Here is a 72,089-nt window from a genome sequence, read left to right on the forward strand (position 1 = left end):
CCTAATGACTTTCAGCTTTTTGTCCCTCCGTGCCCACTGTTGTTTCCTGTTCATAAGCTAACCTCTGCTGTGTGGGACAGAAGACCATGATCACATAAGCACACAATCCAGGATCAGCAGCTATGTAGATTCCTACTGATTTTGCTGCTGTAAAGAATGTTCTGGACCTTTTAATGAGCATCCAAAATTAGATTTCATAACAGGATCCTGAGAACCCCTTTCTCGCTTAATCTCAGTGATGTGGGAGCCACTGCAACAGGGCTTCTCTATGAGCCTTGGCCGCCCAATGAATGTTGGATGATTCAGATTAGCCCAAAAGAAGTACTTCCTCACAAATGGGGAATTTGTGGGAATGTTCAGGGATGCAGGAGAGGATATATTGTTTAATGATATCCTTCCTAACTTGTGTTAGCAAGTTCTATATCTCAGCAAAATAAAAAAATTCCTTAGAGACCAACTAAGTTTGTTATAGGTATGAACTTTCGTGTGCATGCACACTTCTTCAGATACTATATCTTAGCAGAGTAACATTGCCCTTTAAACGCACAGCAGTTTGCTTGTTGCAGGCTCACCTGAGCCTCTCAATATAAGATTCCTGGTAAGATCCCTTCTACTCCCTCATAAAATAGACATGGCAGTCTTATTACAGTCAATATAAAAGTAGTTTACTCACAATCATTCAGTTCACAGTTGGATCCCTGAAGGCAGACTTAGGTTAGAAAACTATATACACTTGTGGAACTATCCCATAAGGGAGTTAGTTCCTAAGTGACTGCGAACAGGCAGTCACTTCTCCTCATACATAGATAAGCAAAATGGAGAAGAGAGCAAAGGAAGGAGCTGTGCTCCCTTGCCCAGGTTAGGCCTCACACAGACAAGCCTCTAGTCACACGCAGAGGAAGTTTGTCACAGCTCAGGAGGAAACAGGAAGTTTTCTCCCAACTGCATACAAAGTATCCCCTAGCATGTTCATTCTAGGAATGTTGTACAATGGTACCTCGGGTTAAGAACTTAATTCATTCCGGAGGTCCGTTCTTAACCTGAAACTGTTCTTAACCTGATGTACCACTTTAGCTAATGGGGCCTCCTGCTGCCGCTGTGCCGCCATCGTGCGATTTCTGTTCTCATCCTGAAGCAAAGTTCTTAACCCGAGGTACTATTTCTGGGTTAGTGGAGTCTGTTACCTGAAGCGTCTGTAACCTGAAGTGTCTGTAGCCCAAGGTACCACTGTACTTGACTGCTACGTGTTTCACATCCCACAGAATTTGCTCCTACAGGATGTATTGATGGCCAGCAGCTTTGATGGCTTTAAAAGAGGATTGGAGAAATTAATCGAGGATCAGTCTATTTGTGGCTGCTAGCCATTATGACTATAGTCTTCCTCCACTATCAGAGTCAATACTCCTCTGAATACCAGTTCCTGGCGAGGACAAGGGAAGAGGTAGATCTTTGGCTTGATCCAGAAGGATTCTTCTTATGAAGGGAAAGCTGTACCCTGGCAAAGTGGGAGCATAGCAGGCAACAGTGGGTTCATATTCACACACAGGAAGTCCCATGGTCATTTCCTGTGTGAGGTCATAATGCCACAGTCTAGCCACTGTGGCATAAGCTGCCACTGATTAGATGCCGTGCTGAAAAGTAAACGTACTAAGGATCATGATATCAGATGAAAGATGCATATATATTCCATCGCACTTACCAGTGCACAAAATAGATCGTGGGATTTGCTTCAGGGGGCTCAATGTTTGCTTTGCTGCACGAATGATTCGGTAATGCTGAATGCTGAATATTCATTCATAGGTCCAGATGTGTTGAACTCCTGATTTTATTGCCACATTTTTCGTTGCTGGCGCTCCATATGAGAGTGTGACTTGGACAAAGAACGAGCCTCTTGGCAGAGTTGTGCCGTTCACATGACATGCCTCGGAAAATAATTTATCTGAAAGAAATGTCAAGGGCGCACATTATTTCTGTCACAACTCTCTTGCCACGGCCTCGCTTATTTTAGCGCAAACGAGAAGCTACCTGGAAACATGCATTTCTCGTTGCCAATGTAAAGGTTCAAGGGCAAAGTTATAGATTCTGTAAGATCAAATGGACTGGGAAGAAGCACCAAAGGGTTTTTGTTCTTGTCAGCCTATAACTTAGCGTGGCCCGTTCCCATGTGCTTCATATTATTTAAAGGAAAGCTGGATCCATTTACTTCAATAAAGAAGATAAACATGGATAAATGTAAGAAAAACAATGTTAGTGACTTCTTCTGAACATTCAGACTTTGGGGATGAACAAAGAGGAACTCTCCCCGTGCTCTACTCCCCCACGTAAAAACTTAAAAACAAGTGCAGTTGAAGGCCATGATACATCTTATCTTTTAGACACTGTGTTTCATGGGGCTTATAGGTACATGTGTTACAAAGAAATAGGAGTCACATCAAGGGAGAACCAAACTGGGACTGTGGTTCATGAGGAACCTCCCCCACTTTACTGTCCCAAATATCAGATTTGCTCTTCCTGTAAGCCATTGTCACGATCAGGGCCAGATTTAGGTTTGATGAGGCCCTAAGCTACTGAAGGTAATGGGGCCCTTTATATATCCAGCTGTCCTTTGTCAACAACAAATTCTCGCTTTTGTGTGTGTTCAATATATGCCATATGGTAATTTATGGACCTAATAGGTATCTAAAGCCATTTGCACATAACAAAATATGTATTTTATCAAAGTAATTGTTGAACTGAAATAAAATTAAGAAGTACATTAATAGTGAAATACAATTAAGAAGAAGTATATTAATAGTGAAATAATTATTAAGCTCTAACTTAAAATTTTGGAAATGTACATCCAGTTTTTTCTTCTTTAATTTTTTTTTTGGGGGGGGGGGCAAGAGAGCGGGGCGCTAAACTTATAGCTTCTTTAGCTTATATGTAAATCCGGCACAGGTCATGATCAGGATCCCACAACCATCATCAAATGTGGCTTCTGTTTCTTAAAAAACAAAACCCTGTCCAGAATCAATTAGCAGGTTGCAAACAGATAATCTATCAGTAATAGCAGCCTTTCTATACACAATGCATAAGGACTGGCTAAGGGGAAACAACCTATTTAGACTGCAAATGCTGGACTATTTCTTTTGAACAAAAGTAGTAAAAAAAACCACACACACAAAATTCTTTGTATATAGTAAACTTTTGCATCAGAGAGAAAGAGTAGTGATTATCTCAGATGTGACAGATTACTAAAGGCAGAGAACTTTTTACTTGTGATGACTAAAGTTTTGGCTAGACACTGGCAAGCAGAGAGAAAGAGCCCAGCAGTGTTTAGTTTAGTTTATTATTTCTATCCTGCTGTTCTATTTAAAATAACAAGCAAAGCAGATGACAAAAAGAGATGCAATATGATAATACAAAACATTTTTTTTTTTAAAAAGCACATCTAATTAAAATATATTAAAGTAAGATAGCAGTAGTTGAAACATTGTCAACATCACAAACACCTAAAAGAAAAGAAAAGAACGAAAAGCTCCAAAAAGCTCTAAAACGGAGTGCTAAGGGGCTGCAAGCCCTGTGGTGCGAAAGCCCCTCTTAGGAAGGGAAGGGCAAGAATGGGGAGGATTAAATTAAAACTAAAATAAGGGAAAGGAAGAGGATGAACGGAATTTTAAAAAGAAGGGGTAAAGGAAAGATATCACCAGGATGATCCATTGAAGGTGAATCGCTCTCTCTCGGCTCGCAGAGTACACGCTGTTGGTGTTCCGAATGCACGCACCAAAAGAGGAAGCTCTGGGTCACATGCATGGGCATAAATAGGTCCCTCGAACCATTTGGACTGCATCCCATTGGCCAGATTGCACCCAGCTATGAGGGACGTACCAATGGGGTGTTGTGGCTGACCAATTGTACCCACCCACAACACAGGGTGTCGGTTGTCCAGGTCTCACCACAATATGTGCCCTCTTTAAGAGAGGACCCGATTTCCTGATTCTCAGGCAGAAGCATGTTCTTTGTACTTTTGTCCATTTATTTTTCCTGATTTGAACTATAAAATGGTGATTTTCTTGAGTCAAAATGAGAGTACCCCTAAACATTTATTTTTTTAAGAAAAAAAGGACTGGACAGGATCTTATCGCAAGTCAACACTTGCACCAATCCATAGGGTCAAGGGCAAGAAACAGCATTTTGAGATTCTATTTCTAATGTAATGGCATATAAATTTCGTGAAAGACTCAAAGATATACAGCAGTATATCTTAATGCTTGAGGTAAAGCTTGGAAGGAGCAGTCTAAACTCCTCATCTTTTTTTCCTAACTGTATCATTTTTGAGGCGTCTACCATGGATGTAGAATATATTGCCTCTGGGCCTTCCCCAAACTGTAGGGAGCTTTTTCCCACTTCTGAACTATATACAGTAGGCATTAACTTTAATGGACCAAATCACAAGTCTACGTTCAAGAAGAGTGAAGCTTTGGTGTGTGAGTTTATCACATTCTGTTTAGCATACAAGGAACGCTTAAGAAGAGTGTTTTTAGACAGTCATTTTAAACCCTTCATCCACATATACTTCCAGAAACTGTCCCTATCCAAATGTCACTCTCATTTTCAGAGTTCTAAATTAACTGGGATTGTTTCCATTGCAAAAAATGGTGCATTAGTAATTCTCCTCGGCTTCCTTTTATTCTCCCCCCCCCCAAAAAATGTACAAGCACTCTACATGCACAGCTCTTTTACATTCTTCATGTCTTTTCTACACTGCCAGTGATTACAAACACGCAGATACAGCACTGCAAAAACAAACAAAGCACATCGGAATGAATGTGCAGATAGAACTCAGTTATCTGCTGGCTCTCACACTTTTATCAATACATATTTTAAAACGTATACTTTGAGAGAAAATGTATAAATGCCCAGTATACCTGGAGGAGCGTCTCCACCCCCATCATTCAGCCCAGACACTGAGGTCAAGCTCCAATGGCCTTCCGGCGATACCCTCCCTGCAATAAGTGAGGTTACAGGGAACCAGGCAGAGGGCCTTCTCAGTAGTGGCACCTGCCCTGTGGATGTCAAGGAGATAAAGAACTATACAACTTTTAGAAGACATCTGAAGGCAGCCCTGTTTAGGGAAGTGTTTAATATTCGATGTTTTATTGTGTTTTTAATATTCTGTTTGGAGCCGCCCAGAGTGGATGGGGAAACCCAAGTAGATGGGCGGGGTATAAATAATAAACTACTATTACAGTGGTACCTCAGGTTACATATGCTTCAGGTTACATATGCTTCAGGTTACAGACTCTGCTAACCCAGAAATAGTACCTCGGGTTAAGAACTTTGCTTCAGAATGAGAACAGAAATCGTGCAGTGGTGGTGCGGTGGCAGCAGGAGGCCCCATTAGCTAAAGTAGTGCTTCAGGTTAAGAACAGTTTCAGGTTAAGAACAGACCTCCAGAACGAATTAAGTTCTTGACCCGAGGTACCACTGAATTGTAAAAATGTAAAAAAGGTAAAGAAACACATGCTAAGAATGCCAAATACATAGCCAAATGCACTGTTTCTGTGTGGGTTTGGGAACCCTATGGTGAAATAAGAGCAAAAATATCTTTCTTCCTGATACTGGGTCCTTATGTGAAGCTTCCCAAGAAAGCTCAAAATTCTATCCAGTGCCTTTTGATTCCCCAGCCCCTTGTTTAAATGTGTCCTGTAGAAAACCACCTCTTCTCCCCAGTCGTTCACCCATCTTGGACGGTAGCAGGCGAGAAGCTGAATGTAAATATGAATGGATTTGCTTGCGTTCTGTAACACAAGCTCTTTTATCATGGGTGTAACAGACATTCTTTCTCTTTCTATTACTGTTCCCATGTCACTTTGCCATGATAGGCCAACAAAAACACCTCCTTACAAAAGATGAACTATACCATTGCTGTCTCCTTGCCTACTCTACCGTTTTATTTCAGTTGATAAATTTGCGCTTAGCGCTTAAGTTGTTCAGCATGGCTTACTAATTTGGCAATATTTATTTTGGCAGGGAATGCACAGGGCAGCTGCTCTAAATGTCCTGCAGAGTTCTTTGTTGTGTTTTGTTTTTTGGGGGAGAGATGGGGGATAGCGTTTTTTTTCCCTCCCCCAACCCCTCCCCTTCATAACAAGAGTTAGGATATGAAAAGGGGGGGGGGGAGCTACAGTGTCATGGACAGGACTGAGCTTCCTGTTTATGAGTCACCATAAATACGAAAGGTGTTACATGACATTTCTCAGCTGAGGGATTCAGCCCAACTCTGTGTCAGTTGAATATCCCAATGCATATTCCCCCCGACCAGGGTGGTCTTACGCTGACTTACTGACCTTGCACAATGGTGCGTGGGATTGCTTGAAAGGAACAGTAGTTAGAAGGAAACACTAGGCTATTTTAACAAGCCTTTTTAATGGCCGCATCCATACAGCATCACTGTATAAAATTTATCATTTAATCGTGGAGTTAAAAGAGGCATCAATTATCCAGGACATAAACAGATTTATTCCTAACTCCCTAGATTTTATTGTCTTCTCTCTTTTTTGCCTGTAGTATGGTTACACACCAACCCAATTATTTGCCCTTCTAGGTACATTTCAAACCTGATAAGATGGGTGCCATTTGAAGAAAGAAAAGAGGATGTTTGGTTTATTATGTGGAAAGACAACAGAGCTCTGTCAACTTGCAAATCATGCGCTCTCATGCAGATTTCTTCTGCATTTTAAAATTTTAGTATTATTATTATTTATAATGCACCTAAAAATAAATTTGCTTCTCTGTACAAAAATGTAAAAAGAAAATGAAAAACCCTACAGAGCCCCTGCCCTCATGCTTTCATTCTAATGGGCACAACACAAAAGGAAAAATGGGCATGGAAGAAAGAAGAAAACCGTCTATTCTCATTGTCATATATTTGCATCATCTCAATTACAACCTTATGCTGAGAAGACAAACTATTCCAGAAACAGGGGAAGAAGCAGGGAAAGAGAAAGTCTTTGACAGGCTGACATGCAATAGCTGGTGGGATTCATTAATACTGATGTGGCACAATTTTTGCAGGCCTGAGATGGGGCACACAGACCACTCTGAGTTAGTGTAGCCTAGTGGTTCAGATGCTGGAATTGTGCAACAGGCAGCTCCTGGTCAAATCTAGCCTCTGCTATGAGCTCATGAGTTAGCCTTAGGCAATCCACTACCCTTTAATTTCAGGAGAATAATATCAATCTACCTTACAAGGTTGTTGGAAGGGTGACTGAGATTCAGGTAATACACGGGAAATGCTTTGCACACACTGCAGTGCTATATAAATGTTAACTGTTCTGCACCTCCTGATTATTTCAAAGGGGCTTTCATAGGAGAATGTCCTAGTAGTATACAGAAACATTGTTATGAGGTCCCATGTTAATACATACAACAAAGAGTCTTGCAGCAGCTTAAAGGTAAAGGTAAAGGGACCCCTGACCATTAGGTCCAGTTGTGGCCGACTCTGGGGTTGTGGCGCTCATCTCACTTTATTGGCCCAGGGAGCCGGCGTACAACTTCCGGGTCATGTGGCCAGAATGGCTATGCCGCTTCTGGTGAACCAGAGCAGTGCACGGAAATGCCGTTTACCTTCCCGCCGGAGCGGTACCTATTTATCTACTTGTACTTTGACGTCCTTTTGAACTGCTAGGTTGGCAGGAGCAGGGGCCGAGTAACGGGAGCTCACCCCATCGCGGGGATTCAAACCGCCGATTCGAACTGATAGGCTAGTCCTAGGCTCTGTGGTTTAACCCACAATGCCACCCGCGTCCCTACCTACCAAGCAATATATAACAGCATAAGCTTTTGTGGAAGCCCACAAGACTACTCTATAAGGTGTCAGCACGTGAGTTACCTGGGCAGTTGAGTTCCTGGGGCCAAAGCTGATGTGGTGACTTAAACAATGCTGGGAGGTTGGGAACCACTGCTTTAATTTCCCATGATGCTCCAGAGCTATGCTACATCAGAGGCATTGTGGGACATTGAAATGGAAGTTCCCGGTTGCCACCACTGAGATACAGTGGCGTAGCGTGGGGGTGCAGGGGGGGCGGGCCGCACCGGGCGCAACATCTGGGGTTAGGGCAAATCCATGGGTTAGGGGGCGCAAATCCACGGGTTAGGGGGCGGAAATCCACGGGTTAGGGGGCGCAAATTACTTGCCTTGCCCCGGGTGCTGACAACCCACGCTACGCCACTGCTGAGATAGCAGTGGGGCCATCAGAATAAACTTTGCCAAGGGCCACCTCAGAGAGATGGTCCAGATGTACATGAAAATAAAGTAAAGGTAAAGGGACCCCTGACCATTAGGTCCAGTCGTGGCCGACTCTGGGGTTGCGGTGCTCATCTCGCTTTATTGGCTGAAGGAGCCAGCATACAGCTTCCGGGTCATGTGGCCAGCATGACTAAGCTGCTTCTGGCGAACCAGAGCAGTGCACGGAAATGCCGTTTACCTTCTCGCCAGAGCGGTACCTATTTATCTACTTGCACTTTGATGTGCTTTTGAACTGCTAGGTTGGCAGGAGCAGGGACCAAGCAACAGGAGCTCACCCCGTCATGGGGATTTGAACCGCTGACCTTCTGATCGGCAAGTCCTAGGCTCTGTGGTTTAACCCACAGTGCCACCTGCGTCCCTAATGTACATGAAAATACAGGTGGATATATTGGCGTAAATGTATAGGACCAGTGAGTTTTAAAACTTCCACTGAAAAGATATTCACCCTGGCACAGAAGTTCCGGACGTTACACATGAATTGGTCCAATGTGACATTAACATCTGTGGAAACAGGGGGTGATGCGCCATGTACTCTACCTGCACAGTGAAGATACACAGGTGGAACATTCCCTGATATGGAAAAAAAAAGTAGCAGCCTTTGTAACGCTGAAGCCTGTGTGTGTGTGTGTGTGTGTGTGTGTGTGTGTGTACATTGGAGGCATGTTGGGCTATGCGTCCCCTCCAGCCTGGCTTCAAGCATTGTTCCTCCCCTCCTGTGACTTACTGTAAACAGTATCAGCATAATCTTGCCCCTGCCAAATGGCTCGCTTTGCCAAACTTTGCTTCCATCAAGACAAAACAGCTCAAGCCCCAGTCAAAGTTTGAAAGCGGACCATTATTTGACTTCTATGCATTTGTTTTCCCCCACCCCCAGATTCTTGGTCCACATTCGGAGTCTTGACAAATAGAGTTCAGCAGGGTTTCAAGTGATTTTAGGCACTTGAAATTCAGATATCCCATTGCAGGGGGACAGGGGGGAGCATAGACGGTCAACCTCTTATTTATTTTATTATTTATTTTATCATTTATTAAATTTATATACCGCCCTTCATCAAAAGACATGTCTACCTTCAATACTCTCTTAGTCTAGGAAAAAGTCCACATTAAAAAAAACACAACTAAATGAAAACTAATAGTAATTTGGGACGTAACTAGTTCTCTTCTCCCCTGTTGACTTTGCACTAGCACTTTGCGGCTGTTTTCTGTCCTTCCTCACTGCTCCGTCTCAAGTCTCTTTCTCTATATGCTTCCTTCAAATTTCTCCTTGCATCTCTACCTAGCCTTGTCCTAGCTACGCATTTGCGCTTCAAGACCCCGCAAGCCACCCCCAGGAGAATAAAGACACAAGGACACAGAATTTAGGTTAATGTTAATGGGCAAAATTTAGGCCTCTGCCCTCACTTTTTGACTTGTTTGTTGCTGCCAAGTTTCATTTCCTCTGTTCTTTAGCCCTCTTCTTCAGAGGTCCACACTGTCTGTTAAGTCAACGTTCAATGAGCATGCTCGCTCTGCCTTTTTTTTTTTTATATAAATATTTATTCGAGTTTTCAATTTTATACAGACAAAAAGAAAAAGAAAAAAATATATTAAAAACAAATCAATTTCAGTATCAATTTTCAATAACATGTTTCTTTGACTTCCTCATACCTCCCCTTCTTGTTTTCTAGTTCAAATTGATTATCCAGCAAATCCTAATCTCTTAACATTCCTTTTAACTAACACCTTATTTTCCAATCAACTTTTTAAATTTTATAACTTAAACAATATTTATCCCAGTTCTTTTTATCATAACAGCTAGAGACCACATACATTCAATCCAGCATCTTTCAAAGCTCATTGATTTTGCAATATTTCTGTAAATAGTCCTTAAATTTCTTCCAATCTTCTTCTGCCGACTCTTCTCCCTGGTCGCGGATTCTGCCGGTCATTTCTGCCAGTCCCATACAGTCAAGAGCATGCTCGCTCTGCCTTGTCCCCAGGCTTGTAACCCTCCATGAGTTGAATAGTAACTGTTTGCAGCAGAAAGCTTCCTGTAGTTGTAGAGGCTCCTTATGCGCTTATGCAAATGTGCAGAAAGCCTCCACAAGTATAAGAAGCCCTCCACTTCCAGAAGTTGCTCTCCAATTCGTAGAAGGCCATTGGAGCAGCGAAGGGGAATGGTGCTAGCTGGTCACATTACCTGTTTCCTTAACATTCGATATGAATAAATAAAAAGGACTTCCGTTGCAAAGGACTTGAAATTTAACAATACAGTGGTACCTCGGGTTACATACACTTCAGGTTACATACGCTTCAGGTTACAGACTCTGCTAACCCAGAAATATTGCTTCAGGTTAAGAACTTTGCTTCAGGGTGAGAACAGAAATTGTGCTCCGGAGGTGTGGCAGCAGCAGGAGGCCTCATTAGCTAAAGTGGTGCTTCAGGTTAAGAACAGTTTCAGGTTAAGAAGGGACCTCCGGAACGAATTAAGTACTTAACCCGAGGTACCACTGTAAATGTTGCATTGGTTACCTTACTGTGCATTTTTGTTCTTTCTAATCCCTGTAAGCCACTCCAGAGCATGTTGGCTATAATGCAGCCTATACATTGTGTCATCTGTTGCATGCAAGAGGAATAATAGAATCATAGAACTGTAGAGTTCGAAAGGAACCCCAAGTGTCATCTGCAATGCAAGAATCTCAGCTAAAGCATCCAGGACAGATGGCCATCTAACCTCTGCTTAGAAACCTCCAAGGAGGGAGAGTCCACAACCTCCCGAATCAAGCAGCTCTTGCTGTTAGAAAGTTTTTCCTGATGCTTAGTCAGAATCTCCTTTCTTGGAGCTTGGAGCCATTGGTTCCAGTCCTACTTTCCAGAGCAGGACAAAATGAGCTTGCTCCATCTTTCTATGTGACAACCCTTGAGATATTTGAAGGTGGTTATCATCTCTCCTGTCAGTTTCCTCATTACCTGTCTAAACATACCCAAGTCCCCCAACTCATAAGGCTTGATTTCCAGACTCTTGGCCATCTTGGTCACCCACCTCTGCCTACATTCCAGCTTGTCAATATCATTCTTAACTCGCAGTGCCCAGAACTGGACACAGTACTCCAGGCATGGTCTGACCAATACAGAATAGAGTGTTGCTATTACAGTGGTACCTCAGGTTTCAGACACTTCAGGTTACAGACACTTCAGGTTACAGGCTCCGCTAACCCAGAAATAGTACCTCAGGTTAAGAACTTTGCTTCAGGATGAGAACAGAAATCGTGCAGTAGCGGCACAGCAGCAGTGGGAGGCCCCATTAGCTAAAGTGGTACCTCAGGTTAAGAACAGTTTCAGGTTAAGAACAGACCTCCAGAATGAATTAAGTTCTTAACCGGAGGTACCACTGTACTGCCCTTGATCGGAACGCTATTACTTCTGTTGATACAGCCTAGAATAGCAACAGCCTTTATTGCTAGTGCATACAGTGGTACCTCAGGTTACATACGCTTCAGGTTACAGACTCCGCTAACCCAGAAATAGTGCTTCAGGTTAAGAACTTTGCTTCAGGATGAGAACAGAAATCGTGCAGTAGCGGCACAGCAGCAGTGGGAGGCCCCATTAGCTAAAGTGGTACCTCAGGTTAAGAACAGTTTCAGGTTAAGAACAGACCTCCAGAACGAATTAAGTTCTTAACCGGAGGTACCACTGTACTGCCCTTGATCGGAACGCTATTACTTCTGTTGATACAGCCTAGAATCGCAACAGCCTTTATTGCTAGTGCATACAGTGGTACCTCAGGTTACATACGCTTCAGGTTACAGACTCCGCTAACCCAGAAATAGTGCTTCAGGTTAAGAACTTTGCTTCAGGATAAGAACAGAAATCGTGCTCCGGCGGTGCGGCGGCAGCGGGAGGCGCCATTAGCTAAAGTGGTGCTTCAGGTTAAGAACAGTTTCAGGTTAAGAACGGACCTCCAGAACGAATTAAGTTCTTAACCCGAGGTACCACTGTACTAGTGTTAAACATACCCAGCTCCTTCAACCACTCCTCATAAGGCTTGGCTTCTAGACCCTGGATCATCTTATTTGCCCTCCTCTGCACGTGTTCCAGCTTGAAATAACTAAAATAAAATAAAGCAAAATACAGGAGGGAAGTAGCCTGCTATTTCCCCAAATCTATACCTAGCTTAATGCAGTGGGGATAATTACTTTGGGGGTTCTATGGCCTCGAGTCTTGCTACGTTGGCAGGAAGCACTTATTATTATGGCTAGCATAATCCTCATGCCTTTTGGGGGCCTGACAACTAAAACATTATAAGATTAAGTCCCAGCATGCCGCATCGATATGAACCATAAAAGGCACACTGTTCTATCTTTTGTTTGTATTCTTCATTTTATTATCATTCTCTCTGCTAAGGTCAGCAGCGCCGGTCTCACGGAGACCATTAGGATGCTTTTGCTTATTTAATTCACTAACTGCCGAAGTGCACACTGCTTTTCGTGGCGCTTGTACAACTCGGAGCAACGGAAGGTTGGGTTTCATGTACTTGAACTCCAGCGACACAAATATTTCAGTGGTGAATCAATACTGGGGGGGAGGTGGCTGGTAAGGTAGGGAGTGTTTATAGAAGATGTTTCATCACTACTAGTAAAACATGTCTTATTGTTAGTTCAGGAGGTGCTGGTATTCAGCTCTTTGAAGGAGACTTCTGACAGGCCAACAGCTTAAAGCCTACTGGTAGATGTATTTTCGTAAAAAATACAGGAGGTTAGGCTGATGTTCCTTCGCAAAAGGGTCACGGGCCAACTTAACAGATTTTCCCCCTCTCTCGCTACAAGCATAAGAAGAATTTTTCTAACAGATGCAGTTGAATGAAAACAATTATTAATTGTACTGTAATGGTACTCCGGAACACATGCCCACCAACATTTCTCTGATGAAAATAGGGAAAACCTATTTAATAATAATAATAATAATAATAATAATAATAATAATAATAATATCATTTATACCCCACCCATCTGATTGAGTTGCCCTAGCCGCTCTGGGCAGTTTCCAACATATATAAAAACATAACAAAACATTAAACATTAAAAAAAAACTTCCCTATACAGTGGTAACTTGGGTTACATACGCTTCAGTTTACAGACACTTCAGGTTACAGACTCCGCTAACCCAGAAATAGTACCTCGGGTTAAGAACTTTGCTTCAAGATGAGAACAGAAATCGTGCTCTGGTGGCGCGGCGGCAGCAGGAGGCCCCATTAGCTAAAGTGGTGCTTCAGGTTAAGAACAGTTTCAGGTTAAAAATGGACCTCCGGAACGAATTAAGTTTTTAACCCGAGGTACCACTGTACAGGACTGCCATAAGATGCCTTCTAAAGGCCATGTAGTTGCTTATCTCGTTGGCTCAGGGGTTGCGTAACTCCATAGCCCCCAAGATTTCTCTGATGGAAACTGGGACGTCCTACCATACTCTCTAACATTTCTCAGATGAAAATAGGGACACCTTCAGGAAAAGCAGGACATTCCAGGATCAAATCAGAAACCGAGATGACTTCTGTAAATCTGGGACTGTCCCTGGAAAATAGGGACACTTAGCGGGTCTCAATCAAAAAACACAAAATAATAAGCTCTCTCCACAAGTGGATCTTTACCGTTAATCATCCACTCTGCATTGAAAAACTGAGCAGTCATTAAAAATAAAAGTTAAGAGCTCATCTTTAAACAAACAAAATGCATGTGTTTTCAAGGCAGTACAGTTGCCTCGGTGTAGCTCACTGCTGGATGTTAGTATGCCCAGTGGAGTATCTTCAAACCTCTACTGTAATGCAGGCTGGAATATGTTCACAAATTGAAGTTGCAGCCTTTCATAGTTATGTGCGAAACTCATCTTCAGAATTTTGATTTTGATTAAGAACTGCTCTTGTTGTGCATTTCCTTCCATTTCTCTAACAGGGCTTTCAGATTTCTGCTGCTTTCCCGATTCAAAATATGTGTTGCTAGCACAGGCTTGGCACCCATGAGACCCCATTTATATTAAATAGGTCGCCCATTTAATATAAGTGTAAACTCTATATTCTTGTGTAGAGAGTAGAAATGGCTTGTAGCCTGGTCCCAAGCTTGCTACTTTGCTCAGAAGGAAATCCCAGTATACTCAGGTGGGAATTAAAGCTAAGCTACAGTCATACCTCAGGTTGAATGTGCTTCAGGTTGAGTGCTTTCGGGTTGCGCTCCGCAGCAACCTGGAAGTAACAAAGTGCGTTACTTCCAGGTTTTACCACTTGCGCATGCGCAGACGCTCAAAATGACGTCACGCGCATGTGCGGAAGCAGCAAAATGCGACCCGCGCATGCACAAACACACCGCCGCGTCTTACATTCTATTCAGGATGCGAACAGGGCTCCGGAATGGATCCTGTTCGCATCCCAAGGTACCCCTGTATATGTGACTGTAACTGTGACTGATATGTGCAGTGCTTTTTTCTGGGGGTATGCAGGGGCACGCATACCCCTAAAGATTTTGTGAATCTAACTTTGGCCTCATTGAGGGGCAGTATTTCAATATGAGTCAGAAAATGAGAATACCCCTAATTTTTTTTTTAAAGAATTTTTTTTTTAAAGAAAAAAAGCACTGGATATGCATGTTTTCACTGTTGGCTACCCGTCTGCTTCTCCCATACCTAGAAAACACGGGTCTGAGCAGTTTTCTGCTTGTCTCATGCTTTCCCAGGGAAAACCCACTCTTTACCACTGAATCCATGGAAAACCCATTTGCCATCTGCTCAGATTCAGTGGTAAAGCCTGAATTTCAGAGGGAAAGCGAGGGACAAGCAGGTTGGTGTTGAGGATAAAATGAGATAATTCACTGTACACTGTCCTTGGAGAAGAGTAAGGGTGGATACACACACAGGAAAAAACACTATAAACAAGTAAAAAATGAAATACTTATAACAAAATAAAAAAACCGCTATGGAAAATAACAAAGAATTTTCTTGCTCTCCAGCACCATCTGGTGCTGCATGTTTATAACACATTCAAAATACTGTTGTTGTTTTTACTAATGTAGCTGAGTGGGAGAGAAGAGGGAAAGCTTCATGTGTATGAATGGACCGTTTTCATATTCACTACAACTGTATCTCCAACCATACCATTCAACAATACTCTTTAGTCAAACTGTACTGGAGAGGATAGTGTCAGCAAGTATGAATAAGGAAAGTGGGGTGGGGCAGAAATAGTTTCCTTCTTTGGGAAGACATCCAAGCAGAGTGATTAAGAACTGAATGCAAACAATCAAACTATTTTTGGCCCTACAGTAACATCCCTGGAGCTATGGAGAAATGGAAGTCCTCAGAACTCACTTGTGGTTAAGCTATACAGCAATATTTCTGGCAGAGAGACCAGAAGAAGAGTTCACATTTTTAAGACGAAGAAGAAAAAGAAGAAGAAGAAGAAGAAGAAGAAGAAGAAGAAGAAGAAGAAGAAGAAGGGGGGGTGTGGGCCATCAAGAGTCCTTTGCCAACAAATGCAAACAAAAAGGAAATATTTTAAAAAATAAAATAAACAAAGCTACTGAGTAAAACATACACAAGGAGGAAAAGGAACAAAAGGACGTTTGAGTTTTGGATGTTTTAACATTTTGTGGTAGCACATGCAATAGTGTGCCTGGGCATTGCAGCTGTGTAAGCCGAGTAACATCCACACTTGCCCTGAGATCCACATAGCATCAAGGAAGCCCACCTAGTATGCCCAGCTACGTGGGTCACTGTTGACTTTGCTAAAAATAACAAGGAAGGCCCCAACAATTGAGAAAACCAGCCAGGAAGAAGCAGCAAGCAACTGTTTGCAAAAGCTGCTTTATAAATGAAAAATGCCATTCCTTTTTCATGTTGCTCTGCCTGTCTCCGTTGATCATAGCAGGACAATCTTTTTCTGTTCGGCTCCACAGTCCTGCCTCAATGGCTCTTAAAGGTAAAGGTAAAGGGACCCCTGACCATTAGGTCCAGTCGTGGCTGACTCTGGGGTTGCGGCACTCATCTCGCTTTATTGGCCAAGGGAGCCGGCCAAGGGAGCCGGGTCATGTGGCCAGCATGACTAAGGCACTTCTGGCGAACCAGAGCAGTGCACGGAAACGCCATTTACCTTCCCGCCAGAGCGGTACCTATTTATCTACTTGCACTTTGATGTGCTTTCAAACTGCTAGGTTGGCAGGAGCAGGGACCAAGCAACGGTAGCTCACCCTGTCACGGGGATTCGAACCACCAACCTTCTGATCGGCAAGTCCTAGGCTCTGTGGTTTAACCCGCAGCACCACCCGCGTCCCAGTGACTATTAGAAAGCAGGGCTGCATCTTTGAAATGCAGCTAGTTGAGAAGTCCCAGGAATGGCAGACAAAACATTAATAGTAACAGCTACAGAGCTCTCTAGCATATCCTCCCTATATTGGCTTTCTTGGCAGAGCCTCTGGGCTCTTAGCAGAGCCTCTGTTGCCTTGGTGTTGGATCTTGATCTTAAGTCAAGAAGGCTGGAAGTGAATCTTGCTGATGTCTAGCCCTTTATCTTCAAAGTGAGCTGAGGCAGTCTAGAACCTTGAATTTCAGAGAGGCTTATCCATAGCCTGAATACGTTCCATGAAATGTGTGCCTAGCCACAGTGAGGCACATCCGTTGTTGGCAGTGAGCAACATTTGCTTTGATGGGATTGGTGGGCTAAAGTCTGCAAAGACATTTGTAGATTCTGTGGGCTTTTGCACCTAGAAAGTACCATGTAAAAAGGAGGTGGGAGAACTTTTTCAGCTGAAACTCACGGGAACTCAGTTCTGGCATGTTCCAAGTGGGCAACATTGCCATTATAAGAGAATAAAGGTGAGTTCCGGCAATTCTATTTTCTAGAAAAATCGCACTGGACTGGGCATGTTCAGTTCTAATTGGGTTGTTTTGTTTCTCTCTCTCTCTCTCTCTCTCTCTCTCTCTCTCTCTCTCTCTCTCTCTCTCCCTCCCTCTCCCTCTCCCTCTCCCTCTCCCTCTCCCTCTCCCTCTCTCTCCCTGTGTGTGTGTGTGTGTGTGTGTGTGTGTGTGTATGGAAGCGGGGTGTTGTTCTCTTGAGGTTTCTTTTTTTATGGCAATCTTCTGCAAACCTTGGTATTCCCCTGGGAATGTTGATTCTTCCCCTCTTGCAAACTTGTTTTGGCTCCATTTCTCATGACACTCACTAGCAGAGTTGAGAACTATCTTATGATAGTTTATGTACTTAAAAATAGTGAATAGAGGAATCTGAGCCTCCCAACTGGAAAAGCCTCACCAAGTATGACTATGAGGTGAGTCTAGACCTGAGGTTGTACTTGTACTACCTCATATTAGGATTTGCTCACAACCACTATTGCTGACTGCTAGCCCTCCCTGTTGCCCCTTTGTTTTGTTCCAAATTTTCTTTGTAATGCAGTAAGGTAACTGATGGTAGTAGCAGTAGCATCAGCAGCCAGCAAAGCCTATATCTTCCTCTCTCCCTTCCATTTCTGCTCTTTTCCTCTCTCTTTTAGACACAATGAATTCTGTAACAGCAACATTCCAGGTACAAGTTGCTCTTAGAAATGTGACTCACCTGAATTTGGCCAAGAAGCACCATATATTTGAATTCTGAATCACAGAGTTTTAAAAATCTGATTGTAAATACAATGGAACCTTGGTTTTCGAACATAATCCATTCCGGAAGACCGTTCGACTTCTGAAGAAGAAGAAGAGTTTGGATTTGATATCCCGCTTTATCACAACCCAAAGGAGTCTCAAAGTGGCTAACATTCTCCTTTCCCTTCCTCCCCCACAACAAACACTCTGTGAGGTGAGTGGGGCTGAGAGACTTCAGAGAAGTGGGACTAGCCCAAGGTCACCCAGCAGCTGCATGTGGAGGAGCAGGGAAGCGAACCCGGTTCACCAGATTACGAGACTACCACTCTGAAATGTTTGAAAACTGAAAATCAAAGGGCTCTCAGCAATTTCAATGGGGGTGAAAGAGAAACGCGCCTTGGAAGCCATTTGAGTTCCAAAAAACATTCAAAAACGGAAGCATTCTCTTCCAGGTTTTCGCCATTTGGCTTCTGAAACGTTCGACAGTTGAGACGTTCAAAAACTGAGGTTCCACTGTATATGCCAAATGGAAGTTATTTTCATACATTCATTTTAAATCAAGGCGGAGTAAGCTTAGCTGAAACTATAGCATGTTTTTGGTACGCTGAGGACTTTTTGGTACGTTACGGCATGTGAGTGCTTCCCATGTCTGCTTTTTGCTATAAGTGGCGTGGTGTCATCCCAAAAAGAAAGAAAGAGGGAAATAAAGAAAAATGTCTACATCTCACAGGGGAGATGGGCTAATTCCCTTTTCAGACTAGACAACAGGTGTCAAAAAAGCTAAGGCCTGAGTCATGTGCCTATCTCCGTGCCACATAGAAACTATTAAAACTTCAAAATTAACAAAAAGCAATTTCATGTTAGCAATTTGTATTTTTATCGGTTACTTTCTGTAATAAACGTTTAAGTATGTCTCTGTTTAAATTCTGGAATGAAAAGTAATATAGGATCAAGACAATTCATATTTCTCTTAGGGGAACTATGTCTGCAGCTGGGGCCAGGAACACTCATGTGCTTGAATAGCTGGCAAGTGCCATGGCTGGATTAATTGGTATGCTAACTATGCTACGAAGCAAGGCTCTAGATAAACGGGGGTCTCCGCTGCAGTTTAGTTATATGGGAGTTTTCTAAGGAAACTATTCGCTTTCACTCCTCAGAGATTAATATTATCTTCACAGTTTATTTATTTATTACATTTTTGTCTCGGCCTTCCTCCAGGGAGCTCTGAGCAGTGCACATAGCTGTCTTCCTTTCCTCATTTTATTCTCAAAGCAATGCTGTCAGTCATTGTCCCTAAGTCACCCAGCAGTGAGCTTTAGGGCTGAGAGGGAATCTGAATCGAGGACTCCCTAGTCTTAGTCAGACACTCAGTCAGGGTGTGATGGGAGGAAGAAGAGAAGGAAGAGGAGAAGCAGATGAGAGGGAGAGAGAAGGGGGAGGAGAGAGAGAGGAAAATAAGAGGAGAAAGATAAGGAATGGTGGAAATGACTCACAGAACTGTAGAGTTAGAAAGGACCCTGGGGATCATCAAGTCCAACCCCCTGCAAGGAATATGCAGCTGTCCTATGTGGGAATCAAACCTGCAACCTGTGCATTATCAGCACCAAGCTCTAACCAGCTGAGCTATGGTTGCCTCCTTCGGCTTTAGTCCCACCCACCGTTGCTATATGCCTCCAATAAATTGTCCCCTGCAGAATGTGGCCATTGATATAATTCCCCACCGGTCCTACACAAACCACTGTACAACATTCATTCTCTCTCTCTCTCTCTCTCTCTCTCTCTCTCTCTCTCTCTCTCTTTTAAAGAATAAACTATTCCCCTCTCAGAGCAAGAGCTTGTTGAGTCCTAGAACACTGAAGGTTGAACCCAATGGTGTCCTTCCATTTGAAGAAGGGGGTTTGATCCAGTAGAGGCCTCCACTAATGAAACGGAGGAGGTGATTTTCATACATTCTCAGCCACCCCCGTGGCATCCTCACCATCGCAATGAAAGTCAGAATGGCAGGATGGATGAAATCACCTTCAAAAGCCCACAAACGATGGATGCTACTGGACACAACCTTAAGCCTGCAATTCTATGCACACTTACTTGACATTAGGGATGGATCGGTTAATGCCAAGGTGTCATGGGCAACTTACACCCGCCTGGAGCAACTCCTCAACACCTTCCACATGCACTGGGAGAGAAAGATTTTGGGCATCGTATGGCAGGGCAGTCACAAAAAAGAAGTGCTCTTCCAAGTCCATATTTGCACTCCTGTCTCAGCGATGTCTATGCTGGCTTGGTCAAGTATTTATTTTTATGTTTAAAACTATTCATCCAGGGGGACTTAACTCTGAATTAGACCTCAATTGTTTTATTTGATTATCTGTATCTTTGCTGTTACTTTGTACTGTGTCTTTCAACTCGGTCTCCTTGTTATTAGTATCACCTGGGGTTGGCTATATATATTTTTCAAAAAAATGTTGTTAGTAACAGTGACTACATAATCGCATGAGTACTGTTCCAAAGTATTTTTCATTCTCATGTATATTATATATATTCGAGAAAAGATTGGGTATGTAACTTTTTTATATTACAGTTTATAATTTCTACGCTATTTGAAGTTGTTGTTATGCATGTGCAGGTCATCGTTTGAATATTTTATTTTCAGTTAATGAAGAAATTACATATCTTTCTACTCATGAGTGTTGAACTAATTGGCTGATGAAGAATTCAATGAAACAATAGTTGTTATCCAGAAACACTGTTCAGCAGAGTTCAGAGTTGGACATCAGAATTGGACATTTGCTGATTATACAAAGCTTCACAGCTTTTCTCTGCTGGGTAAAGTCTGGCACTGTGATTCATTTAAGGACTTTCAGAGATTTTCAGAGACTTCAGTTGGTTAGTTTTGATGTTTTAAATTAGTCCATAAAGTTTTTCACATTGTAATTGTTTCTGGTCATTGTGTGGATTTTGATATTGCTGGCTCGGTCAAGTACACAGAATGGAGGGTGGCAGGATCCCTAGGATTGTGATCTATGGGGAGCTGGCGTCAGGCACCAGGCCTATTGGCAGACCAACGCTGTGTTACAAGTTGGATCCTCCTAACAGAGGGTCCATGTTGTGCTCGGCCCTGAAACTCTTCCCTAACCAGCTTGTGGGCGGGGCTTGCCCCGCTCCAAGCCGGTGGTGCCACAGTTATGCCAATGGCCTTTAGCCAATCAGCAGCGTGGCAAGGTTGGGGGTATTTATTTGGCAGCATGACGTAGGGACCTCCTTTTGCTTCGCGCTGCCGAACACCCGCCCACCGACCCGTCAATTAGGTCGTGTTTGGCCTTGTTTTGGACTTCGGTCGGTCGCCTGTTTTGGAATGGGGGCCAGGTAGGAATTTTTCCCAACGTGGCAGATTGGCTGTGGCCACTTGGTTTTTGCCTACCTCTTAGCAATCGTCACAACTTTGTAAGGTTTGGCGGTTAGGCATTGGTATAGGGGAATGTGGGGAGGGGAGGTGCGGCATCACTTGCCCCTCCAATGAATAGGGTATTCCGTTAAAGGAATCCGGGGGTCTGGATCTTGTCTGAAGCCTGGGGAGAGGCTAGGGCCATGCCAGGACCCCTGGGAACCCCAGGGGTGAGCACCAGTATATATACATTGATGGAGCTCCCCCTGCTGGTTGTTTACCCTTCCAGGCTTCCTGCAGGGTGGGGCAGGAGTCAGATATAGTTTGATACCAATGGCTAAACCAATACCAGACACATTTGTGTATTTTAATAAAGTTGTGGCCAAAATTTGCCCATTAACATTTAAACTAAATTCTGTCTCCACTGTGTCTTTATTTCCATGGGGGACGGGTTTTGGGGCTCGAAGCACAAAGATGCCTGCAAATGTGACAGGAAGGCTGATGGCAATAATCCCGCCGTGCGGGAATCCGTTGCAGGGGGCCACAGCGCCTTGTGATAATCAATGCGGTTGTGTATCCACAGCAGTGACTAGAGGAGGAATGACAACAGGGAGGAGCGCAGAAGGAAGAAACGCCATGGCACAACTGCATCAGCACAACCGGGGCTCCTTCATCTGCCCCAGCTGCAACAAAACATGTCTCTCCCATATTGGTCTTTACAGTCACAGCAGGTGCCGTAACTCTCTGACAGTTAGGGGTGTAACTAGCTGCTCTAGCAGGGGCGGGGTGATCCAGCCACAGGGGCATCATGGGGATCTGTGCACGGGGATGCCGCAGTGATCCATTTCAGGCAGTGTGGAGCCCCGAGCCACTGTGTCTCTCCCAGGAGAGACGTGTGGCTCAGGTGCACTGCAGGCCAGGAGCTGTGGCAAGTGCTGTCCCCTGCAGTGTGCCATTTTGTCACACCCCCCCCCAAGGATGACACCCGGGGCAAACCGCACCCCCGCACCCCCTTTCCTACACCCCTGCCAACAGTTCGACTTCACTCCCGAAGGCACACTCCTCCATAGTTTCCCAGGACAAATGATTGCCAGCCAACCATTCTGTAGTTTTGACTAATGTATAGTTTTGCAAGCAATTTTCCCTAATACAGTCATACCTTGGGTTACAGACACTTCAAGTTGCGCATTTTCAGGTTGCACACCGCACCAAACCCAGAAGCACCGGAACGGGTTACTTCCGGGTTTCGGCACTCGCGCATGCGCAAAACCACTAAATCATGCTTTGCGCATGCACAGAAGCGCTAAATCACACTTTGCGCATGCGCAGAAGTGCCAAATTGTGACCCGCACATGCACAGAGGCAGCACTGCGGGTTGCGAATATGCCTCCCACACTGATCAAGTTTGCAATCCGAACATCCAGTGTATAATACATTTTGCATGCTATTTTCCCTAATATATTCGTTTTCATGCACACATTCCCCTAACATATGCAATTTTTTGGAAACATTGTTTCAAAAACTCCACTGCAAATTTAGATAAGTGCAGATTTTAGTCTGTGTATTGCTCTGTGTATTGTTTTGGAATTGTGAATCTGGTAGATGCGCCTTTAAATGCTAATTAGATTGACTTTCTAGGACTAGGCACAGATGAACTCAGTGGGTTTTACTTTTATTTAACAAAATTTATATACTGCTTGATTGTAATGAAACCGCCAATTGGCTAAACATCAATAGGATTGCACAGTCCATCAATACGCCGAGTGTGATATCTATACTCTCAGCTAGGAAATGCTGATACAGTCGTATCTTGGAAGCCGAACGCCTTGGCACTCATACATTTTGGCTCCCGAATGCCGCAAACCTGGAAATGAGTGTTCCAGTTTGTGAATGTTCTTTGGAAGCCGATCGTCTCACACGACTTCCGCAGTTTCCGATTGCATGCAGGAAGTTCCTGCAGCCAATTGGAAGCTGCGCCTTGGTTGTCAAACGTTTTGGAAGTCGAACGGACTTCTGGAACGGATTCCATTCAGCTTCCAAGGTATGACTGTATATCAGTTGAGCAGCAGCTGGCATTAGATAGATACACCTTTTAACAAGTTAAATAAAAGATTTGAATACTGGATGAATTCTACTTTCCGGACCACAAAAAGCAAACGAGCCTTTTAGGTTTCTGGCCACTTACAACTAATTATGAAGTAATTACTCTTGCAAGCATGAATGGATTGCAAAACCATCATTCCTCTAAGTAAATTTAAACAGCACCCTTGATCTCTGTCAGGAAGATTCCCCCCTCCTTCTTTAAGTAATAACACATTGCAGAGAAGCTTTCCCCTTCCATCTGTTCAAATGGAAACATGTGGTATTAGAGTTCTAATACCATGCCCTTGGTACAGATATACCTTAGAGACTTCTCTTGGAAAACTTCGTAGTTAGAGAACAATTTGCGGGCAGTTAATTCACTCCCTTGTTGAAGACTGCATTCCCTCGAGTTAAATGTGCTATTCTGATGGTAACGGTAAATTAAATGAACCAGCATGTGATCACATTTACATAATATGGTTCTTATTTTCACAGCAAACGCATGATCATCTGGCAGACAGTAATCGTAGAATGGAAGAGAATCCTGCATACTTCCTGTCGGTGTTCTGTGTAGGCTTAGTGCAGAGAAACTAAATGTCCCAGGATCATTTCGGTCCTAGTCTTCCCCAATTCATAAACCCAAGATCAAGTCACAGAACCAAGATGAAACATCAGCTGCTGCAGGATGCAGACATCAGATTTCTTGTGGGACCCAAGTCAGAGCATATCACCTGTACCGGTTGCTAGTATGTTTTGGGGCCCAGTTTAAAGTGCTAGAGACTGCTTTTAAAACCCTAAAGGGTTTTGAAACAGGTTATCTGAAGGAGCACTTGTGCCTGTATGAATCTGCTGAGGCCTTGAGATCAGTTGCAGGGATTAGCAGGCACAAGAGACAGGGGCTTTTCCATGGTGGCCCAGTCACTATTGAACTTCCTCCTGTAGAATGTGTATCTGGCTGTGGCTCCCCCTCTGGTTGTGTTCAAATGAGCTTTAAAAGCTGCTTTTTAATTGAACGGAACAGAAATATTTCGAATTAAAGATGTAACATGCCTCAGACTAGCTACTTCATTTAAAAACCAAGATGTCATTGATGGCCGCCCAACTTAGAGTGCTTTGTAATAATTCAAACACGAAGTTATCAAAGTGTGGAGTACTGTGGCCAGGCTGTCTCTGTCCAGAAAGTAGCAAACCAGTCATAGCTTGGAAAAGAAGCCAGTGTAGGCACATTTTTCCAATGGAAATAGGGATGTCTTCTTCTTCTTCTTCTTCTTCTTCTTCTTCTTCTTCTTCTTCTTCTTCTGCTGCTGCTGCTGCTGCTGCTGCTGCTGTTGTTGTTGTAATACTATTTATACTCCACCCATCTGACTGGGTTGCCCCAGCCTCTCTGGGAGGCTTCCAACATATATAAAAACACAATAAAACAATAAACATTTCAGAATTTCCCTATAGAGGGCTGTCTTCAGATGGCTCGAGGATCAGATAACTCCATAACCTCCAACATGAGGAAAACATGAGGAAAACAAGGACATCCTATGGAAAAGTGGGACATTCCAGGATCAAATCAGAAACCGGAACGGCTTCTGTAAATCTGGGACTGTCCCTAGAAAATAGGGACACTCGGAGGGTCTGCATCAGAAAACACAAAACAATAAGCTCTCCCCAAGTGTATATTTACCATTAACGGTCCACTCTGCATTGAAAAACTGAAGAATCATTTTTTAAAAAAAAATTAAGAGCTCATCTTTAAACAAACAAAATGTGTGTGTTTACAAGGCAGTACAGTTACCTCAGCGCAGCTCATTGCTGGATGTTAGTATGCACAGTGGAGTATCTTCAAACTGATGCAGTCTGGAATATTTTTGCTAATTGAAGTTGCAGCCTTTTAAAGTTACGTGTAGAACTCATCTTCAGAATTTTGATTTTGATTAAGAACTGCTCTTGTTGTGCACTTCCTTCCATTCCTGTAGTAGACCTCTAACAGGACTTTCAGATTTCTGCTGCTTTCTAATTCAAAATATGTGTTGCTAGCACAGGCTTGGCACCAATGAGACCTCAGTAACTCTTTACCCTTACATTCTCTGGCAAGCTTGACTCTAAATCCCTGTGGATCATCATATTGTAAAAAGAACATAATATACATTGAAACTATTTTTACAACTGTCATCTTAACATCCGCTATTTTTCTGTGCTGATAGAACTCCATAACATTTTCAGACTGGCGAGTGGGGAGAAATGAAAATACAATATGTAAATATCCCTGCATTTCAAGAAGGAAGGGAGAGTCCTGAGCACATTCAAATTATCCTTTCAATGGAAATATTTTTCAGAAATATAAATGACACATGAACATAAGTGAAAACAGGCCAAAGGATTATTTCATGAACTTAGCTCTCGGGGCTAGGAACAATTCCTGAAAATACTTATAATACCAAACCTTTGCAAAGAATCTAAACAGAAAGGTGCTTACAATAGATATTTCCTCTGTTTCTTTTTAATCGATGGCTTGCGTGTGTGTTAGATGAAGCACTGTTTTAATTCCAAAAGCCCAATTGTTTTATATATATATAAAACAACTGGGCTTTGGGTATTAAAATAGTACTCATTTAACATTCTTGAAGAGAACAGTCAAGCAAATAGAGAAGTTGCAAAAGCCACATGTTTCATGAAATCAAATTGGAAAGTTAGTTTGCAGTTTCATTCCCAGGATATAGGCTCCCTTTTTCTGCTTTATGAATAGCCCATGTTCATATGGGACAAAAACTTCCGCCATCTACCACGTCACTCTCTAGAGTTGTTCCACACAGGTTACGTGCATCTACCATCTACTGAATTGAGCTTTTTGATCCACCATCACTGAGTAACACCTAGAACAGTTTGTGAGAAACTAGTATTAAAATAAAATAAAGGTGTGTGCTTACAGGTAAACAGATACCAGTGTGCATGCCCATAATGACCTCAGGGAAGGCCAGCCCACCCATGAAGTGGCGTGAAGTAGCTGCCTCGGGCAGCAGAAGACCCCAAGGGACCACCCTCATGGATGCCTCCTGCCAGTCCCCCATCTCTGCCATAGAAGTGGTGCCAGGATAGGTGCTGATTTCCTGCTGGCTTCCTGCAAGATCTTGTGGGATCTCATCAAAGTCTTGCAAGACGGCTTGCATTCTGCCCAGGCCTGCGTGAGGAAATGAAGCAACAGGGAGCTTTTCATGTGAACAAGTCCAAATCCTTACCTAGTTTGGAGTGAGGCATCACTAATTTTTATTTTTGGACTGCTCTTTTGTGCAAGCGTGGTAGATCACAAAAGTTGTATGTGCACATATAGACAAATAATCATGGATCTCAGCTTTCCTGTCCTGGAGCAGCACACACACACGTACGTCTGCTGTTTTGTGCAAATCTGGTAGATTTGTGGTGCACCCAAAGCTGAACTGCAGTTGGGTCTTGACAATGTTTTGGTGTCTGCTGAAATCTGCAAATTGAGGTATGAAAGCTTTCCCCCAGAAGCTACTATGCAAGTAGGTAACACCCAGCAACAATGGCTTGACTGCAGAGTTTGTGCACTAAGAAAATACAAAATCTAGGTCGGTCTATTGAAGCTCCATTCTTGCCTCTTCCATGGACTTTCCTAGATATTCATGCTGGAGCCGGCATTTACAGTAGAATCAGCACACTTCTTTTTACACCAAGAACAGAAAGAGCATTTTTATGTGACTAGAAATACAAACCTACTGGAATTCCAGGCATTGTAAAGCATAGGACTGATAACTATCTAACACATACTTGCTTGATCTGCTAAAGTTCCTTTTGAGCTTCACAGCAACTTTTATAACTGCAGTCATTTCCTCTTATTTATTGCCATTCTGTAATTCCTCATGTAATTGCTTTTGTGGTAATAACTTTGTCCCTTCTTTCCTGGATATTAACACTTGGGTAAGGTATTTAAAGAATGTCACAACTAAGAAAAAAGGGTTAGAAAGTCAATAAATGAACTTTGCCAATATAATTGCAAACCATATCTATACAGAGTTGGGATACAGGCCAACTCTGGCCTGCTTCAAACCTCAGCGATTCGTAAAGTCCTACAGAGATTATCAGCCATGGGCCTTTCCATGTTGTTGTTGTTGTTGTTGTCGTCGTCACCCCACCCATCTGACTGGGTTTTCCCAGCTACTCTCCTTTGTGCAGGATTTGGGAGGAGCTTAGGGTGCTTACAATCGTTTTTGTGAGTGACTGACATCCATTTTATGTCCATTTGCTATTGGTTGTTCTGCATAACCTCCACAGGAAGTGTTTCCATCTCAGAGGTGGGGAATATCTGTCCTGTAGGCTAATCCTGCAATGACAAACCTAGACAGCATCTTAAAAAGTAGAGACATCACCTTGCCAACAAAGGTCCGTATAGTAAAAGCTTTGGTTTTCCCAGTAGTGATGTATGGAAGTGAAAACTGGACCATAAAGAAGGCTGATCGCTGAAGAATTGATGCTTCTGAATTATGGTGCTGGAGGAGACTCTTGAGAGTCCCATGGACTGCAAGAAGATCAAACCTCTCCATTCTGAAGGAAATCAGCCCTGAGTGCTCACTGGAAGGACAGATCCTGAAGCTGAGCCTCCAATACTTTGGCCACCTCATGAGAAGAGAAGACTCCCTGGAAAAGACCCTGAAGTTGGGAAAGATGGAGGGCACAAGGAGAAGGGGACGACAGAGGACGAGATAGTTGGATAGTGTTCACGAAGCTACCAGCATGAGTTTGGCCAAACTTGCGGGAGGCAGTGAAAGACAGGAGTGCCTGGTGTGCTCTGGTCCATGGGGTCCCGAAGAGTCGGACACGACTAAACGACCAAACAACAACAACAACAAAAGGCTAATCCTGGCCTGCCAGGAGGTCCAAGTTGGCACACAAGGCCGTTTTCCCCCAAACCATGCCCATCCACCCATCAGCTGACACCACTCATGACATAAGCTGATGGGTGTTGTGGTGAAGTTAAATCCTGCATTAGCTGCACGCCCTTGTTCCCAGCAGTGAACAAAAGTACACAGCCAAACTAAACAGGATTTCACCCTTGCTCCTGAGTTAGGAAGGGGGTTGCATTACGACTCGCTGCTGAAACAGAGATTCCAAACGTTATTTTTGCTGAGGTTCCCATGCAAAGCTGCATGGGATCCCCTCCTACCACAATGGGGAAAAGCCTCCCTTTTTGCAGATGATTCTGAGGCATGCCTCTCCCTGATTAATATATGAAAACTTTATATATATACCATATGACCTTTAAAGTCCTAAACGGCCTAGACCCAGTATACCTGAAGTAGTGTCTCCACCCCCATCGTTCAGCCCAGACACTGAGGTCCAGCTCCGAGGGCGTTCTGGTGATACCCTCACGGCGAGAAGCAAAGTTACAGGGAACCACGCAGAGGGCCTTCTCAGTAGTGGTGTCCACCCTGTGAAATGCCCTCCCACCAGATGTCAAGGAAATAAACAACTATCTTACTTTTAGGAATAACCCTGTTTAGAGATGTTTTTAATGTTTAATGCTGTATCATGTTTTTAATATTCAGTTGGGAGCCACCCAGAGTGGCTGGGGAAACCCAGCCAGATGGGCAGGGTATAAATAATAAATAAATTATTATTATTATTATTACAGAGGCACCAAATTTTCCCCAAGAAATCCAAAATGAAATGTTGTTTTCTTTCTGGATTGCAGGTAGACAATAACCTTGATCCCTGCCAATTGTTACTTTCTTGTTTATTTTAGTATTACTGCTCTTCTGGTCGCCTATATATACTGAATATCTTACATACACTAACATTTTTTGTTTCTTTGAATATTTCTAAGCCAAACTCCAATTTGTTGTTTTCTGTCTGTAGTTTTTTAATATATATATATATATTATTTTTCCATTTACAATATTTTAACAACAAAAATTAAAGCAAATTCAACCTGCCTTTTCTTCGCCTCCCCTCCCCCTCTGCAGTTCCTTATTTTATATCGTAATCTTACTGCATAGCCAATTCAAACCTATTTACAAGTTTAACCTTTTTACTCCCTTTAAGTTATTTCTTACTGCTCATGTTCTTGTGAATCCTGCTAATGTTTTTAATTGTTTGCCATTTGTTTTCATATATTCTTTCAGTAAGTTTCACCATCTCTGCGTACTCCATCTGTTTTAATTGCCAATCATCTTTCGTTGGAACTGCTTCTTCTTTCCATCTTTGGACACATGCCACTTGGTCAGCCATGGTGGCATCCATAAATAACTTTTTTTCTGATCTTTAAGTAGTTCTTCTGCAATTATACCTAAAAGAAAAGCTTATTTTCAACATTTTTAAAATTCATTATATATCATTTCGCAGAACGCTTTTGCTATCTTAGACTTCCACCACATATGAAAAAGGGTGCCTTCCTTCTCTTATTTTCTGCCTGTAGTTTTAAGTTCTCTGGTATTCTGATTCAAAGCCTCCTGAAGTCAATATGAATCTTAGATCACATCCCAGCTTTCCAAACTATTCTGTTGGTGGCGATGTCCCCTTCCTGCTTAGATTTGTACGGGTAACTCATTAACATGCTACTTCGTCCTTACACGCTGCTTCGACCTTCCAGATTAGAAAGGAAAGTGTTAAGCAAAATTAACCCCACAGTCTTCTTCTATTTCTCCACCAGAGTCTTCCCCGCTCAGTCTCACAACTAGTCATTTCTGTGCCCAAGACTCCTAAGACAGAGAGAGAGTGGAAAGGTGAACTGTTCACACTTTTAAAGAATCTGGGGTACTATAAGCTAGAAGAATGAAACATGAACTAGCTCTCAAATGTCAAGTTTGTACTGCTCAGGGCCTACACACCCTGCTCCTGCTGTTCTCCAGTCAACCAGCCAGCTCAGAAGTTGCATAAAAACCTCATGGCTGCTTCTGTCCAATAAGTATCAGGCTCTCTCCAAAGCCATGTGTCTTTGATGTTTCTCCTGCCCGCCCACACTGCTGGCAATGTATAATAGCTGGATGTGATTGGCTGTGTTAAGTTACACAGGCCGAGAGCCAATGAGAAAATGCAGTAGCAGTGCCACTCTTCCCAGCCAGCTGCCATCCCTAACACTTTGAGCATGCAAATGACTGACTTTTTAATCTGCCATTCTGAAAACATGTAACTATGCTAGACAGAAGATGAATCACTGGACAGTTTTCTTTTACAGTGGAACCTCAGGTTGCAGACATAATCCATGACAGAGGCAAATTTGCAACCTGCAGCGTTCGCATCCTGAAGCGCCGTGCCTGCGCAAGTGCAGGCACAGGCATGATTTGGCGCCTCTGTGCATGCATGAAGCGTGATTTAGCGTTTCTGCGCATGCGCAAGTGGCGAAACCCGGAAGTAACCCGTTCTGGTACTTCCAAGTTTCCCACAGTCCGCAAGCCGAAAACACATAAGCTGAAGCAGCCGTAACATGAGGTATGACTGTATTTGAATAACTTTCAATATATTGCATTCTTTTTGATGCTCACTTTCACCATTGTCCAAGCTGAGCCAGTACCTGCAAGACGATGCTTTTATCCAAGCAGGTTTAAATCAATTGATTGTTTTCCTCCACTGCTATCAGTCACATACATACACACACACACACATGAAAAAGGTGTGGAATATGACCTGTAATAGCTTCGAGTATCCCAAAGCCATAAAAAAGGCTGCCAAGCAAACAGCTGAGGTATAGGAAAGCCTAGAGAAACCATCATCTTTTCATTAGAGCCAACACAATAGCATTGCTATAGCATCACACTATTTGCTTGACATTACCAATCAGCCATTGGGGTGGTGGCCAACAAGGACCTTGGATTCGGTCCTCAAATCTCCCCAAAGAGGTGTTTAGAGCAGTCAAAACCTAACAGTATTTACCATCTGTTAAGGAAAGCCTATCTGGACTTCTTCCAGTGAGATTCGCATTGCTCATCGCAGCCTTGGCTTCTGGAGTTCTTTACCTCATATCACACCTGCTCTGTGGACGTAGGTTGCCCTCTCTAGACAAGCAGACATATCTCATTGCAACTGCACACTTAACTGATGAGAAGTTTTGGCAATGTTGTGATTTAAATTGATCTACAGCAACATTAAATGTAACATTGGGGACATGTAGGCCTGTTGTCTCAAATAACTTGCGCATAACATTTCCTGCAAATCAGTGAGATTACTTCAGAAAACATGGTCTGAGAAGTCTGGCTTCCCTTTATGCTCCAGGTATTTTTTAAAAAATCACTTCCAAGAAGCCCCAACTAACCTGATTAGAATGAGCTCATTCATATTATGTAATGTTGATATGATCATGACAACGCAGAGAAAACTATGTCCATATTGATATATCTCAGCCAGAATAATTAGGTTGCTATCCAGTCCATAATTCTCTGTTGGAGGGAGGAAAAACCCATAGTCATAATCATTCTTAAAGCTGATATGCTCCTAAAGTGAAACACTTTGCCAAATGTTAAATTAATTCAATTTGGGAATTTTTAAATGCTCTGGAATTCATAACAATTATTTTACAAACTTTCAGCAAGAACAATAGAATGCTTCATACTGTGCAAAGATATATATTTTAGGTAATAACTATAGTAATATTTGCTTGTAATAATGAATCCCAATTTTAGGATTTGCAAGATTTACAGCTATAACAGAGAGAGAGAGAGAGAGAGAGAGAGAGAGAGAGAGAGAGAGAGAGAGAGAGAGAGAGATATTTGTGCGTTCACTATGCTGGTAGGATTTGATTTACATATATGTCTTAAAGATTCAAGCCTGCTTTGAATCAAATGACAGTTTGATGTTGAACATGAAAGCAAATGGGTTGACATAGCCAGTAGCATCACAAGTGGCAATGAGCTGTGTCTTACAGGGAAAATCTTTGAAGAGGACTGCATTAGAAGGGAGACCAACCATTTTTTAATCCAAGAAATAGATTTCCCTGAAGCATATGATGAGACATCCATAGCACTAAGGAAGCTGTTCTTCCCATTCATCCTACTGCCCCATATCTTAAAGGCAGATATAAAAAAAATCAGGTTTCAAAATTCTCAATCATTGCTGAGAGGTGAACCAGGTTAACAGGAGAAATACTGAATGTGAGCAAAGTATGGTTTGCACAAAACAAAGGGAGCAAATTTCTTCTAGGGAACTTTGGGTTGATAAGGAGCTTTCTTGGGTTTCTTCACCACCCATTGTCCCCCAACATTGGGCAGCCACTAGAGAAGATAACACACAATCTAAGGTGTATTCTCAGTTCACCTAGAACAACAGTGAAGCAACTGAAGAACTGGTTCCCATGGCAACTTATCATAACATGCACCTCATAAAGGATGTATCAGGCCAGACCCAGCCAACTGGTTTGACCAACTTTACTGTACACCCTATAATATACACCAGAATCCTTTGCAATATATAGGTGATTTTGTGACAGACATTAACCTGTTCTTCAGCAGACAAACTGGAATGGAAAGAATTGCCTGAAGATAGAAAGATTGGGAGCCATTACCTCAAGTTACAAAGGGGGTAATGTATTACTCTACTTTTACTTTCCTGCAACACACTTTAATAATAATAATAATAATAATAATAATAATAATAATAATAATAATAATTTATTATTTATACCCCACCCATCCGGCTGGGTTTCCCCAGCCACTCTGGGCAGCTCCCAACAGAGGACTAAAAACACAATAAAACACTGAATATTAAAAGCTTCCCTAAACAGGGCTGCCTTCAGATCTCTTCTAAAAGTCAGATAGTTGTTTACTTCCTTGTCATCTGATGTGAGGGCGTTCCACAGGGTGGGCGCCACTACCAAGAAGGCCCTCTGCCTAGTTCCCTGCAATCTCACTTCTCACAGTGAGAGAACTGCCAGAAGGCCCTCAGCACTGGACCTCAGTGTCCGGGCTGAACGATGGGCATGGAGATGCTCCTTTTGCCTTATTATTGGGCTCCTTGTTCTTCTCTCATGAAGAATTCAGCTATTCATTTTGGAGGTGTATACATGCCCTTTCATTGACAGCTAATAACCCTTGTATTTCCAATTTGCACAAAATGCTTGCTCCCACCCTTTCATGCAATAGTGTAATAAGCGAAAAGAGCCACCCTGAACACTGTGTTTACAATGGAACGATAGGAAATACTGCTTTTAAATTAAATGGGGGGGAGGGAGGAAGTGTATTCAAGAATGACACATTACTCAACTATTTTTGTAAAGTGTTGCTCTGAATCCAGAAACCATTTAATTTGAGCACTAAAGCATGATTCTACTGGCGCGTTGGATCTTCCTTCAACAACTAAATTAGATTTAGTTCTGAACTATTCCTAAGGAAGCTGCTGGAGCTGAGACACTGCCAGTGGCAAACATCAGCAGGAAACTAGTGATAAAATTCTGGTGCAAATGCTTGACTCCTTGACGCTTTGAGAGAAAAAGGGTGCCTAATCTTTGGCTGCTTTCAAAGAGAACTAAAGCAGTCATTAATGATCTAGTGTAATCATTAGCGACAGTACTGTGTCCTACATTTCTTAGATCAGTAATATGAATCTCAGCAGCTCACAAAACTTGTCTCAAATTATAAGCAAGCTCTTATCCAGTTCAGATTTTAATCTGATCCAAATCAGAAGCCCCGCCTCCCTCACCCTGATACCTACTCCCCTCTAAGCACCCTCCTTCTTTTCCACCCACGGGGGGGGGGGGGCACACAGGGATGGTTGCCCCAGGTGCAAAATTGTCAGGGGGGGGGGAATTTCAACACCCAGTGCTGACTCAATACAGCTGTGCACTGTATCTGGGCTCCATTGAAAACAGCTTCTCTGTGTGAACCAGGAAGTGACTTCTCCAGACAACGTGTACTCTGTCTCCCTCCCTGCCATTCACGTGGCCCCAGGTGCTGGCAACCCACGCTACGCCACTGTGCCACATTGTTTACAAGAAACTAAGTACAGAGTTTTATGGATTTATAGAAAACAGCACTGAGATATCTTCTCAATATAGACCAGAAACATATTGTTGCATGCCACCCCTATCTCCGAGCGGTGTGAGATTCCAGGGGTTCCAAACAGTTACCCAGGTGTTATATACTGAGTTGAAAAGGATCCAAAAGGCAGCAGTCTGATTGGACCCTAGAACAATAGGGTCCAGAATGCAGCAGTATGATTGGTCTGCAGAAGCCACCCAATCCAGCTCCAGGTGGAAGTGAATCCACAACCTGATTGGCCTACAGGAGAATCCCAGCATTAGCCAATCACGTGTGGCCCATTGTGTAAATAATGTATATAAAGCAGATATTTTGGGGGAACTCTCATTCCTCACTACTATGAGCTGAATAAAGAGCATGAAATCCACACTCGACTCTGAGTATATTTCACCAGGGTTCATGTTTCCTTCTGGGAATGAGGCACAGCAGAGACTATGGTGTCTTTGTGATATATGGTTTATTCACACACATATACATCCTGAGCCTACGATGGAGGAGTTCAAAGCATCAACACTCAAAAAGGGTCTTGTATCTGTGAGTTGAGGGAAAGTCCCTCCTGATTTGCTGTCTCCCACAGAGCCCCTTTCTTTCTCCTTACACCTCAAAAAGTGGTGTATAAGTAGAAGTAATATGCACACAAACAATACCTAAGCATAGGCTAAACTCTCTCCTCTTGAAATGGAGGAATGTAGAATGTGCTTATACAAGTATTTGGCTTGGATCATGCAGCACTGTTACATCAGCTCTGTCACTCTTGGCCCAACATAAGCAGAAAAGTCAATATGGTTATAACAGGGGCAGTAAATCTGTGACCTGCCACATGTTGTTGGATTACAATACCCCCATCATCCCTGACCATTGGCCATGCTGGCTGTGGTTGGTGGAAGCTGAACAACCTTTGGAGGACCACAGGTTCCCTATGTTAAGGATAAGGGTTCAGCTTTCTGGAATGGGAATGTTTGCTTATGTTGAATTGCTGTGTATTTCTAGCATGGGGTTTTTCCTTTGGCAGTAGCTCTCTCATGTGATTGGCTGACTGTGAGTCACATGAAAGAAGCATTCCATTCTGTTGTGACTGTTATTCAAGTAACTGTCATTTTTAACTGTTTTCTGTTCTTTCTCTCTCTGTTTATGAAGGAGAATGACTGATGAGAGAGGTTTCCCTGGATGCTGCAGAGGACAGTGTGTGTCAGTGTGGTCTGTCTGGGGTGAAGCAGACAGAGGAAGATCCCTAAATGTTAATAGGGAGAAACCTGTGCTGTCTATAAGGAACAAAGCGAATAAGCATGAGATATGTTCTTCTCAATTATATGTTTATGAAAGTAAACGTCTTTTGAATATAGAGTCTGAACACTGCATATATTCAAACTATATATATATATTCAAACTTTATATATCTATATCTATCTATATCTATATCTATATACACACGCAAAACACATCCTACCCCTGGGTTGTGAAAACTGTCTTCCTGTTTCAGTGTTTCCCAAAAGCAGTTCTGCTCCATCCCAATTTTTCTTTCTTTTCCAGGCTATATTTATATGACTGTAAGCCATAGGAAGAGAGATTTACTGTCATCTTCAATGAACTACCTGGCAAGCCCTATTGATGTTACATATCTAAGCAAAGACCAAACTAATTGTGGAAAAACACACATCTTTATCTAGGTCATTAATACATCAAGCGAAACTCCATAAATATGGTCTCATTCGGTGGCTTGGGATCTCTGTTAGTACTCTTATGATCTCCGAAGGCCTCTTTGGATTTGACACACCAAGGCAGTATTTATGCCTCTTTGACATATCCTTAATATTTCAATGGTGACATTGTCCTTATAGTCCTTCGAGTTCCCTCCCCGCCATAAAAGGGAAGCAGGTCCCAAAGCTAAACGAAATGTATGAGGACTACAGACATGAAGCAGACACACATCAGGTGCAGCAGGACGCCTGCTTTGCGTCAGCTTTCTACCTACTGCCTTTCAAACAGGCAGCAAGACAATCCTTCATTTTACCTGTTTGGATGCTGAACAGGCCTCCTTTCATACAGCAGACATTAACCAGTGAAGGTGTACAGGTGTTCTCCAGAAACGTTTGGACCAGGGACGTTTGGAAACTTGCTCGTTATTTGGCAATCGGAGCACAAACATGCAATTTATCCCCCTGCCTACCTATATTCCACTCCTCAGTCAGGTGCAGGCTACTTTGACATTTACGGGATGGGTCATGGTTCTGCCAAAATCCCATTCATTCCAGTGGTAGAGACTGAGATGGAGCTTTAAAGTACAAACCGTGACTGTGAAGAGAAAAGAGAAAAGGTAAGTGTGGAGAAGCCCTGAGTCTCCTTAGCTGAGCCCAACATTTTGAGAATCTTCACCGTTATTATTTAAACAGCGTCTATATTTCTGCATGAAATCTCCTCGGTAATGTTGAACAAGACCCAGATACCAAAATCCGTAAACATGCATTGCTGCAACATGAAAGAAGTAGACTCACATCCAGAAATCATAGTCTCCAGATCTGGGGCCGAAAGCTAAAAATAGCTAAAATGAACAAGGATAAATTATTTCAGTGAAGGGCCGTTTAATGGATAGATGTAACTTCCTAGCATTTTGTAAAGAGATGTTTTTAATGGTAAATGAAAAAAAAGCAGTAACAAATTAGAAATCGGTTAATAAAAGCATCTTTCTCCGTGCAAGACATTACGATTGTATTTAAACAATTCTCATTTTTAAATGTTGCCTTTGCTGCTGCTAGTCTGAAGTCAAGTTCACCATATTTACTAAGGCTGCAATGCACACTTAGTAAGGAATAAATCCCATTGGGCACAGCAGGACTTACTTCCGAGTAAACATGCATAGCATTGTACTGCATATGGTATGAACTAATTATTGTGTGTGTGTGTGTGTGTGTCTAGGGGGGAACAGGATTATGTATTTCATGTTGAGCCCAACACATGGCAAATATCAAGATAGGAATGCAGTGTCTACATTAGCTAAGAATGCCGTAAATGTGGGCCAGATCCCAAACTTGCCATAATAAGACGATTCAGAGGAAAGGATTAGGACAGAGAAAACTGACTACTACATCTATTCCTGGAAATTAATTTCATATGAAAATTTATTTAGCAAGTGATATAAATAACTGTTATTGTGCCACTCCATAGACAGCAATTATGAGCCTTCATAAATCTGTGAGAATCCAGACAGATATTGAGGGACAAGCATCTCTCTTCACTTGTTCACATTAACTCATAAAACTAACACAGCTATCTTCTTTTGGCTACTAGGCCAAAGATCCTCTCGCTCTCTGTTGTCCCAGCCACTGTTCATGCGCTGATCTTCAACCTGTATATGAAACTGGCTCAACAATTTTGTGGGTATCAGGCATATTACTTTTTGAAATATTGCAAGCCTACAGCATCTTGTGTTCCTGTCTCTTTTTCTGCCCTTTTTTTTTTAGATGTGGTGGCCATTTTTGTGTTACGTCACACAACTTGCAGCAGCCATTTGGTGACTAGCACCTACCTACAACATTTTCTCCAAATTTCAAATGTCCTCCCTGGTCTAAAGAGGACGGCAACCCCAGCTTAATCACTCGAGGTTAACGAATTTGCATGTTTTCAAAAGAATCCGTGGATTAGAACATTCCCAAATGAACAAAGCTTCCCAGGGTCTCGTTTTAAAATGTCAAAGATGATTTATGTATCTGAAGAAGTGTGCATGCACACGAAAGCTTATACCCAGAACTGTTAGGATATAGTTCCATTCCACCTTAAAAGGGTACAGGCATGACGTTTGTGTATCACATGCCTATTTACTCCCAGCACTGTCTGCTGGGAACTTCCATTGTATGTAGCTTTTGTGTTAGGGCTGTTTTGCTGGACACGAAGGCAAGCAGTTATGGTTTCATTTGTTCCTGAACTACACTGAATAAATGCTGTAAATATGCTTGCACATCTCTCTCTGTCCACCTCTTTTGTTGTGGATGATTTATACACTCTGCTGACAGTGTGCACAGGTCTCGGAACGTATCTGAGGCTCGTGTCGCTGGCTGACTGATGCTGTTCCACGGGAGACGGGTGATCGTCCGGAGCCAGCTGGGGGCCTGCCTGATGCCCCCATCTCCCCGGCAGTATCACAACAAGAACAAACTTAGTTGGTCTCTAAGGTGCTAAGGGACAACTTTTTAACTTTTATTTATTTATTTCAACTGCGTCAGAGCAACACGGCTACCTACCTGAAAGATGATTTGTGTCACAGTATATCCATTGTTGAATGCAAAATTCTACATATTAATAGCAAACTCATTCTCCAAGTGTGGGTAAGCAAATTGGCACCATCTATACAGAAGAGAGAAGTCTCACAGGCTTGGAGAAACCTCAGAGTTTGCAGAAATGCCACAATTTATTATTATTATTATTTTTAAAAAGATCCTAATGTGGGCGAGATTCCCAAGACAGCGCAGTGGTGACTGAGCATGCTCAGTGGCTACATAATGATGTATGTTGGGAGGAGATGGCAAAGTGGAACACAGGTGAGAAGAGTGCTCAGGTCCTGTTTGTGCGATTCCCGTACATATCTGGTTAGTCACTGTTGAGAACAGGATGTCAGGGCAGATGAGCCTGCAGGGAAGCTCTTAGGCTCAAACTTGGATTATATTCAGATGGCATTGCACATATTCAGTGCATTAAAAGATGAACTAAATAGGATATTGCCCCCATGGGATATCTTATTTGGGGTCTTTTTGCTGTCTACCATGAGCCGTTTTTGTCAGACGCACCAGGGGGCTCCACAGTGGTTTGGAGAGTTTGGAGAATTTGATTCACTTCACATTTAAAGGCGAACCTAACCTAATCCTCACATTCCAAAACAATACGAAAACTGAAACAGCCATCCTTCAAAATTCTCAGTTTTCCAAATTTTGAAATGAAAGTCTATTCTTGAGAAAGGTTCTTACAGGTAAAGTCTACACCTGAGAAATTTTTCTGCAGGTAAACACACCAGTCTTAATGCAACTGAGTTCAACTTTGCTGTGGTGATTTTATCATCACTGAAACTGCGCTAAAAGGAGAGAGTGGCTGTGTGTATCTTTCTTGAAGCGAGAGTTCATCCATCAGGAAAGAGATCGGATTAAATCTTTACAGAATGCATTATAAATATTTTCATTAGAACAGCTTGAATATCTGACGTAGATAAAAATTAAGCACATATTTAGCCATGTACTCTTCCTTAACCTTTTACAGATCAGATGCTTCATGCTGTTTATCAGCTTTAATCAAATTATCAAGCATGTGTAAAGGGAAGGGGGGGGGACCGGTTGGATCCTCTACTGCACATTGATCAACAATGAACCTTGTTCATTTCAAGGGCCACTTCACTGGCATCCACGTTCCATAAAACAGCAATGGCGTGAACACAGAAGACATTCATTTATATAAGGGATTAAATGCAAAGAGGTTCATGGGGTTTCTTAGGTAAAATGCTTTGGTGAGAATTATTTCTGAAGCTTGCTAGGCACAGTAAGCTGGGGTGGGGAGGTAGGTCTGCTTGAAATGATTGTATTGTGTGTTACATAAGAACTGGTTATGTTTTGCTGTTTATAGGGCCTGTCAGGGCAGTTAACAAAGCTTCAGTTGCATATGTGAGTCCGTATTCCAAAAAAGAGGGGCAGGCATTTTTCAGCCCAAAGGGACCTAGTCCATCATTGGCAACCTTTCAGGGCCTGTATGCTGTTGGTGAGTGTGGCCGCAGTCAAAAGTGGGGCAAATCAACAGAAGTGATTCTAAATCATACAAGACCTTGGATTCGAGCTGCAGAAGAAGAAGAAGAAGAAGAAGAAGAAGAAGAAGAAGAAGAAGAAGAAGAAGAGTAGTAGTAGTAGTAGTAGTAGTAGTAGTAGTTTGGATTTGATATCCCGCTTTATCACTACCCGAAGGAGTCTCAAAGCGGCTAACATTCTCCTTTCCCTTCCTCCCCCACAACAAACACTCTGTGAGGTGAGTGGGGCTGAGAGACTTCAGAGAAGTGTGACTGGCCCAAGGTCACCCAGCAGCTGCATGTGGAGGAGCGGAGATGCGAACCCAGTTCCCCAGATTATGAGACTACCGCTCTTAACCACTACAGCACATAAAGGTCAGAAGTTTCTATTCGGGACATGGAAATCTGTCGATTTCTGACTCTCCCAGTTTCTCATTTTTCCAATCTTAAATTCATTTCTCCACATTTCCATATAAGTTTGAGGGTTGCTGTTTTTTAAGTTCCCATGAAAATTCATCAGCACTGTTGTGTGAATTTCTCCTAATATTCACATTTTTAAAATGCAATTCTCCCTAATTAGTGACAGCAGTTTCCCGCAATATAATGCATTTTGGGGTGTTCTTTTCACTAATATATATATATTAATGCATGCTCTACTTTAGGAGTCACATTTTTTAAAACACATTGGTTGGTTGGAGAACTACATTACAAAATTCTGGGTTCGGCCCTGGAAGTTTATGTGGTTTCTATACCTAAGGGCAATCAATTATATAGCTTAACCTAGAACAAAATAGGCATCCTTGGAAGTGACAGAAGAGTAAATAGAAAAATGATTGAAAATTATGGCAGGGCAAGAAAATAGTGCTCTTAAAGAATTTGTTATACAATGACTACTTGCTCTGGGTGATGTGTTCCCTAATTAAATATATGTTTATATTTTAAGTATCTGTGTTCTGGCCTGGATAGATTCTAACATAAATATAGCTCACCCCATGTATCTTGTGTAGAAGTATTTGAGTAAGAATAAAAATGGAGAATCATACTGTTTTCTTGCTCTAAGTCTGTAGGCTGCTGCAGCAGGTATTTTGAGGGAAGTTGGGCCTCAGCAGAGTAGCTGAGGGAGTTAACTTACTGACTACCTGGGGACAGGCCCTTGTGGGAGAATCTGGGAACATCACAATGGCTATAAGGTTGTGTCGCATCAACTCACCTCCTGAAATTATTTTGGGAAAGGGGATGAGGTCTCTTGGAAGAGTTCCTATGCTGCTTGTTGTGTTTTTGTAGCCCATACACACAAAGAGAAGGATATGAATTACAAGGAAGTATCTCAAAAGAGACATCACCTTGCCAACAAAGGTCTGTATAGTTAAAGCTATGGTTTTCCCAGTAGTGATGTATGGAAGTGAGAGCTGGACCATAAAGAAGGCTGATCACCAAAGAATTGATGCTTTTGAATTATGATGCTGGATGAGACTCTTGAGAGTCCCATGGACTGCAAGAAGATCAAACCTATCCATTCTTAAGGAAATCAGCCCTGAGTGCTCACTGGAAGGACAGATCCTGAAGCTAAGGCTCCAATACTTTGGCCACCTCATGAGAAGAGAAGACTCCCTGGAAAAGACCCTGATGTTCGGAAAGATGGAGGGCACAAGGTGAAGGGGATGACAGAGGACGAGATGGTTGGACAGTGTTCTCGAAGCTACCAGCATGAGTTTAACCAAACTGTGGGAGGCAGTGGAAGACAGGAGTGTGCCTGGCGTGCTCTGGTCCATGGGGTCATGAAGAGTCAGACATGACTAAACGACTAAACAACAACATCTCAACTGACCATATCAATCAGCAATGAAACCTCCATTGGAACCACAATAAATTCTTCTGACTGAGCGGACTGGATCCTGCAGCTCTTCAGGACAAGTTGCCAATCCATTGCCTCACTCAAGCAAAAACCATTGTGACCACAGCAAAACTCCCAAGAGGCAGAAAATGATATTTCCTTCCCTTGTGGCTTTAAGAGGGGGAGAGGTTTTTAATTTCCAAGTCCTAGATTTTTCCTGGTTCCATTTGAGAAAGAGTCCAGGCTTGAATGGCAAGCAGGAATCTTCTCAGTGCAGCAAACCTGCAAGTGAAGAAGGCTTCAAACAAGCTTGGTTTTCTACGTAAATCTGCTAGTTGAGGGACCCACAATTGAAAATTGTCTGGAAATGGATCTCCCCTCTGCAGCCATTGCCCCTTGGTGAGAAAAATCGTATTAGTCAAACCACAGAAATAAGTCTTGAAAGCACTTTAGACAAGGGAAAGATGCTGATAAGCAATGTTGATACAGAGGATCTGAAGGAAGCTTTCACGTGAGAAGTGACCAGGTGTTTGCTACCGGTTCAGCTAAATGGAAGACACCATTTGGCTCTCTTTGGCAGAAACTGCTACCTTCAGAGCAGAAGGGTCTCAATTCAAGTCTTAACCGCAATAATATGGAAGGAGCACACAAAGTATATTTAACCTCCAGATGAGGGAGGAAGGCAGTAATTGGGTTTGTCTGTTCTCATGTCTGGCCACCAGCTGACAATTCAACAGCTGACCTCTCTGAACCAATCCTGACTGCAAAAAGGAAGGCCTGGGTTGAGGTCACTTTTGGGTGGGCAAAGGTGTGGGCTGGTTCCTATTTAGACTGAACTGCTTCACCCATCTCTAGTTACTCAATGTCATTACAAAGTACTCAAATAACATAACATGCCACATGCTGAGAACATAAAATGCACTCGGGACTGTAAGGTTCCAAAGTGTCCAATGTGTTTGCAACATGTAGGGGAAAGGAAACCTCAGAGTGCTTGAACCAAGTTCAGTGAATCCAAACGCTTTTTGTCTGACAAATGTTCTGAAGAAATGCCCATTTTTGTCGCTCACCTAGGCTTGCTACCTGTTCTTGATTTCCAGAAATGGCTTTTCCGTTCCCCTTAAAATAGATGCTTTAAAAAGAATTTTTAAAAAACAGCTGCTCCAGAGGTTCATATACAACACAATGTGACTGCCATTTCCATTCTGACATATATTAACCTGAGAAAAGCTGTTGTGTTGAAAGCAGTGTTGAAAACAGACGAAGAGGGCATGGGCATGCACATAAGTGCACCCACCTCATCCCACATGCACATGCACATGCACATGCACATAGAAGTCTCCCTATGATCTGAAGCCCCAACTAATCAGCATACCTGATTTCCAAACACATGCAACTGAATGTGCTTAGAAACTTGTGCCCAACAATGAAATGACAGTGGTACATTCTCTATCAAAGAACCCATTATAATTATTGGTCAGTGCCCAATATTCCACTTTTGAGTATGGTGCTTGAGCATTTAGAGGCAACTAGGGATTTATGAGCATGCCTCAATGCATTCCAATATTCTGTTGCATTTCCATCTGGTATTTTCCATTAAAATATATGCAATCAACAGACATTTGCAAACCAATTACCGTACTTTTGCTATGTGTCCCCTTTCAAAGTTAATGGCATGGCTAACAGTCCATCTCAAAGTCATATATGTCTTCAGGCATAACTGTGTCTAACCAGAAGTACGTCCCATTAATTGAATGAGGCTTGCTCCCACAATACAATTCCAGCCACTCTTGCTACCTTAATTTCATAGTTCATAGCCCTCCAGTTGTTACCCTACTTTATTTCCCTCATTCAGGCATCAGTGAGGGACAGTTTAATTATAAGTCAAGTAAACTGTGGTGGGCGGAAGCAACATTAAATTTAATTTTACTTTTAAAATGAGAATTTAGGATGCTCAAAAATGAGCAGTCAAATCCAGATGGTTCTCCCCACTTTGACAGAGTAAATCTTCTTTGTAGGTAAATCTCAAAAAGCAGTATTGGGGGGACTTGTGCTCAACCCCTTGATACCTGTGGTCTATAGGGTCTTGCAAGATTTGATGTTGTTTCCTATGCTATTCGACATTTACATAAAACCACTGGAAGAAATCATTAGGGAACAGGAATAATGACCATGGGATGGTATGCTGGTGGCACTAAGCTCCATATCTCTCTGCTATCATGTCCTACGGCGCCTGTGGGGTTTCTAAATCAGCATCTGATATGTTTGAAGAAAATAAACTGAAAGTAAATCTAGACAAACCAGAAGTATGGTAACCTACCAGTCCAGGGAGATGATGTTCTAGATGGGGCTGCACTTCCCTTAAAAGATCAGGTGCATAATTTATTGTTTACACTTGGAACTGACCTTGCTGACAGAGGCTCAGATGTCAGCTTTGGCCATGAGTTATGTTCACAACCTGATGTAATATTTATTTATTTATTCATTCATTCATTCATTCATTTATTTAATCATTCATTCATTCCACCCTATTCATTTCACTCCAGAGGAACCACAATACATGGTGTAAGGGAATGTAAGCAATTGTTTGTGGACTGAAAGCAACAGCAACAATGAATACTGATCATATTTGCTGAGTTGATTTTCATTCCAGACGTAGATATCAGTGAACACTGGCAATTTCTGCTCCTGTTTTCATCAATTTTTCAGACATCCATAGTGATAGTGGAAATAACACAGAACTTGATAATCAGTGGGAGATGAGGTATACATTGTGTTTGTGTATACGACAAGTGGAAGGTGCTCACTTTTTACCCTTCCAGGATTGTGCAGGTGTATGTCTTGAGGATTAAAAGCCCAGAGTATTAATTCAAATGCACTCGGCATACTCGTACTGTAGAGTGGAATAATCTTATTATCCCCTTCCATCTTGTGATGCGGGGGGAATGTAACAGAGGTCACTGATCTGAATTCTGAGCACATAAACCTGCATGATTCTCATCTGGCAAACATTATAACTTCCCCATTTCTAACTGTAATTTTATATATCTGTTTTACGGAGTCACTTGTTTGGCGATTATAAATTATGGTATTTGGGAGAGGCCTGGTGAAGATATTCACCTTTTAGTGGCCCAGACTTTTATGTGTGTGTGAGAAAACATGTTTTATGCTTCGAATTTCTCTCTCTTTTCTTTTTTCATTGCTAACAGATGCAGCTCTACTCAGAGCCAAGCAACTGCACGTAACACATGCACAGAGAAAAAGAAAGGGAGCAGCTCTACCAACAACATAAAACTAAGTTGAGTGTGCTTTTAACTGACATGAAGAACAAGTAATGAGCTATCACAAAACAGAACTCCAGCTTCTATATTTAACAGATAATTCTGTAACCATCGTATTTTGCTTTCTTAGATTAATGCAGCTCCCTCTCTCTCTCTCTCTCTCTCTCTCTCTCTCTCTCGTAACATCTGGGAGAGGAAAAGATGAAAGCTGGTATGAAGAGCCGAGAAAATGACTACATGTTTGACAACTTCTTGCAGGACAGAAATGTCTGGTCTTTTCGGCATCTGAATGCAAATGATTAGCCAGTTGCCAAGAACAGTCATTCCAGTCTCAATCAGAAGGCTCCAACTCCACCCTCAGCCAGAGTTTCAAGATACGTTTTGTGTTTGGTTGGAAATGAAAGGCTCCCACATTTTTTCTGATGCTAGCATGCAAAGTTGTTGGGTTGTTTTGGCGGGGGAGGGGGAACCAGATTAGGGAAGGTATAGAAACTGATGGCGCCTGTTACTTGCCACCTTCTCTGTTCTCCAGACACCGAGCCTAGTTCCACCTCTGAAACTGAGGAGGCCTTACGTAGATTGAATGGGAGATCACCTGGAAACTCCATTTTATGCCACCTTGACCTCTTTGGAGTAATCAGAGGATAAAAATGTAATAAATTAAAATAAACATACTCAACGTAATTAAGTACAGAACATGACAATCTGTGTATTTATTACATTTTTAAACTGCCTTTCAAGACAAGAACTCCCGGAGCAGTATGAAAACCTTAAAATAGAATATTGCCCTTGACTGGGAATCGGATAGATGACATGTTCTTGATGGAATTGCATTTCCCCTGAAGGAACAGGTGCATAGCTTGGGAATACACCTAGAGACCTTGGCCCAGTATACCTGAAGGAGCGTCTCCACCCCCATCGTTCAGCCCGGACACTGAGATCCAGCGCCAAGGGCCTTCTGGTGGTTCCCTCACTGCGAGAAGCAAAGCTACAGGGAACCAGGCAGAAGGCCTTTTCAGAAGTGGCACCCGCCCTGTGGAACGCCCTCCCATCAGATGTCAAAGAGATTAACAACTACCTGACATTTAGAAGGCATCTGAAGGCAGCCCTGTTAAGGGATGTTTTTAATGTGTGACATTTTAATGTATTTTTAATCTTTGTTGGAAGCTGCCCAGAGTGGCTGGGGAAGCCCAGCCAGATGGGTGGGGTACAAATAAATTATTATTATTATTATTATTATTATTATTATTATTATTATTATTATTTTGCCATCAGGATTGATGAGAGCTGTAACCCAGTGACCCCTGGAGATCAAAAAATTAGCTGCTACCTGATGTACAGGTTCCCTATACCTGTTGCATTATGATGACACCATTTTAGGGGTGACATGGCAGTCACAGACTGAGGAAGAATTTGATTGTCTGAATTGTAGCTCTTGAAACAAGGGAACCCAAAAAGCAGAAGAGCTGTATGTAAAAGTTCAGCTGTTCAAACCCATAAACCTTATCACTACTGCTTCCTCCTCCCTGTGACCCTTCTCTCTCCCGTTATTGCCTCAATAGGACCTATTCATACACCACCTGTGACCGAAAGCTGGAAAACAGATATGGCACATGTTAAATATATAATACCATGCTGAACAGAAAAGTACAGAGTTATCAAAATGATGGCACTGATAACATTAAACAGTAAGGCTTAAAGCAATTCACTGTATGCCGAAATGGCAAAACTGACCTGAAAGCTCAGGAACCAAGATCAAAACTTCAATAAAGAATGGGGAAATTTTATAATTTACTTGAGAGACCACTGAAAGCAGATGAAAACATTAGCAGGATTACAATAACACTTGTAATGTAGAAGATATTATGGACAAAATGGAGAGACATCAAAATTGGATGATGATATAATATGCAGTTGAGCAGGTTTATAATAGGACGCATGGAGGAGAAGTGGGAAGTCTAGAGATTCGGAGAAATCTCTAAATATGGATATGCATTTTGTATTGTTATAACTCTACATTTGTAAAGTCAAATAAAAATTATTTCAAAATAAATAAAGCAATTCACTGTAGACCATGTTCCAGTTAGGCATGCATACATTCTAATGACATCAACAGATGTCCATGTACACAATTGGAATCAAGACTGCAACTTAAAGGAACAGGGTATTACTATTACTCTTACTATTTATCCTGGAGGGACTTTGGGGGACTTTATTAAATATTCTGGAATGCCACAAGATTGTTAGCAAGACCTGTGGTCATCTCTCCATTCTTGACTCAAGTAGATGTGGAAGCCTTTTGTGGCCTACAGTGCAGTGGAGCACTGGAGCTATCCTTCAAAATGGTCAAAATAAATGAGCAGAAACCCATCCTCCATCTATAACACCCCATTGCCATGTGCCATTGTGATCTCACATTGCGGATCCCATGCCAAAGCTCTTGGAAATTTGAACACATGCGTGCTCAAGGATATCAGCTGCACAACTGTTCTGTACTTTGACTCAAAGGGATATGTGATCACTCTTTTCAAATATTGCCCTAGAAACCAATTTGTCTCTTGGCAGACACTCCGCACTTCTACAGGAAACGAAATTTAAATCCTTAGGCATAACATCTTAGTTGTGCCGGCCTGTTTTGTTTGTACTCCTTGAATAATATCTGTGCCCTCACACTTGGCTCTGCTTATGTCCAGATATGATCTCTGCTTCCTCTTCATCATTACTTCATAGGAGTAAAACTCCAGAGTTAAATGTAGGGTTATCCATTACTTAAATGAAAAAACCTACAACTTGCCAACTCTGGGAGCCCTGTTCATTGACTTCCACACAGTGTTTACCTTGGGATTTCCACGCAACTGGCTCATAATGGCTCTGTTTGAGCAGCTCTGTAGAACTGGTCTTTGTCAGTCTTGGCTTCCTCAGTCCACAACAGGTGGACCAGCCAATGGGTGTTCAGGGAATAAACAATGGAACAAGATGAGATGTTAAAAACAAAAACAGAGTAGTGGTCGAGCAATCAATCAAAAATACGATTCTCAAATAAAAGAGGGGAAGGGAATAACAGCCGAAATGGAAAGGTTTTCAACATAAATGATGCATAGCAATGTACAGCTGGAAATGGTGAAAAGAGAAATTCCGGGCAGCTTCCATCAGATATGGAATGATACTCAGAGCCACTCTGCACATTGCTTTTTTTAAAATATATACATATAAAAAGCTGCATGTGTGTGCATGACAATGCAACGCTCACACAGAGCAACAATGTTTGCAAGTGCATGTATCAGCCAGAGGTACATGTTAGAGATCTAAGATTGGCTAGAGTCCTCATGTCATATGTAAGCATGCCTGCCAGACTTGATGTGTGACATGTTCCTGAGGAAGGAGAATCAAAATGGCAGGATATGGATGCTGTGTTGTGTGCCTGATCTCCTGGGATGAATACCTGAAGGATGAATGCAATGACCATAGCTGTCAACTTACAGATTTGAAAATAAGGGACTAGCAGCCAAAATAAGGGACCTGCAGCCTCACCTGTTCCAGGCACTCCAGTCTTCCTGTCCTCCTGCAATCTGGTCAAACTCATTCTGGTAGCTTTGAGAACACTGTCCAACCAACTTTGTAACCAAAGGTTCAACTGAATAGAATCTGAATCACATGCACCACAAGGCCTATGCAGCCTCAACTTAAGATGGCTCCCCGGCCTGGCTTTGCACTGCAAAGTTTGCAGCAGCACGTGCGTCCAGCATTCAAAACCCCCCTCAGCTTGCATTAACTAGCCACACACAAGGCATGCAAACTCCACCCCCAGTCGTTCTTAGACTTCTTATTGGGTGAGCAACACAGCCAAGCAACACAGTTGGAGCCTCCCTCCTCCCTGGCCAGCAGGGAGGGAGGGAGAGGAGCTGCTTCCTTTGAAATTTAAGGGACATCATTTAAGGGACATCCATCAATAAGGGACAGCAGGGGGACATGGTGCAGGAATAAGGGACTGTCTCTTCAAATAAGGGACACTTGACAGCTATGGCAATGACTGTTGAAGTATTAGTCAGTTAAACCTAATGAAAGAAAACTGAAAGCTGTTCTGCCACCGAGCTGCAGTCTATCCTCTTGGTGTCTGAAGGGAACAGCCCAGCTAAACTGAGCTGGTTTTTGATTCACATGAATTTTAAGGAGAGAGCTTTAAATCAAGCTTCAGTCTCTTCTGTTCTAGTTGACGGGACTTCAAGGTGTTTGGTTGGATCACACCCAGAGTCATATACAATGGTACCTCGGGTTACATACACTTCAGGTTACGGACGCTTCAGGTTACACACTCCTCTAACTCAGAAATAGTACCTTGGGTTAAGAACTTTGCTTCAGGATGAGAACAGAAATCGTGCTCCGGTGGCACGGCAGCAGCAGGAGGCCCCATGAGCTAAAATGGTGCTTCAGATTAAGAACAGTTTCAGGTTAAGAACGGACCTCCGGAACGAATTAAGTACTTAACCCAAGGTACCACTGTACATTCGACTCCAATGCAGTTTAAAGCTGGGTTCTGTTTTCTCCTCTCTTTATGTGGGTGGGCCGTACTATTTCATTCCATCTAAAATCCATGATGCTAGGCCCCTCGTCTGCTGGTAGCAGCAACATGCACATTATAGTGATTTATAATACCTGCCTCCTTGGGGACGGGTGCATTACACTGGGCACTAAAAGGGGCCAGTTGTGCAGGTGGAAATCTTGTTCAAACAAATCTGAAGTGAAGTTGGGATATAAGGGAGGTCAGCAGCTCAACACAAGCCCAGAGGACAGAGTAGGAATGGCTAAAATGTGGTATAATAATATACAAAATCTTATCAGAGACTCTTCAGAGAGAATCTCCTCTTCCTCCCCCAAAAAACAAATCAATGTCTAAAAACAGTTTAATTGTGTTTTCTAAATATTTATGCGAGGGGTCTCTTGGTTCTGGATTCTCCAATGGCCATCTTGCTGCCTGCAAAATCCAACTGATGGGAGGCAAAATAATGTCCATGCTTAACTGAATATAATTTTTGTCCATCAGTTACCAGAAACCATTAATGTTTTCTTGTACTTTAAACAGCTCCTCCAAAGCAGTTCCGAGATCATGTTTGATTTTTGAGAGCTGCATCCAAAAACCCTAGCTGCTCATTCGAACGGCTCTCAATCCCTTGGGGCTCTGAAAGAGCCTGGCACCCTCATAAAAACAAGCATTTCGTGTGAGATTTCTGGCTCTTGTCTCCTAGGATCCAAGCCAGAAACATCACTTTGTGAAGTTATGGCTCCAGCCCTGGATACAGATTGGAAGCATAAAAGTCAAAAAACACTTACTCTAAACATTTCAGGGCTTCAGAGAAGCCCAGTTCCTATTTGAAGTAAAGGAAGTTTGGGTGTTCCATTACTTTTCCTCTATATATTTCGAACCGTGTCTCACCTCTGAATTAAATATTAAAATATGCCTACATTCTGGGTGTGTGGGTGTGGGTGATATTGTTATAGCATCTTGTTTAGATGGCACCTTAAATCCTGGTCCTAACAACACACATAGTCATAGAATGCAACATGGCATAAGGAAGCATCACCATAATGGTGTTCTTTGTGAGTTATGATGACCATCTGTCCTGCAATGCTGAATGAAGTTCAGGCTATGAACTGCTTCAGCCCTGCCCACTTGCCAGCAGCAGCTCTGACCCCCCCAAGAGAATGCAGCCTCAGCAATGGAGCTTACTTCTGTGAAGACATATATAGGACTGCACTGAGAGTGCCTTCACACCATCCCTTTACATGCAGAGTCCGGCTTTGGTTTTCCTTTCCTGTTTTGTTATGTGGATTTTGACAAAAGCCCTGCTAACTTTCACAGCTCAGCCACAAACCAAGCTTCCAACTCTTCTGGCTTATGCAACCAACAGTGAAACATAAATCTTTAAACAATTGCTGAAGTGTTGGGGTTACCGTGACCCCACATCAGTTAAACTAATTACTTGTTAGAAGACATATCACCACTGCTGTTGCTGCTACTAAGTATTTATCTGGGAAAGCATGGAGTTTTTTGGGGGGGAGGGGTCCATTCACTGCAGTGCAAAAACAATGATAATTACCTCTTGTAACGGACTTGTCTTTCCTGATGTATCTTATTAGGGTGGCCCATTTTTCATGGAGCAGATTCAAAACATGTTGTTACGGGACTGTTTTAGTGGGGGAAGGCAAATTCTCACCTACTCATCTGTAACAAAGGAACAACTTCAGACTGTCAAATGAAACACCAGTGAAATAAACATGAGAAGAGGCATGGCATGCATTGGCCAGGCAGGCGCATTATATGACCCATGAGAGCAACAAAATAACCAGACTGTACAATGGTGATGGGGTAAAGGTAAAGGTAAGGGTGAAGGGTTCCCTGACCATTAGGTCCAGTCGTGACCGACTCTGGGGTTGTGGTGCTCATCTCGCTTTATTGGCTGAGGGAGCCGGTGTACAGCTTCCAGGTCATGTGGCCAGCATGACTTCTGGCGAACCAGAGCAGTGCATGGAAACACCGTTTACCTTCCTGCCAGAGTGGTACCTATTTATCTACTTGCACTTTGACGTGCTTTCAAACTGCTAGGTTGGCAGGAGCAGGGACCGAGCAACGGGAGCTCACCCTGTCACTGGGATTCGAACCGCCGACCTTCTGATCGGCAAGTCCTAGGCTCTGTGGTTTAACCCAAAGCACCACCCACGTTCCTGGTGATGGGATAAATCAGGCCAAATCTTTATTGACAGCAGCAGGCAGGGCAAGGGTTGACATGGCATTGGGTCCCAGGATCAGGATATCATTCCACTATCCCATGTTGATGGAATGGATCCGCCAGGTTTGGACTGCTCCAAACCTGATCCTTGGGAATCAGCCAATGTTGAACCTTGCCATGGTACAAGCCAAGCAAGCAAGGCTTCACTGGGGGACCAGGATGCAAATTCCAAGCAGGCAGATACCGAACCCATACTTGGGTTGGGTTTGCTGTGGTCAATCCTCCCGTCAGGACCTCCCTATACTATGTTGATCCTGGCCAAGGCCATTTCTGCCCTCACACAAGGCTGTGAGGGATTGCTGAATGTTACACACAAGGAAAGCCATAATATCACTGAGGGGAAGGCGGAAAAAACCCCAGCCAAGTGCCGGTCAGGTTGAGAGAGAAAAAATCCTTTCCGGCCCTGTCAACCAGCGACCCAAAATTGCTCAGTGAAGGGTCTAACCCGAGGATGGGTGGGCAGGAAGCTCTCAAAGCAAAATGGCTGTAAACTCCAGGGAAGCAGCCTTATATAGGCTCTCCCCTCCACTCTGCAGCAAGGGCTCATGGGACAGCTTTTTGCCATGAGTCCATTACACAGAGAGGATACTGAGTAAAACCTTGCCCAGTATTCTGCTGCAATCTATGGGCCACAGCACCACCTGGCAAAGGCATCCCGTGCTTCTTGGGCACGGAAGGGGCCATATAGCATGAAAGCATCACATAGTGTATCTGCAGTGTCTCACTAAGGTCTCATGATATGAAAGTGAAATGTGTGCGTGTATATTCAAGTGTGTACATCTTCTACACTTTACATGCTTGAAGTGGTAAACACTGGTGTGCAAACATGCAAGAAAAACATAGCTATGTGAGCTATGAAGCTCTCCTAAGCCTCACTGCTTGGGAACAGTGCTTTTTTCTATTAAAAAAAATGTTTAGAGCCAGTGCGGTGTAGTGGTTAAGAGCGGTAGTCTCGTAATCTGGGGAACCGGGTTCGCGTCTCCGCTCCTCCACATGCAGCTGCTGGGTGACCTTGGGCCAGTCACACTTCTTTGAAGCCCCACTCACCTCACAGAGTGTTTGTTGTGGGGGAGGAAGGGAAAGGAGAATGTTAGCCGTTTTGAGACTCCTGAAGGGGAATGAAAGGTGGGATATCAAATCCAAACTCTTCTTCTTCTTCTTCTCTCATTTTCCTACTCATATTGAAATACTGCCCCTCAATGAGGCCAAACTTAGATTCACAAAACGTTTAGGAGTATGCGTATCCCTGCGTACCCTCAGAAAAAAGCACTCCTTGGGACTAACTTCCAAGCAGAGCTGTGCCAAAAATCATGAAAAGATATTTGTTGAATAGATGGGGGAGTAAAATAAAACTTTCCTTAAAAATCATTGGTGGCAGAGTGAGACGTTTTTGGAATGAGATTGCCACTTAACTTTATGAAACGGTCAAAGCTTTTACTTTTTTTCTTCCTTGTAAATAAATATATAGACACACACATATGGAAAATGACAAGCGTAAAAAACAAAAGCCCACCTATTCTCACTGCAATACAGATATTAAAGAACCTTTTTTAAAAGCCCCACACCACCCACAGTGCCACAGGCTTTTCGCCACAAGTTCCCATCAGCCACACCTCATTTAATGCTTTGGGAGCGGCAGCATCTCACATCATATCATGTTGCTCCCAAGGCATCCCAGGAACTGAGGCCCTCTCTGCAGTTCCCTGAGCTTCTTGGTGAGCACAATAAAGTTAGTGGCAACCCACTTTCAAAAAGTTTACAGAAATTTCCAGTTCCCTCTTCCCTCCCTTAAAAAGAAAGAAAGAAAGAAAGAAAGAAAGAAAGAAAGAAAGAAAGAAAGAAAGAAAGAAAGAAAGAAAGAAAATGAGCCCTCGTTTTCGCAGGGGAAGAACATTTCCAGGAAACTGAGACTGGAGAGGTTTGACCCAGCCTTACTTTCAAGCTACTGTGTTTAAGATTCCAGCCTCTGCTTTCCCGCCATTTTCCCTCAGTCAAGCTTCTGTGGATGTCTATGCAAAAAATATGGAAAGTGTTAAAATATTTATGTCCTCAGATTTTGGTGAATGGGATTACTTCATAACTAAGAAATGAGTGTGGGATTTGTGATTTGTCCCAGAGTTTTCCTGTTTAGGTCCTGAGGCATTGTTTTAATGCTGGACACATGTAAGCACTGGCAGGGAGCAGCTAGCATGCCTTGTTTGACATCTGTCAACCTCATTTAATAATTATTAATTTTGTTATTTCAATTTCTTTTTATTGCCGCGGGGTTCGGAAGGTGATATTTATGCCCTCTGGTGGCTATCTGTGCAACAGAAGGTTCGCTGGAAATGCCGAGCCCTGAAAAAGTAGGTCAGAAGTCTTGACTTGCTTTGCTCATACATCTGAAGCCTTTCATGTTGTGGGGTGGAAGTTCGTCTTGCAAAAATGCCCCTACCCTGGCACAGTGAGTTGGGGTTGCTGCTGTTTGAAAAGGCCGAAACTCAACCTCAACCGAATTTTACAATAACAAACGGGATTAAAGAAATGAAGTGATTTAAATACGAACGAAGTCCCATGAAGTACGGAACCCTGTGACCGTTTATGAGGTGCTAGATTGAAACCAAATTGTTGGTTAAAGAAAATGCACAAAGTGTTCAGTCACAAGTCAGGGCAATGCTGTTTGTATCAGCCACAGAGCTGGATTCTCATAACGTAATCCCCTGAGCTGCACTCAGAGTTGACGGGAAGCCTGTTCTCATGACCATCTCAACATGGGGTGGTCCACAAATAGAAGAGGATGCCTTCACCCCGGTATGGCTCCCCTTTATCACATACACATACTTTATCACATACACATACAGTATGGCTCCCCTTTATCACATATTGTGAGGGGAGAGACTTCATCAGGCAAGGTCTCCTTCCACCTGCCTTGCCCCACCCTCCGACCCTAGGAGTCCTCATAAGGGAGCTGTTCCTGGAGGAAGAACTGTGAGGGGAGAGACTTCATCAGGCAAGGTCTCCTTCCACCTGCCTTGCCCCACCCTCCGACCCTAGGAGTCCTCATAAGGGAGCTGTTCCTGGAGGAAGAACTGTGAGGGGAGAGACTTCATCAGGCAAGGCCTCCTTCCACCTGCCTTGCCCCAGCTCCGGCCCTAGGAGTCCTCATAAGGGAGCTGTTCCTGGAGGAAGAACTGTGAGGGGAGAGACTCCATCAGGCAAGGCCTCCTTCCACCTGCCTTGCCCCACCCTCCGACCCTAGGAGTCCTCATAAGGGAGCTGTTCCTGGAGGAAGAACTGTGAGGGGAGAGACTTCATCAGGCAAGGCCTCCTTCCACCTGCCTTGCCCCAGCTCCGGCCCTAGGAGTCCTCATAAGGGAGCTGTTCCTGGAGGAAGAACTGTGAGGGGAGAGACTCCATCAGGCAAGGCCTCCTTCCACCTGCCTTGCTCTACCCTCTGCTTCGCAATGTGTATTGTATTGTTTTATGTACTGTGGCTTGCCGTTGTTTTATTGATTGTAGTTTAGATATTATTGTAACTGTTGAGTGGATTTCTGTTTAACTTTTATATGTTATTATTATTTTATACTATTCTAATTGATTGTTGAATGTTACTATTTTGATGTAGGCCACCTATTTTAAAGTTATGTTTTATTATCCCCTTTTTGTATTGCATTAGATTGTTATAAGGTGTACATTTTTTGTTTCTTCAGCTTGTAAACCATCTTGAGTATTGTAAGATAGAAAGGCGGTGTACAAATTAAAAATGATGAAAAAAATGATGATACACAGCCCAACAAGACAATGACAAAAATCCAACAACAACATACAAATCAATATGGCTAACCTGATCCAAAACACCCACCCACCATATCTGCAGGGTACTCTCTCCCGCAGCACACAGTGGTTGATTGACTGCATAGGGGATAAGATGATGTTTCAGGTATCCCGGTTCCAAGCTGTGCCAGGCTACAAAGGGCTGCATACACCGGTACCAGCTTGAACTTAGCCGGACAGCTAATTGGCAGCCAGTACAATTCTTCCTGAGATATTCTGCCCCAATGAATAGTCAAACGGCTACATTTTGCACTAGCTGCATTTCTAGGTCAGCTTCAAGGGCATGGGTAGGCAAACTAAGGCCCAGGGGCCGAATCCAGCCCAATCACAGCTCGTGGACGGTCCAGGAATCAGCATGTTTTTACATGAGTAGAATGTGTCCTTTTCTTTAAAATGGATCTCTGGGTTATTTGTGGGGCATAGGAATTTGTTCTTTAAAATAATAATAATAATAGTCCGGCCCCCCACAAAGTTTGAGGGACAGTGGACCTGCCCCCTGCTGAAAAAGTTTGCTGACCCATGTTCAAGGACAACCCCACACAGAGTGTATTTCAGTAACCCAATGAACAACCAAGATAGGGCTATCTGAGGACAGAAACAGCTGCAGCTGTCTTAGCGGTAAAAGCTTGGAAAAGGCATTCTTAGCTACTGAACTCACCTGGGCCTCAAACTTCAGAGATGGATGTGGGAACACCGTACAACTACAAACATGCTCCTCCAGGGAGTGTATGCTTAAGTTGCACATTAGTTGCACATACTTAAGCAGCCAAGCTTAAGTATGTACAACTAATGTCAGGATTAGGGTTCCGACACTCCCAGGACTTTCCTGGTATGCAGGCCTGGTCTCTCAGACCCCGGGGCATGTAAAGAGTTCAGTGGAGTAACTCAGCAGAGTGCTGGCAGCAAATGAATCACACAAACAGTTCAATCCGTCAACTAATATGCTTTACTGAAGCATTTCAATAAGCATAGTGGTTACAAGTCCTCAGCCAGATCCCTGACTGGGTGCATAGCTTCAAAAAACAGTCACAGAGAGACGCCAGTGAACTGCATAGCTTGAAAACAAAAGACTGAAAGACTGGCTGACTGACTGACTCTCACACCTGCAAGGAGGACTCAGACAGCCTGGAACCTTCCGATCAACGATGAATACTAATGAGAAAGGACTTATGAGTCACTAAGGTAAAGGTAAAGGACCGCTGAATGGTTAAGTCCAGTCAAAGGTGACTACGGGGTGCTCATCTTGCTTTCAGGCCGAGGGAGCCGGCGTTTGTCCACAGATAGCTTTCCGGGTCATGTGGCCAGCATGACTAAACTGCTTCTGGTGCAACAGGACACCGTGACAGAAGCCAGAGTGCACGGAAACGCTGTTTACCTTCCCACCACAGAGGTACCTATTTGTCTACTTGCACTGGCGTGCTTTCGAACTGCTAGGTTGGCAGAAGCTGGGACAGAGCAACGGGAGCTCACTCCATTGCGTGGATTCGAACTGCCGACCTTCTGATCAGCAAGCCCAAGAGGCTCAGTGGTTTAGACCACAGCACCACCTGTGTCACTAAGTCGCTACAGGCTACAGGCTACAGTTTCATCTAGGAAACTCTCTAGGCCATGACAACATAAACAACCGCATATCTGTTCCCTGTATGGTCCACCATTTTCACCCTTTCTCTGGATCAGATTTCAGACTGTTAGCTCCTTTGGACAAGGACCTGTCATTTTGCACTCTGTAAAATTCCATGCACTCTGATGGTGTAACAACAACAACAGATACAACCTGGCACTCTTAAGGAGAGGAAACTAAAGAGCAAATTTATTACAACAGTTAACAGAGCAACCCTATGCATGACTATTCTGAAGTATCCAGAAAAGTGTTGTCCAGGCAAGTGCATTAAGTGACCCATGAGAGCAGCAAAATAACCAGACTGTACAACAGTGGTGGGATAAAATCAGGCCAAATCTTCATTGACAGCAGCAGGCAGGACAAGGGTTTGGGTCCCTGGATCAGGACATCATTCCACAAGCCCCATGTTCATGGAATGGATCCGCTGGGTTTGGACCGCTCCAAACCTGTTCCTTGGGAGTCAGCCAGTGTTGAACCTTGCATGGTGCTAGCCAAGCAAGCAAGTTCACACTCGGACACCAGAGTGCAGATTCCAAGTAGGCAGATACTGAACCCACACTTGTGTTTGCAGTGGTCAATCCTCCTCTCAGGGCCCCCCTATACCATGTTGATCCTGCCCAATGCCATTTCTGCCCTCATACACACAATGCTCTTCCTCCTAACAAAGGATAGCCATAGTTTCACTGAGGGAAAGGCGTGGGGTGGGGGGGGGGACCCAACCAAGTGCCAATCAGATTGAGAGAGAAAAATCCTTTCTGACCCTGTCAACCAGCGACCCAAAATTGCTCAGTGAAGGGTCTAACCCGAGGATGGGTGGGCAGGATGCTCTCAAAACAAAATGGCTGTGAGCTCCAGGGGAAGCAGCCTTAAATGGACTTCTCCTTCCCCTTTGTGAGGGCTCATGGGACAGCTTATTCCCATGAGCCCACCGCACAAACAAGATACTGGGGAAAACCTTATATGGTATTTTACTGCAATCCATGGACCACAGCACTACTGGGCAAAGGCGCCCCCTGCTTATTGGGCACGGAACGGGGCTTATAGGGTTGCAACCAAAATGAAATGAAGTAACCTGGTGCAGATCAGTCCTTCATCTACAACTGGAGACGCCAATATTTAAATTGGCTCTTAAAGTAAAAAAAAATTAGAGTTGATAAATAGTCCTTAATTTTTCAAGCATGTTTCCCACCCCCTTAAAACACACGAATATATTTTAATTTTTCATTTGTGACATTTAGTTTAATAGAATCTGACAGTTTCTTCAGGCATAGAATCAAGGATATCTTTCTGGATGCAACATCGACATTACAACTGTTCTTCAGTGTAGTTATATAAACACTCTTCCTCATTGTTTTTGGCTGTTATAGCTGTTCAGGGTTGAATTCATAAAATGAAAATTGCTGCTGGACTAGCAATCTAGACAAACAAAAGCAAGATTATAATAACTATTTACTTTCTTTTGTTTCTTTCGGTGGGAATCATCATCATACAATTATTTCATAACTGTGTTCTCTCTCACTCACACACGCATTCCCCAAGAGCGGTACTAGCATTTGAATAAAATGCAAATCCTTTCCACCCACCCCACAAGCACATATATTTGAAACAAACAATTAAGTTTTATACCTACTCACCAGAAAGGCTTTGAGTTTGAAGCAAGAGGATAGTTTTATATGGAGGATGTAGGTTATATTGTCCTGGAAAAGTTTGCATGGGTGATTATATTAAATAACACAATTGGATTGGGAAACTCAAACTGACAGATTCACTCAACCCTACCCTGAGGTATAGTGGTTAAGAGCGATGGACTCGTAATCTGGTGAACCGGGTTCGCGTCTCCACTCCTCTACATGCAGCTGCTGGGTGACCTTGAGCTAGTCACACTTCTCTGAAGTCTCTCAGCCCCACACATCTCACAGAGTGTTTGTTGTGGGGGAGGAAGGGAAAGAAGGTTGTCACCCATTTTGAAACTCCCTAGGGTAGTGATAAAGCGGGATATCAAATCCAAACTCCTCCTCCTCCTCCTCTTCTTCTCCTTCTTCTTCTTCTTCTGTAAGGAGTTAGGATGGCAGCCTTACTCAACTTACCCTACCTTCTGAAGTCATGACAATGTAGGTTTCCTCATCCCTATTACCATAGGAGCCAATGCCTAGGGGCCAAGGTCCCTTCAGACCCTCAATAAAATATTTGAGGGGTCAGGGGCCCTCAAGCTGGTGTGTGTATGCCATTTATTGCAATCAATTATGGGGGGGGCTTACATGCCCCCGCCACCAATATTTCATTTAAGTTGGCACCCTTTCCTATTACATATCATTGACTCCCACAGGCAGAACAGGAAATTAAAGGCTGCTTTGATGTCAGGATACACTGGACTAGATTTTATGGCAAGGAAGATGGAAGGAGATGCAGCACAGAGCAACCACCAAACTCCTCCACTATGTACTAAATACTTCATGAATGTGTTCAGCCCATGTTCACAGCATGGCAGATTGGGTTATCTAAGCTCCTAGTCCTTACTGGGCTTTTTAAAATTACTTTCCTGCTGTACAGAAATTTATAGTAAGAATCCAATTGAGGCAAAAATGGCTAGGAGACATTCCACTGTTACATCAAAATATAGCTTCCCTTTAGTTGTTTAAGCTGTACCCCTAAAAGTGCTTAGCTGGAAGGAAACTGACTTCCAAGTAACAGTGTTGGCAACTTGCATGTATGCAAAGTATATATCTTAAGGTAAAGCACACACATAGATCTATGCATTAATACAACCAGGTGCGTTGCAACTGTGATTGTGATATGTATCATTGATCAGCACTAACTATAAGAATCTTTCGGGAGTTACCCTTAGCTCAGCGGCGCTCTTCCCTTTCACTCACCGTGCTTTTTTTTTATTATTACAAACATCTGCAAGGAAATTTAAAAAGCAGGTTTTAAAATTTCCAAGGGACAGCTTTGGCTCAAAGAACTCTCCCTCGCTCGTGTTATTTAACAAAACTTTAGTATAATCAAGTATTTAGTTCCAAAAACATTGCAGCAAGTCACCTTTAAAGATCTGATCGACTGTCAAACTTGCCAATTTTTTAAAAAGAGCATAAAATGATAGCTATTGTTAGATCAGACAGATGAAAAATTAGCTTCTTTGTGGAGGCCTCGTGCTCTTTTTCTAAGAACTTTGGCTTTTCTTTTGTAACTTTTATCAGACTGTTTAATTCCTGCTGCTGTAATAACAGCAAATGAACCTTATTACAATATGCTCTTTGCTTACCTCTGTTCCCTACGTAGGCTATTTGCATTAATCCCATGAAACTTGCATTATGGGATAACGCACAAAAGCAAAATAACTGAGGAATCACTGTCGGAAAGTTCCTTATAAACTTTACAACTTGGTATTTTATTGTGAAATAAACCTCAGGGCTTGTGGGGAGAAGAAAATGATGGTTCATACTCATACAGATGACTGCAAAAAATTATCCACCATCTCTTGCTTACCAGTGTGTGTGTGTGTGTGTGTGTGTGTGTGTGTGTGTGTGTGTTAGTGAAATGCAAAGCATTCTCTTTTACGGGGAAGTATATACTTTTTCCAGATGTGGCTTCATAATTCTCCAAAGACTATCATCGTTATCATAAGATTTATGCAGGGTAATTTATTAATCACATTTTTTAGACTTTAAAAATCTCTTTAGTAAGATGAAAGCAAACGTTAGAACAAGTCATTTTAACCAAAGGTAGAGGGCATAGTGCTATCAAATTACCTTTCTATTTGTTTCAGATTATTTTAGCGGCTTCATTTGGTTTATGGCCTCCCAAAGTCAGCATCCACTTCGTACTAATGGCATATATGGTCAATCTCAAAACATTTCAAAAACCAGCAAAGAAGCCCTTCTCTCTCACCCTTGTCCACCCCCAAATGCTAATTAACTGAACTTTGCTATGCATTTGTTATAGTTCATTTAGGGATATGTAAGCCACTTAAAGTTCGTTTTATAAGATTTGAAGGAGACAAAGCTTATAAAAATTGTGGTTCAGTGATTTAACCCAGCTTCCTTAATGAAAGGTTATAAGTTGATCATGTGTGTAAAATCCAGTAAGGAAGGAATTCTGGCTTAAAATACATATTGCCCAGTTGAGTTTATATAGCTGAAGCATTTTAATAAATCTCCATTGAGCATTTAAAGTCATAGCTTTCCGTTGGATTCTGAAGCACAAAGGGACCAATCCATAGCACAGGGAAAGTAAACGGAAAACCATTTTCTTGAGCAAAATAGACGTTTAATCCTTCCCTAGATTCCCACTAATTTATTCACCTACAAGTTTTCCATATGGTTGAAGCCCCACTATTGTTAATAGGAATGTTGGGGCTGCATCATTGACAAATAATTACCTAAGAGACTGACCATCGAGTTCCAGGTTCAAATCTCATCTCTGCCATGACCATCTGCTGTGGGTTTTATCAAGCCACAATCTCGCAGCTACAGCCCCTCAGAAACATATGGGAACAATAATAATAACAATACTGACATCCACTACAGTTGTGAGAATTGCTGAAAAAGTTGAACATGGACGCTCTACAGCACTGTGTGAATTGTGGTTTATTTAATGCTACCTGGTGGTATACTTTCTGAGAGAACTACCTTTGCAGAGATTCTCAACTGTCTGAATGACACAATGTTGGAATGATGCTGCAGTAAATTATGTTAGAGACAAAATACACCTATCGTTAGCAATGGACCCCTCATTGCACAAGTTCACAATCTTAAATTGTGGAATGACACTTGATGTCAAAAATCCTAAACAGGATGCTAGGTGTAGACTAGACTGGAGCTTCAATCTTCAGGTGTGCAATGACTGCAATGAGTAGCCCTTGGAAAAATAGCAACTCATACTGTTTTTCATTAATAATAATAATAATAAGTAGTAATAATAGTAATAAAAGTAGTAGTAGTAGTAGTAGTAGTAGTAGTAGTAATAATAATAATAATAATAATAATAATAATAATAATAATAATGTTATTATTATGCCGCCCATCTGACTGGGTTGCTCTAGCTATTCTGGATGGCTCTCAGCAGAACATTAAAAACGCAATAAAACATCAAACACTAAAAACTTCCCTGAATAGGCCTGCCTTCTGATGTCTTCTAAAAGTCCTTGACATCTGATGGGAGGGCGTTCCACAGGGCGGGTGCCACTACCGAGAAGGCCATCTGCCTGGTTCCCTGTAACCTCACTTCTCACAATGAGGGAACCTCCAGAAGGCCCTCAGAGCTGAACCTCAGTGACCGAGCTGAACGATGGGGGTGGAGACGCTCCTTCAGGTATACTGGGCTGAGGCCATTTAGGGCTTTAAAGGTCAGCACCAACACTTTGAATGGTGCTCGGAAACGTACTGAAGATAGTATACAGTATGCTCCCATTAAGATAGTCAGAGGAAAGAGAGGACAGGGATCTCACACCATTTAATAGTTCCTTGTTCTGTACAAGAGACCTGGGCTCTTTTTCACCTGGCCACCCTAGTTCCTAGGCTGCTTCTTCTACAGGTGCTCACCCGTCCTAGTCCATCAAGGGTATTTAGTATTTACTAGTTTATGGAGAGAGCGAGCACAGATTTACAACTAACATTTGTAGGTGTTCAGAGTACTTCTCATGCAGTCTGCTCAAAAGTAAGCCTGCTGAGTTCAATGGCACTTACTCCCAGGTAGGGATAGTAGGAGCTGTCAATTTCAGTTCTCACAGTTTCTCATTTTTGTAATCTTCAATTCAGTTCTCCACATTTCTCCAGCAATTTGTGATTTTTTTTTAAAAAAAGAAATCCTCGTGAAAATTCATCAGTATGTTAGTGTGAATTTCAGAACATTTTAATGCAGATTTTACTGAAGTACACATTTCTGCAAGCAATTTCCCAGCTATAATTAAATTTTGCATGTTATTGCCCTTAATAGAGACATTTTTAAAACACCATTTGGTTGGAGGGTTACATTGCAAAATTCAGATGTGTGAATGTCAAATGATGGTTGTCCTTTGGTTCTCATATTGTTTTAGAAAGTTCTGATTTGATAGATTGGAATTCCCCAATCCCCATCCCTAGGATGGATTTGTCAGTTATGGTTCTTTGAGTTCCTCATTTTTCCAAATTTGAATTTAGTTCTCTACATTTCTTCAGCCAGCTGAAAATTTTCTTTTTAAAAAATGCTCATGAAAATCATCAGGATTATAATGTGAATATCTCCTAGTAAACACATGTTTATATGCTGTTTTGACAAGCATACACATTTTTGCAAGCAATTTTCATATTATAATGCCTCTGTGTTATTTTTACTAAGAATTTCATTTTAATGCATACTTTTATCTAATTAGGCATTGGTTGGTTGGAGAACTATATCGTAAAATTCAGTTAAGTGTGAATTTCTAAGGGTGCCTGTATTTCGGTTCTCATATTGTTTCGGAAATTGCAAATTGGATAGATTTGGCTTTTAATGGGAACTGAATCAATTCTCCACCAATCTCGATTCCCAGGTAACTGTGTGGCCTTACATACATTATGTCAGACCCACAAAGCAGGTTATTAACCCCATACTGCAGAAGAGATGAAGGGCTGGGGGGAATGGTTGTCACTTACATAAGATTATATTGAATTCATGACAGAGGAATTACCTGTACTGGAGACCCTCCTTGTTTACAGCTCAAGTCAGCCAGCCAGTACAGTGCTCTAGCTCTCACAGTGTAATGTGTGTGTGTGATTCTATTTTTTGTTATTTTGATCAACCTTGTTCGGAGGGGGTTAAAGCACGAAAGCTGGGAATGAATTGTTTTCTACCAAAATTATAAACAAATGGCAAATCAATTTAGGTCAATTTCCACAAAGCTGGTAATACGGATTGAATAAATGCGGCTTCAATTTGAGTGCAATATTGTAAGCATTGACTAGCTGCTCAGACCGCAAAGCTAGCCTGTCTTTGAAGCAGGGGTTAAGATATTTCACCGGATCCGCCTTAGCCTATTGCTGTGAGGAGACTTGATTGGCTCATGTGGCTCGTCTCCTCATTTGGTCAAGCTTTGTTGTGATGTTGTTGTTGTTTAGTCGTTTAGTCGTGTCCGACTCTTCATGACCCCATGGACCAGAGCACGCCAGGCACTCCTGTCTTCCACTGCCTCCCGCAGTTGGGTCAAATTCATGCTGGTAGCTTCGAGAACACTGTCCAACCATCTCGTCCTCTGTCATCCCCTTCTCCTTGTGCCCTCTATCTTTCCCAACATCAGGGTCTTTTCCAGGGAGTCTTCTCTTCTCATGAGGTGGCCAAAGTATTGGAGTCTCAGCTTCAGGATCTGTCCTTCCAGTGAGCACTCAGGGCTGATTTCCTTAAGAATGGATCGGTTTGATCTTCTTGCAGTCCATGGGACTCTCAAGAGTCTCCTCCAGTGCCATAATTCAAAAGCATCAATTCATAGAATCATAGAATCATAGAATCATAGAATCATAGAGTTGGAAGAGACCACAAAGGCCATCGAGTCCAACCCCCTGCCAAGGAGGAAACACCATCAGAGCACTCCTGACATATGGTTGTCAAGCCTCTGCTTAAAGACCTCCAAAGAAGGAGACTCCACCACACTCCTTGGCAGCAAATTCCACTGTCGAACAGCTCTTACTGTCAGGAAGTTCTTCCTAAGGTTTAGGTGGAATCTTCTTTCTTGTAGTTTGGATCCATTGCTCCATGTCCGCTTCTCTGGAGCAGCAGAAAACAACCTTTCTTCCTCCTCTATGTGACATCCTTTTATATATTTAAACATGGCTATCATATCGCCCCTTAACCTCCTCTTCTCCAGGCTAAACATGCCCAGCTCCCTTAGCCGTTCCTCATAAGGCATCGTTTCCAGGCCTTTGACCATTTTGGTTGCCCTCCTCTGGACACGTTCCAGTTTGTCAGTGTCCTTCTTGAACTGTGGTGCCCAGAACTGGACACAGTACTCCAGGTGAGGTCTGACCAGAGCAGAATACAGTGGCACTATTACTTCCCTTGATCTAGATGCTATACTCCTATTGATGCAGCCCAGAATTGCATTGGCTTTTTTAGCTGCCGCGTCACACTGTTGGCTCATGTCAAGTTTGTGGTCAACCAAGACTCCTAGATCCTTTTCACATGTACTGCTCTCAAGCCAGGTGTCACCCATCTTGTATTTGTGCCTCTCATTTTTTTTGCCCAAGTGCAATACTTTACATTTCTCCCTGTTAAAATTCATCTTGTTTGTTTTGGCCCAGTTCTCTAATCTGTCAAGGTCATTTTGAAGTGTGATCCTGTCCTCTGGGGTGTTAGCCACCCCTCCCAGTTTGGTGTCATCTGCAAATTTGATCAGGATGCCCTTGAGTCCATCATCCAAGTCGTTGATAAAGATGTTGAATAAGACCGGGCCCAAGACAGAACCCTGTGGCACCCCACTAGTCACTCTTCTACAGGATGAAGAGGAACCATTGATGAGCACCCTTTGGGTTCGGTCAGTCAGCCAGTTACAAATCCACTGAGTGGTAGCATAGTCAAGACCACATTTTACCAGCTTCTTTACAAGAATATCATGGGGCACCTTGTCAAATGCCTTGCTGAAATCAAGGTAGGCTACATCCACTGTGTTCCCTTCATCTACCAGGCTTGTAATTCTGTCAAAAAATGAGATCAGGTTAGTCTGACATGACTTATTTTTCAGAAATCCATGCTGACTATTGGTGATCACAGCATTCCTTTCTAGGTGCTCACAGACTGTTTGCTTAATGATCTGCTCCAGAATCTTCCCTGGTATTGATGTCAGACTGACTGGGCGGTAATTATTTGGGTCCCCTCTTTTCCCCTTTTTGAAAATAGGGACAACATTTGCCCTCCTCCAGTCTGCCGGGACTTCGCCTGTTCTCCAGGAATTCTCAAAGATGACTGCCAGTGGTTCTGAGATCACATCTGCCAGTTCTTTTAATACTCTTGGATGTAGTTCATCTGGCCCTGGAGACTTGAATGCATCTAGACTAGCCAAGTATTCTTGTACTATCTCCTTAGTTATTCTGGGCTGTGTTTCCTCTGCTGAATCATTTGCTCCAAATTCTTCAGGTCGGGCATTGTTTTCTTTATCGGAGATGACTGAGGCAAAGAAGGCATTGAGGAGTTCAGCCCTTTCTGTGTCCCCTGTTTGCATTTCACCATCTTCTCCTCTGAGTGACCCCACTTTTTCTTTGTTCTTCCTTTTGCTACAAACATACCCATAAAAGCCTTTTTTGTTGCTTTTAACCTCTCTAGGAAGCCTGAGTTCATTCTGTGCTTTAGCTTTTCTGACTTTGTGTCTACACGTGTTGGCTATTTGTTTGAATTCCTCTTTGGTGGTTTATCCCCTTTTCCATTTTTTGTACACATCCTTTTTAAATCTTAACTCAGTTAAAAGTTCTTTAGATAGCCACCCCGGTTTCTTTAGGCACCTTCCATGTTTCCGTCTCATTGGTATTGCCTGAAGTTGTGCTTTTACTATCTCCCTCTTAACAAACTCCCAGCCATCATGAACTCCCTTTCCTTTTAGTATTACTGTCCATGGGATCTCACCCAGCACTTCCCTAAGTTTTATGAAGTCGGCTTTCTTAAAGTCAAGAAATTGAGTCCTAGTATGCTTGGCTGCTTCTTTCCGCTGTATAGTAAACTTCAGAAGAGCATGATCACTCGCGCCTAATGATCCTTCCACTTCTACCCCACTAACCAGGTCATCAACATTGGTTAGGACCAGATCTAAAATGGCTGTTCCTCTTGTTGCTTCTCCCACTTTCTGGACAATGAAGTTGTCTGCAAGGCCAGTGAGGAATCTGTTTGACTTTATGCTCTTGGCTGAGTTTGACATCCAACAAATATCCGGGTAACTGAAGTCCCCCATTACTACTATCTCCCTTCCTTTTGCATGCTTGGCCATCTGTTCCAGGAAGGCATCATCTATGTCCTCCGTTTGGCTTGGGGATCTATAGTAAACTCCCACAATGAGGTCACTGTTATTCTTCTCTCCATTAATTTTGACCCAAATGCTCTCACTTTGGCTTTCAGGTTCTAAATCTTGGATCTCTTCACAGGTATACACATCCCTGACATATAACGCCACTCCTCCTCCTTTCTTGTCTGGTCTGTTTCTCTGAAATAGATTGTATCCCTCCATTATTACATTCCAATCGTGGGACTTATCTTCGGCGATCAGCCTTCTTTATGGTCCAGCTCTCACTTCCATACATCACTACTGGGAAAACCATAGCTTTAACTATACGGACCTTTATTGGCAAGGTGATGTCTCTGCTTTTTGTTGTTGTTGTGATACACAGGCTAAATTACACCAATCCAAGGCCCAAATTGTAATTTACTTTCCTTTGATCTTCATTTCAGCCCAGGGTTTCCCAAACTTGAATCTCCAGTTGCTTTTGGACTACAACTCCCATCATCCCTAGCTAGCAGGACCAGTGGTTAGGGATGGTGGGAACTGTAGTCCAAAAATAGCAGGAGACCCAAGTTTGGGACACCCTGTTTCAGCCCATCTTCTGGGTTGTGTGAGCAGAGTTTTGCACATGACACGAAACAATGCAACATGTGGTATAACAACAGCCCAAGGGAGAACACGGGCATCTTTCCTTTGGAGAGAAATCCACATTCCATTTGTGTTTAGAAATCATATCCATTCTAAGCAAGATGCACACATTCCCCCTTCACACTTTTCATCAGAAGAAGTTACTGCTTCCTCCTGCAGTTTTCACAACTTGTAATGTTTGAAGCAGATGTGGATCAGTTGTAATAAATAATGTAGAAGTTAAAACTGGTCTGCATATTATGATCACCACATGGGTGAGGTCTGAAGCCTCTTCTGTATACAGATTGATTTGCAGAATGGCAAATATATCTCACCCCCATCACGTATAATTTCCATCTCAATCACACAATTCAGATTTGCTAAAAACACTCTAAATACAACTGATCATAGTTCTTCTTAATTGTATACGAAATGTGCAAAAATGTGGGGGTGATATCCAACATGTGTCACAGACAGAGTACAGCCATGAATATCAATGGTCTTACATTACTTATATCCATTTATTTTTATAGGTTTACTCTGAGTATGGCTGATATTGGAAACCACCCATTTAATTTCTCCATAGGGTAGATATACTTGGTCTGTTCAACTCTACAAATTAACAATACTATGAACTTTTCACAGGACCATTCCAGTGTTATGAGATATGTTGAAAAAAAGAAAGACTTTAAATAAACGTTTCCATCTTCTTAACAAAACTGTAAAATATGACCCGATTACTTACTAGAAAAGCTATTCACAGACACACACAAAATCAAACAAATGAATTATTGTAGCTTGCTTTAACATTATTTTGGAACCTTCCCATATCCAAGAGAACAATTCACCATTTTCGTTAGTATAAGCAAGATTAAATAGGCATTCTTGCAAGATCCCGCTGGAAACCGATCAAATGAAGATGCAGCTGGCCCTAAATTTGAGATGTGTAGAAGAAGGACACCTGAAAGTAGACAAGTTGAAGCACTTAGAAATTCATTGATATATAACTGATAAAAACCAGCTAAAACACTGTTGTGTAGCTAGAAAGTCTATAAAACATTATTTCTGCTGGCTTTAACTAGAGCACAATTTCCTGGGCCTGCCCTTTCATCAAAAAGGCTTATCAATAAAAATAGAAAAGAACACTAGGATGAATCTTAGTCCTAGGCATAATCTTCCTTCTGCAGTGGCCAAGAATTATCCTCCTATTCTTGGCCTTTTCTCACTGGAAATGGGCTGAATTATGTTGTTGATTCTGGATGGAGTGTGGTCGAAGAGAACTTTTTAGCAGAATTGTGGGAAGGAGAAACTTTAAAAGGCACAGCGGTGAAAAGGGTAAGCTTCAGGTCCTGCAAACAAGGAAGAATGTAAGGTTGAGGTAAATATTCTCATATACAGATATATACAAACATGTGCCTTTTTTCATCCTTCTCAGTGTCACTTCCTGTCTGCTGCTGCTGCTTCCATACCATTTCTCCCCTGCTGTTTCCTTCTCCTCCTTGGATTGCTAATCCCATGAATGAGTCACCAACTGAATTGTATGACCTCACAATGCTAGGGTAGTTGCATCCAGACTGCCAGTACAACGGTACCTCGGGTTACAGACGATTCAGTTTACAGACGCTTCAGGTTACAGACTCTGCTAACCCAGAAATAGTACCTCGGGTTAAGAACTTTGCTTCAGGATGAGAACAGAAATCGTGCGGCAGCGGGAGGCCCCATTAGCTAAAGTGGTGTCTCAGGTTAAGAACAGTTTCAGGTTAAGTACGGACCTCCGGAACAAATAAAGTTCTTAACCCGAGGTACTACTGTAGTTTGTGGGAGGGATCCAAGCACAAGCCAAAAAATCTGGGTTTGCACAATTGGAGTGGACTGAAGAGCTCTGTCACTCCAGCACAACACATCCACTCTATTAAATTATTATTATTATTAGTAGTAGTAGTAGTAGTAGTAGTATTTATACCCGCCCTCCCTAGCCAAGGCCGGGCTCAGGGCGGCTAACAAGCAATAATAAAAACAAGTTGAATGAATACAACTTAAAAACAAAATTAAAATACAACATTAAAATATTGAAACATTAAAATATTAAAATGTAGCCTCGTCGCAGGAGGAGAAAGGGAAAGAAAAAAGAAAGAGGGGGAGGGAATCCAATTGGCTCCAAGCCAAAGGCCAGGCGGAACAGCTCTGTCTTACAGGCCCTGCGGAAAGAAATCAGATCCTGCAGGGCCCTGGTCTCATGAGGCAGAGCGTTCCACCAGACCGGAGCCAGAGTTGAAAAGGCTCTGGCTCTGGTTGAAACTAAACTTCTTTAGGGCCCGGGACCTCTAGGGTGTTGCTATTTATGGACCTTGAGGCTCTCCGTGGGGCATACCGGGAGAGGCGGTCCCATAGGTACGAGGGTCCTAGGCCGTGAAAGTGACCCAAAGCAATGGATTCAAGTTACAAGAAATGAGATTTCAGCTAAACATCAGGAAGACCATTCTGATGGCAAGAGTTGCTCAGCAGTATAATGGACTTCCTCAGAAGGTTGTGGACCCTCTTGCATTCCAGGTTTTTAAGCAGAGATTGGACGGCCATCTGTCATGGACACTGCATTGCACACAGTTGGACTAGATGACCCTCGGCGTCCCTCCCGACTCTACAATCTTGTGATTCTATGTTTTTGAAGCTGACCTATCAATAGAAATGATGTCATGTCACTGCTAGTACTTACAGTTTTATTGCATGTAATCTAAAATCAAAGTTCACCATCTCTGTGTTTTTTTATTTAAAAAAATCATTTATTTCATTTTTTACTATTTCTGGAAGCATCACTCATTACACACAGCCCTGCACTAGGTTTGTACATGTGTTCATTTTGATTTCTAATGGCAGGAGGTTTCTCATCTCCAGAACATCTTTTAATCATAAATTTTATACGAACTATGGAATGTTTCCATTTGAAAGACTCATGAAACCAGCACATGCTGGGTAGAAGGATACTGCTGAGGAAGACCTATGCAGATAGTGTAATGTTACTTAGCGATTAGAGGCTGGGGAATCTTGTGTACATATTCCCAAGGTGTTTATGTGTTATTTGTACTATCATTGATGTATTCTCCTAATACTAGTAGGAATAAGAATGCCTCAGAACATCACCCTTTTCGCTTATTATATCACCTATTAAATTCAGGAGGACGAACCAGCCAAACAGGGTAAATATTTCCAGTACAATCCTTTGTCTACTCAGAAGTAAGCCCCGTGGCAAGTGTAAGATGAACTCTTGCTTCCCCCATAATAATATTTGGAAAACATATGCTAGCCTCTGATTCACACCTCTTAAAATGAACAGAGGCCCTATTCCTTTGCTTATCTGGCCACCCCAACCCAAAATTGTGATGATAGACTTCTCTGACCATTCATTGAGATTCAGTTCCTGTGGCTATCTAGTAGCCTAACTTCATCTTAGCAGTTCTTATGGGGATACGAGTGAGCGAAAAGTAGTGTTCCTGTCTCCCCATCTCAGTTGAAGATGTAAGCACCATGGAGACTGCCAGAAAAAGAGGTGGACGTTCATTCACAATGACTGCATAATGAATGATCAACACAGCCAACTCTTGCAGTCAGCAGCTAGAAGCAGAGAAGTGCAACCAAAGGTTATGTCTTAGAGGCATAAATTTACTCTCTGTGATGAAATGTAATCAGATCTCACCAGTTTCCACTTTGAAGTCTTCCTGAAATCTGTGAGGTTACAGGCCTGAACGTATCTCCGCTCCCAGTCAACAGGCCTCATATATATATATACTGTGCATTTGTATGGAAACTAAAGCAAACAAATGCACAGTAGGGTTTTCAAACACCCCCTCTTAGAAAAGGGGTACAGCTACATCTAAGCAGTTAACATTTTAGAAAAACAACAAGCTCAAAACAGCAATCCAAAACCACCACAGCAGGAGAGTCCATCCATGACATCCCTCCCCCTTTCCCCCCATTTCTCAGCAAGTGAATAAGGAAGATTTTGTCTTTGTCCCCTCTTGGAGTAAGTTACGAATCTCTTCTTCCATGTGCACACATAAGCACTTTTTAAAAGATCACCATTTGTGCTCATCTTCTCTTTAAAAGTGCACCGAGTCCAATGCGAACAAACAACC

At 42.6% G+C, this 72,089-nt stretch overlaps 3 long non-coding RNA genes across 3 annotated transcripts; 1 reads left to right on the forward strand and 2 right to left on the reverse strand.

Moving 5' to 3' along the window:
* Nucleotides 1–29,365: 29,365 nt before the first annotated feature.
* On the reverse strand, nt 29,366–32,604 carry LOC310759819. The gene is made up of 3 exons (XR_014546525.1): nt 32,250–32,604; nt 31,600–31,723; nt 29,366–29,637 (listed from the first exon to the last, which is right to left on the reverse strand). It is a non-coding gene; the product is annotated as an uncharacterized lncRNA (long non-coding RNA).
* Nucleotides 32,605–32,642: 38 nt separating this feature from the next.
* LOC310759821 lies at nt 32,643–38,054 on the forward strand. The gene is made up of 3 exons (XR_014546532.1): nt 32,643–32,861; nt 35,846–36,629; nt 37,774–38,054. It is a non-coding gene; the product is annotated as an uncharacterized lncRNA (long non-coding RNA).
* A 30,680-nt stretch (nt 38,055–68,734) lies between these two features.
* On the reverse strand, nt 68,735–69,487 carry LOC310759826. Its single transcript, XR_014546538.1, has 2 exons — nt 69,429–69,487; nt 68,735–69,308 (listed from the first exon to the last, which is right to left on the reverse strand). It is a non-coding gene; the product is annotated as an uncharacterized lncRNA (long non-coding RNA).
* Between the last annotated feature and the right edge of the window lie 2,602 nt (nt 69,488–72,089).

The sequence above is a fragment of the Podarcis filfolensis genome (assembly GCF_964270895.1).
Source record: "Podarcis filfolensis genome assembly, chromosome: 3".
Taxonomy (NCBI): domain Eukaryota; kingdom Metazoa; phylum Chordata; class Lepidosauria; order Squamata; family Lacertidae; genus Podarcis; species Podarcis filfolensis.